Source organism: Vitis vinifera, chromosome 9, assembly GCF_030704535.1.
Source record: "Vitis vinifera cultivar Pinot Noir 40024 chromosome 9, ASM3070453v1".
NCBI lineage: Eukaryota > Viridiplantae > Streptophyta > Magnoliopsida > Vitales > Vitaceae > Vitis > Vitis vinifera.
The window spans coordinates 11,551,299-11,623,387 of record NC_081813.1 but is presented as its reverse complement, the minus strand read 5'-3'; the positions used below and the strand labels follow the sequence as shown (position 1 = coordinate 11,623,387).

At 34.6% G+C, this 72,089-nt stretch overlaps 2 protein-coding genes and 3 pseudogenes across 2 annotated transcripts; 3 read left to right on the top strand and 2 right to left on the bottom strand.

Annotated features, from left to right (window-relative positions):
• The first annotated feature begins 13,742 nt into the window (after positions 1-13,742).
• On the top strand, positions 13,743-17,535 carry LOC109123154 (uncharacterized; annotated as a pseudogene).
• An 8,430-nt stretch (positions 17,536-25,965) lies between these two features.
• LOC100854720 (coniferyl alcohol acyltransferase-like) lies at positions 25,966-27,737 on the bottom strand (annotated as a pseudogene).
• Positions 27,738-31,179: 3,442 nt separating this feature from the next.
• On the top strand, positions 31,180-32,256 carry LOC100261670 (coniferyl alcohol acyltransferase-like; annotated as a pseudogene).
• A 3,282-nt stretch (positions 32,257-35,538) lies between these two features.
• On the bottom strand, positions 35,539-37,273 carry LOC104880345 (coniferyl alcohol acyltransferase-like). The gene is made up of 2 exons (XM_059739570.1): positions 36,610-37,273; positions 35,539-36,516 (listed from the first exon to the last, which is right to left on the bottom strand). The coding sequence occupies exons 1-2, from the start codon at positions 37,042-37,044 to the stop codon at positions 35,539-35,541; spliced, it is 1,413 nt and encodes a 470-aa protein (XP_059595553.1). The 5' UTR covers positions 37,045-37,273.
• A 9,874-nt stretch (positions 37,274-47,147) lies between these two features.
• On the top strand, positions 47,148-50,107 carry LOC100265292 (probable disease resistance protein At5g63020). The gene has a single exon (XM_003632838.2). The coding sequence runs from the start codon at positions 47,193-47,195 to the stop codon at positions 49,884-49,886; it is 2,694 nt and encodes an 897-aa protein (XP_003632886.1). The 5' UTR covers positions 47,148-47,192; the 3' UTR covers positions 49,887-50,107.
• Positions 50,108-72,089: the final 21,982 nt, after the last annotated feature.

Sequence of the window (72,089 nt, the reverse complement as noted above, 5' to 3'; positions counted from 1 at the left end):
TCCATGAGGGATCGGATTGAGTTAGGGAAAAGGCAAGTTCAACAAAGCCAATGGGGTAGTAAGTATGTCTTGAATGAAGACATGAGCATGAAGGCAAAGCTAGCATCTATGGCTAGAAGGATAGAGGAGTTTGAATTGAGGAATGTGCATACTGAAGCACAACCACAAGCCATGCCAACTTCATTTGAGTATATAAACCATCCCAACCTTGCAACCCAACCTCAACCTCAACCATCAATGAGTACATCTTCATTGGAGCAAGCCATTTTGAAGATAAGCAAAGTCATGGAGGACTTTGTAGGTGAGCAACAAAAGATCAACTCTCATCTTAATGAAAAGATTGATAATTTGGAGAGTTCAATAAATATAAGAATGGAGGGGGTTTATAATGATCTATCACTAAGGATAGAAAAAATTCAAGACTCCATTGAGAAGCTCACCAATCTCGACATAGCAAGGGGGAAAAGGAAGCTTCCTCCTCAACCCCACCATAACCTTCAAGGAACCAATGCAAAAAGATCAAGGAAAGTGTTGATGATCGACACTTTGGTGGAGGATTGCTATGACAACTTTATGGACCAACCTTCCATTGAAAATCATAAGGTTCAAGATGATAAAGGGTTACTTGAACCCTTTAAAGCATCCACTTCTCTAGGGAAGAGAAGAGAAATGAATTCCCTTGGACCAAATGGGAAGGATGCCAATTTTGTTTGGGATCCAGGGGGAATTCAGTATGAAGTGGGTGTGTGAGTGAGGATGAGCTAAATAGTTCATCTTCTTTTTGGGGTACATGCTATCAGCTTCATTTAAATTCTATGCTTTCTTTAAATTTATGCATGTTTTAGTTTGAATTTTTAGCTTTAATTTAGTTTTAATATGTTTTTAAGATGAGTTTTGAAGTGTTCATGCAGGTACGATGCTTGCAAAAATCGAAATGGAGGTGAAACAGAGGAAACAAGGGAGCCAAAATGCATAAGCAAAGCTCTCAGTGGAATTTCGCACCATGAACACACTCAGTGCGAATTTTTCGCACAGTGACAGTGCATGGTGCGAAAAGGAATTTCTATACATTTTGGAAAGCCAAGCCTCCCGGGATGCTATCTTCGCACCTCAATTACCAGTGCGAAAACTTTCGCACCTTGTTTATCTTGGTGCGAAATGATTTTCAAGCTAATTTCTAAAAACAAAGCTCTCGGGAAGGCCTTTTTCTTGAATTCCATGTTTTTCCAAGTTTAAAAATTCATGAATGCATTTCCAAACCTTTTGTTTTCAAATCCAAACCCAATTTTTCAAATCCCATCCATCCAAAACTTTTTAAAAATCGAATTTCAAAACCATTCCATGCATGGCCGTCCACTTTGATTTTCATTTTCCATCATTTAATTTTGTTTTTTATCATTTAAAAACTACCCAAACACCTTAGGAATCTTGTTTAAAGCCTAACCATACCTTTTAAAAAACCATTTTTGAATTTTTTCCCAAAACTTGGAAAACACACAGTCGGGCTTCAAAAGAGGTGAACAGTGACTGTGCCAATTTTGGCACTCACTGTTCACTCCTCCTTTGTTTTCCCCTGTTTTAGCCAAAAATCTCCAATTTTAACACCCCTGCAAGCTACATTCAAATGTCATTACAACTTATATGAGTATACCATCATGGCATGGACCCTTTGAGCCTTGTCCTCAGCTGCTCAAAGTGGGGCCCACTCATCATTTTTGTAAATATTTAGTATAAATTCCTCTCTCATTCAATTTTTGAATTTTGAAACAGGTGGTTCAATCTTCTCAACTCCAAGTCCACATCACATGAGGTACCACTTCCTTCCTCCTTATTTTCGATTCAAACATTGAGGACAATGTTCATCTCGGTTGGGGGGAGAGATGAGGAAGTAAGTATTAGTTTAAATTTTTATCATACTTAGTTAAATTAGCTACTTTTTGTTTAAATTTTAAAATTTTTGCTTTAAACTCCATGGATATTAAGGATTAACTCTCAAAATTAAATGAGAGAAGTCGAGTTTCAACTTGATTACATGAGTCTTAGAGTTTGTATTATGCTCTTCTAAAAGTTGATGAATGGTTGAAACTCCCATTTCATGCAAACTTATCTCTTCCACCTTAAGCTATTCGCACACACATACATTAGATTCCGGTTATAAAATGTGAAACTATCTCACCCTCTAAGCTTGAGAAATCATAATTTGACACCTTTAACCTCTCTTTAATAGTGTTGGGACACCTCATAAAGACCAATGAGTCTTTGAAAAAAATAGAAAAAAAGAAAAAGAAAAAGAAAAAGAAAAAGAAAAAAAAAAGAATAGAATAAACTTCTTTGCTTGCCTTGAAACCTGAGCATGGTCCGAAGGGGTGGCAAAAGCCTTTAAAGCCTGGTGCCCTAAGCCTTTATTGGTTGGGAGTCATCGATCCTTTGCTTGTTACATGGGTGAATTGGTTAAGTTTAGTAAGTGAAAAAAAAATTGTGAATAAGAGGTGCGTTCCTAGTCTATCAAGAGATGGTTAATTTTGCTAAGCTTAAAGAAAGACTTAGGTTGGGGGGAGATGATAGTTATCCATACTATACTCGGAAGCTAATCACATTAACACTTTGCTTTTAGTGGAAGAATTTGATTTGGATCTTTTGAGAGTGGAAATTCTTTTGATGCTTAAACTTGCATAATATCCATTCTTTGTACTCTATGATCAAGTGAATGCTTTGACAACTCTTATTATAGGTTGAGTTTCACATCTTTATTGATCCATGGATGTCCATCATGCCACTCATGTCATTTTTTGGAGTGATTTGCATGATCCCTTTTATGTATATTATTATAGTTTACTTAGTTTTTATCTCCTCCATTGCTAAGGGACTAGCAATGAGTCGGTTGGGGGGTGTGATTACTACCAAAAAGTGCTATTTTGTAGACCTAATAATAATGGTTTTAAGCACCTTTGAGTAGTAATCATATTCATTTAACCCAATTAATTCACTAAGGTCCTTAGTAATTGGTTTTAACCATTTTGTGGCAAGTTTACATGTTTTTATCAACTTATGAACCAATTCAAGCATGCCAATTGATGGAGGAGCTATTTGGGCGAGTTAAGCAAGGATTTTGGATGATTACAGGCTTGAATTTCAAGTGGAAACACGAGCACAAGCAATGGAGAAGAGGAAAACAGAGTGAAGAAAACAGCTGCAGTCTTATTTCGCACTTTTGGAGCACTTCCCGAAGTCCATTTTCTACATGCTATATACCATTTGAAAGCTTAGGAAGTCAAGAATCCAACGCTTCAAACCGTGTATGATTTGGAGCTGAAATGAGGAAGATATGGCCTTCGTAAGACAACTGCATCATGCCAAATGACCAATTTCGCAAGGTGAATTTCACATTGCGAAAATTTCGCAATGTGATTTTCTTCATGGTGCGAAATTTTGCCATTTCGCAATGTGAATTTCACATTGCGAAAATTTCGCAAGGTGAATTAACTCATGATGCGAAAATATGGCACTTCGCATCATGAGTAATTCACCTTGCGAAAATTTCGCAATGTGCCTTTTACATTGCGAAATTCCTTTGAATCCTCTGTTTCTCCACGCACGCACCACCGACTTCCCAAATATTTTTAGCTTGATATTTTCTCATGTAAATTCCTTTTGTAACCTTGTATTCAGCCGACATAAAGCTTTATCTTGTAATTTTGCTATATATAGAGGTGCACAACACCTCCAAAAGGGGGATGAAAAAAGGGGGATGTTTTGGGGATCGATCCTCTGTACATTAACTTAGAGATATATAAAGCTTTGTTTTTCTCTCTTCTCCCGTTCTTCTCCATTTCTATTTTCTTAGTAGCCAAACAACCTCTGAGGGCTTTTCCTCAGAGGATGATTGGCTAAAACTTTTAGTTTCTCAAAGTATGGATGTTATGTGATGGCTTGGATGCAATCCCATGGAAATTTCTCGCACCTGGAAGGTAAGGTAGTCGTTTTTCATTAATGGTTCATTAATGCAAAGTTTGGTTTTTATTTCCTTTGGACAACTTCCAACGGCCAATACTTGATAAGCTTTTGGATTTCTATCCATTAGTTATCTCCTACGAGCTATTGGAAGGTGAGGTTTTCAATTCCAAGTTTTGCATTAATCCGTTAGAACCAATTTCAATGGCCATTGAAAGGTGAGTTTATCACCTGGAATGACTTTGAGTTGCCAATATTTGGTAAGCTTTTGGCTTTAGACCATTAGTTATCTCTTACGAGCCATTCAAAGGAAGTCTAAGGTGAATAACCATTGATGAAATTCACTACCATCTGTTTTGCCATTTTAAAGGATTAAAACTTGATTTGCTAAATCCATACCGGTTCGGGAAGCAAGCATCACCATAGTTGCAACCCCAACGCGAGGAGCCTATCCTTAGATTTCCAATTTGCATAAGAGCCAGAGCATAGCTATCCTATCTTTGAGAAACTTGCTTTTACACCCTTTTATTTTAGTCTTTAATGTTAGCTTAGATTAGTTTAAATCTTTCTAAAACATTTTCATCTTCTTTTAAAGCTAACATCCATAAGAAAATCACCTATTTTCCTAATTTGAATATCACTTGTGTTTGCGAAAACCCTTCCCAGTGAACGATCCTAGAACCACTATGCTATAGTAGCTTGGCTACTTTAGTAATAGTATTTAAGGTATAAATTTTGTTGATACGCCTTTAAAGCTAAGCTACCATGAGTCGCATCAGTGTGAAATGACCATCATGCCCTTGGAGTGGATTTTAGGGCATGACAAAGTGGTATCAGAGCATTAGGTTATGATCTTGTTGGGAACTTGATTTAGTTTACTTTGGGGATAGATGAGTAACACATTAGTTTAAGTTTTAGCTTCATCTTGTATAAACTCTTTTTTCTTCTTTATAAATCCAAATTGTCTAATTGATTTCTTAGCGACTAATTTAGCTATGCCTTATGCTTTATAGGAGATCATGGCACCAAGAAGAACAACATCTTCCCAAAACAGTCAAGCTAATAATGATGTACCTCCTCTACTTTAGGATTTGCCTCCCTTGAATGTAGAAGGGCTTTATAAGTATCCTAGAACTTTAGTTGATTTGGTTGAGCATCAATTTAGAGCTGCTGAGACTAATGATCAGTGACAACCCTCATTTTCTAGGGGTAGCTCCTTTGATGACTTTAAGAAACTAGGTCCTCCTTATTTTTTTTGGCACTTCAGATCCAATAGAAGCAGAGGCTTGGATTCTTAAGATGGAGAAATTCTTTGATGTCATAGATTGCTCTGAGGAGCAAATGGCCTCTTATGCAGCATTTATGTTAGACAAAGAAGCAGATCATTGGTTGCATATGATCAAAAGGCTTTTGGACGATCAGGGACCTATAACTTGAAGACAGTTTATGGAGACTTTCTACAAGAAGTACTTCCCTGACAGTGTTAGGCGACAAAAGGTGGGAGAGTTTGTTTGTTTGGAATAAGAGGAGATGACTATGGCCCAGTATGAGGCCAAATTTATAGAGTTGTCACGTTTTGCCCCACAGTTGATTGCTATGGAGGAAGAAAAAGTATTAAAATTTCAGGATGGATTAAAGTCTTACATGAAGAACAAGATATCTATTCTGAAACTTGGCATCTATTCAGAGATTGTGGACAGAGACCTTATTGTAGAAAAAGATAATGAGGAGCTTCATCAGTATAGGGAACAACAAAGGAAGAGGAATAGCAGTGATGGTGCTCATGGTAACTAAGCACAAAAAAGGTCTGCCTCTACTAGAAATCAGAATAAAGGGAAGATAACACAAAATTCAGATGTGATCTGTCCTACTTGTGGTAAGAAGCACAGGGGTAGGCCATGCTATAGGGAGACTAAAACTTGCTTTGGCTGTGGGAAGCAAGGACACATGGTTCCAGATTGTCCAGAGAATAAAAATTTTATCATTGGAAAGCTTAAGGAGGAGAATAAAGAGGATAAAAAGAAGCCTAGGGCCCAAGGGCGGGTGTTTGCTATGACTCATCGAGATGCTCAAGCTACTTCTGATGTGGTGATAGGTACTATTTGAATTCACACTTTATTTGCTAGAGCCTTAATTGATCCAAGCTTAACACACTCTTTTGTTTCGGTATCTTTTGTTGGTTTGTTGGGTTGGGTATGCCTGTTGCTATCATGGACTTTGATTTGATTGTTGCTACTCCTATGAGAGTTTCTGTTGTGACCAGCAAAATGCTTAGAGATTTTCTTGTGATGATTGGTTATAGGGAAATGCCAGTTGACTTAGTACTCCTTGACCTTAAGGATTTTGATGTAATTTTGGGAATGGGTTGGTTAGCTTCCTATCATGTTTTTGTTGATTATTTTGGGAAAAGGGTGATATTTAGCATCCCTGGTCAATCTGAGTTTAGTTTTGAGGGAAAGCATGCAGATAGACCACTCTGTATGATCTTAGCCTTACAAGCTAGTTCTTTTCTTAGGAAGGGTTGTCAAGGCTTTTTGGCTTATGTGGAGAGTGATGAAAATGATTTAAAATTGGAGGACATACCCGTTGCAAGGGATTTTCCTGATATTTTTCTAGACAATTTGCCTGGCTTGCCACTAGAAATGGAGGTGGAATTTACCATTGATTTGTGTGAAACCAAGGTTTGGTTAATCTTGATTTTGATGATAACAAAACAAAGTTTAAAACTAATGATTATATTTTAAGTGTGATTAGGCAAGACGATTTCCAAAGTGGTAATCACAAAGACAAATCAAGCCAAGGAGAAATCATGAAGAAGAAGACCACCTCAAAGAGAAGTGTTTTTCAAGACCCAAGCTTCATAAGATCTCTTTGTAAGGTTGTTGGTGCACTAGGATTTTCATGCATTACATTATTTATTTATGCACCAAAATCATCAAATAGTTATTATGTTTTAAATATCTTAAAAATTGGATGATTTCATGTTTTCAACTAAAGCCTTGTGTTGAATATTTCTCAAACTTGTTTTAAAAAGGTTTTAAGTTGAAAAAGTTGGGTGTTGAGCCAAAAATGGCTCAACCGACTCAATCGATTGAGGAACCGGTCGACTGGTTGTGCTCGTCCGGTCGAGGTCTGGTTGAGGAAGGCCAAAAAGTTTCTTTCTCTCCTAGTGGCTTTCTCTTCCCGGTTGAGATGATTCTCTTCCCGGTAGAGGTCCGGTCTAGGACCGGTCAAGGTCTGGTCGAGGACCGGTCGAGGTCCGGTTGAGGCCCAACGGTTACCTACCAAGCATTAAATGCTAACGGCTAGTCAACCGATCGACCCCTAGCTCGACTGGTCGAACCCCCAAAAGACTAGTTTGGTTTTTCTCTTCTATAAAAAGGCTCCAATCTTCATTGTTTAAAAAGCTTAACCTTCCCAAACATTTCTTGATTATATTTGAGCCTTGGAAGAGTGTTTTTGAGTGCATCATTGTTCTAAAACTTGCATATCTTTAGTGCACACTTCAATCCTAGTTTTCTTGTATCATTTGAGCTTAAAGTTCTTGTGCTAGGATTTTGTGAGATCTTTTATTTGTAAATCTTTGAGAGGAAGTCTCAAGTATGGGGTATCACTTGAGGGGTTGTTCAAGAGTGGGATAGCTCTTCAGAAGTGTAAAGGGTGCTTAGAGCCAAAAGTCCAAGAGGGTGAATTGGAGCCATAATCCAATTGTATTGCTTGAAGGCTTGGTTTGGAAGCCTTAAATTAGTGGAACCTCAAGCTCGGGATTGAAGCTAGAGGAGAGTGGATGTAGGTCGGGTTGCGTCGAACCACTATAAACTCTTGTGTTTGCATTCTCTCTTCCCTACTCTTTTAATTTATATGCAATTGTCTTTATATTGCTTATCATATACTTGCATATAAATTGTCTCTTACTTTCACATAGTTTATATTTGCAAAAAGAGACCATCACCCTATTCAAACCCCCCCTCCCCCTCCTCTAAGGTGATTACCATAGTTGGATTAGCTTAATATTCCTAACAATTTGCTACCAGGAACAGTTCCTATCTTTAAGACTCTATACAAGATGGCACCTGTGGAGCTTAAGGAGTTGAAGTCTCAGCTTCAAGAGTTGTTAGATAGGGGTTTTTATTGACCTAGTGTTTTGCCTTGGGGAGCTCTTTTTTTATTTGTGAAGAAGAAGGATGGATCAATAAAACTTTACAAAATTTATGAAAATTCTATAAAATAAATATGAACCTTTTAAAATTTTCTCATAGTCATGAAGAACATGCTATGAAACATAAGTAAATTGTTAGATCTACACGTAATGTCTCTTTGCAATAAATTATAGTTGAATTAGCTAAGTTAGATCCATACATAAATAATAATAGTTGAATATGCTAAAAAGATTTTATTCTAATGTACTTTATTTTTCGAACTTTTATTTATTCAGTTGGTTTGTGTTTTATATTATTTAACTTTTCTTTATATTTGTAGGAAAGAATGTTGGAATTGCAAAGGTAACTAGTGTTGGAAGATGGTCAAAACTTGAAAAAGGTTGATATATGTGTTCACGTGCTAGATAGGCTTGAGATCTATCAAGGGGTTAAGTCATGGCCCTCAACCACCCCCATCCTCATTGAGATCTATATGTGCTAAGTCACATTGAGAGATAGAATTGGAGAATGAGCTTAGATCAACACAAGAGCTCATCCAAAGTCAAGAGGCTCGAATCTAGCACCAACAATTCCAGATGGATCAATTAGCTAGTTTTGTTTGTGAAATGTCAATACATGCACATTCTAGGTTCAGGCTCAGAAAGTTCATCTCCCTCACATGATACACCGTTCATAGATTCCTAGTCACACTCATGGATGATGATCGACATTTTCTAAGCATTTGGTTTTGGCATGTATGTCTGGTACTTAATTTAGTTCATTGCAATTTTTTAGATATTATCATATTTTGTGTATGTGTTAGTTTGCTACTTTTCTTTTATTTCTAAAACTTATCACATTTTACAAATGTGGATATCAATGTTTACTATCTTTTTTTTTTCTTTTTCGTATATGTGGACATAACAAAGTTCTTTTATATTTGATAAAATATTATCAATCATGTATTAAAACTATGTTATCATATAATTTATTTATTCATTTAGATGTTATAATTATTAATTATATAATAAAATTAAGGTATCACAAAATTTAATTTTTTAACGAGGTTTTATAATTTAAAATTAAATATAAAAACTAAAATATATTAATTGAATATTTTAAGATATGATGATAAAATTATTATACACATATAGATATTTAGTAACAAAAGTTCATACATTTAGAGACATCAATTTTTTTTTTGTTAAAATATGACCTTAACTTTTAGCAACAAAATAAAGTTTTGTTTCAAAATCTATTTGGCAACGATATAATAATTTTCGTTGTTGTTGTATGTGTCTAATTTGGCGACAATTTAATTCATTATTGAGCATTTTTAGCAACAAAATTCTAAACATTTAACAACAAATCTTTTTGTCAAAATATTATTGGAAACAACAAACAAATTATGTCTCTATAAACTATTAGAGATGAAAATTTTTATTTGTTGCAAAAACTTTTTGTGATGAGGATAAGGCGATGTTCATGAAACAAAATAATTTTCGTCATGAAAACTTTTTTGCAATGATATTAACCTTTTTATGACAAAAAATTGTGTTGCTAATAATCATCTTTCTTGTAGTGATTCTAACCTTTCTTACTTAATTCAAAATTATTTTGAGACTCCTCTTTTTCTTTTTTAAGACTTGGTTTTCTAATGCTTCTTTTGCCTCAATTTGGGACCTTTCATCTACGCATTGTTCATGGACTTGCAAGGAACCCATCAATTCATCCAACGTCATGGTACTAAGATATTTCGATTCTTCAATTGTTGTTAACTTGTATTCGAATGGCATGGTTAAGGTTTGAAAATTTTTCTCCATAACTTGGAGATCTAAAATGTTTTCATCATTAGATTTCATCTGATTGAAAAGAGCTAATGTTCATGAAAAGTAGTCGAAGACTCTTTTTGTTTTCTCCATTTGAAGAAGTTCGAATTATCTCCTCAAAGTCTATAATCGTGCCTTCTTCACCTTCTTTACCCCTTTGTAGGTGTTCATAAGGATGTCCCATACATCTTTTGTCGTACTTGCATTCACAATCTTATAAAAAAATAGGCAGTTTTGTTGACTGATAGATGCAAAGGCAAGCCTTCAAACCTTTCTTCTTCAAATTCACCAAATTATCTTTTTGCACTTGTGTGAGTTGAATTTGATCTTTCGGTACCACAAATCCTTAATCTACTCCTCCTCAATGATTACTACTCAAAAAGTGCTATTTGATAGCTTGTAATTAATCCTTTTAAACACTTTTGAGTAGTAGTTTAGGCCTTTTAACTCTATTGGCATGTTAAGGACCCTTGAAAGCAATTTTAATTACTTTGTGTAAGTTTTGGTGTTTTTGTTAGTATTTTGATCACCAAAGCAAGTCAAGACTGAGGAGAGTTATGAGGAATCTTGGCCAAAGTTTAGAAGTCATTTGCCAAGAGTAAATCCGGATTGCAAGGAGAAAAAGTAAAGAGAATCTGTCAAGAAGCATATTCTTGATGACAGTCGTAGCAGCCACTTTTGGAGCACTTTCTGAGGTCCAATTGATGCATTCTATATACCATTTCAAAGCTCAGGAAGTCAACAATCCAATGCTTCAAACGGTGCACAATTCGGAGTTAAAATGAAGAAGTTGCAGCCATTGGAAGCCAATCACTCCAAGCTGAAGGAAGCATTTTGCAAAGTGCTGCGAAATCACCCTTTTGTTGCGAAGTGATTTCGCAGCCTTTTTGAACAGTGTTGTGGATTCCCTCCTGAAGTTGCCCGATATATGCCACAAGCTGGGAGCTAAGAACCTCAAGGTGGAAGCCAACTTCGCAGCCCTGCGAAGTTAGCATGTGTTGCGAAATGATTTCGCAGCCCTTCTTGAATGCCTGTGAAATCTCGCAGACACCATTTTCTCTTGCGGAATGGTTCCTGAAGCATCCCGATATTTGCTACCGACATTGGGAGATATTTTACATCAGATTTTTGTTGTCTAAATCCCAAAATACTCCTTGTAAGCCACCAATTACAAGATTCCTTAGCTTTTAAGTTAGTAAAAAGAGTAAATATCTATGTAATAATTAGTTTTATATTATGTTCATATATATACCTCTCGGGAGCCTGTTCTCAAGGAGGAGATCCTTTTGTAAAGTTTTTGGTAAGCAAGTAAAGTTCAGTTCTTTGTATTGCCTTACCTTCTCACTTTGTATTTTTATTTTATATACTAAGTTATGAACTCTCTGAGGAGTTTTCCCCAGAGAATGAGTAACTAAACCTCTAATTCCTTGGAGCTAAGGTTGCCGGGGAAGGTTCCAAGTGCAAGAATGCAAAGCTTTGTGGTTTTAGCTATTAATGAAGAGGAAGTGAAATCCTTTAGTGATTTCTATGTTTTTAGTTAACTTAAAACACCTTAGAGTCACCTAGGCCAACACTTGGTAAGGCAAGTGATTTCCAACCATGGAAATGCACTAGTTTACCCCTTGCGAGCCTCTGGGAGGTGACTTTAGGGTAGGATTTTCTAGAAAAGCCAACACTTGGTAAGCTTTTGGACTCCAAGGAGACATCCATTAGTTATCTCTTGCGAGCTTGCGAAGGGAAGTCCAAGGTTAAAGATCACCTTGAATGGTTACGGCTTAGTGAGAGGCTTAAACCATTGCAAGTTGCATCAGTGAGAGAATTAAAGTGAAATCTAATTGAAGGAGGTATCTGTACAGCACCGGTTAGAGAATTGACTATATGTTGAATCTCTAATGCGAGGAAAGAAACCATCTGACCGGAGCTATGTCTTTTGCATGAGGAACCACCCCAGTGAACCTAACTGTCCAAGGAATGCTTTTCTTTCTAAGTTATTCCGAGTACTTGTTATGTTAGTTAGTTTAAATCTTTACCAATCAAAGTTTGTGTTTTATTTCTTAAGCTAACCTTGAAAGGAAACAAGACCAATTCACTTGGAATTGGTATCATTGGTAGCTTGCTAATCCTTCCCAGTGAACGATCCTAGAGCCGCTATACTATAGTAGCTTTTTCTTTGCTACCCTAGTATATGGTGTTATAGGTTATAAATTTTGTTGATTACTCCCTCAATCAAGGAGCACCAGTTGGACACGAATCAGCTGAGACACCAATTGGGCACGAATCAAATGGCGCCGTTGCCGAGGAAGGTGTCAAATTTATAGTGATACCATTTTTGAGCACTTGTGATTTTCATCACAAGTTGGTAACGTTTCTTTCACTTTACTAATTATCATTCTTTCTTTACTTATTCATAATCCAAGTTTATCTTTTAAAATTTAGCCTAGTTTAATTTTGTTGTTGTAGCCCTGTTTCTGTTGTTGTCCTTTATTTTCATTTAAGTTGCAGATAGATATTAGTTGTGTATGCCAAAGTGGATACGAGATAGTGGAGGAAGGCTTGTTAAGTGTGATACACCTCAGAGAAAAGAATTCGAAGTGATCTTGAATATCATGGAAGCTACACCTGAAGATCAGCATAGTCACCAAGGTCGTCAAGATAATCTCAATGAATTCAGATCAATGAGGGACCGCATGCATCCACCTCGTATGAGTGCACCATCATGTATAGTGCCCCATACAGAGCAGCTAGTGATCAGACCGTATCTTGTTCCACTTCTACCAACTTTCCATGGGATGGAAAGTGAGAATCCGTATGCACATATCAAGGAATTTGAAGATGTTTGTAATACATTCCAAGAGGGAGGAGCTTCAATTGATTTGATGAGGCTGAAGTTATTTCCTTTTACTTTAAAGGATAAGGCCAAAATTTGGCTTAATTCTTTAAGGCCAAGGAGTATCCGTTCTTGGACTGATCTACAAGCTGAATTCCTTAAGAAATTTTTTCCCACTCATAGAACAAATGGCTTGAAAAGGTAAATTTCAAACTTCTCAGCTAAAGAGAATGAAAAATTCTATGAGTGTTGGGAAAGATACATGGAAGCTATAAATGCTTGCCCTCACCATGGCTTTGATACTTGGCTATTGGTGAGCTATTTCTATGATGGTATGTCCTCCTCAATGAAACAACTCCTCGAGACAATGTGTGGAGGAGATTTCATGAGCAAAAATCCGGAGGAAGCTATGGATTTCTTGAGCTATGTAGCTGATGTTTCAAGAGGATGGGATGAACCAACCAAAGGAGAAGTGGGTAAGATGAAGTCTCAACTAAATGCTTTCAATACAAAGGCTGGGATGTATACCTTGAAAGAAGATGATGATATGAAAGCAAAGTTGGCAGCTATGACAAGAAGATTGGAGGAGTTGGAGCTGAAAAGAATTCATGAAGTGCAAGCTGTTGCTGAAGCACCAGTGCAAGTGAAGCTGTGTCCTAATTGTCAATCATATGAACATTTGGTAGAGGAATGCCCTGCCATTTCAGCTGAAAGGGAGATGTTTAGAGATCAAGCAAATGTTGTTGGACAATTCAGGCCCAATAACAATGCGCCTTATGGAAATACCTACAACTCAAGTTGGAGGAATCATCCAAATTTCTCATGGAAGGCCAGAGCAACTCAGTACCAACAGCCGGATCCACCATCTCAACAAACTTCAAGTCTTGAACAAGCAATGGCTAATCTCAGCAAGGTAGTGGGAGATTTTGTTGGAAAGCAAGAAGCCACCAATGCTCAAATCTATCAAAGAATTGATAGAGTAGAGAGTATGTTGAATAAAAGGATGGATGGAATGCAAAATGATATGAACCAAAAGTTTGATAACATCCAATATTCAATTTCAAGGCTTACAAATTTGAATACACTGCAAGAAAAGGGAAGATTTCCTTCTCAACCTCACCAAAATCCCAAAGGTGTCCATGAAGTGGAAAGCCAAGAGGGAGAATCATCACAGATGAAAGATGTGAAAGCCTTGATCACTCTAAGGAGTGGTAAAAAAATTGAGCAGCCAACACCCAAGCCACATGTTGAGAAAGAAGAAGAGATAAAGAAAGGGAAGGAAATGGAAGATAAAGAGAGTGAGATCAGTGAAGAAAAGAAGGACTCTGATTCAACAATGAATGTAATTCCAGAGAAGGAACTTCTGAAGGAAGAAATGCTGAAGAAATCAACTTCTCCACCTTTTCCTCAAGCATTACATGGGAAAAAGGGGGTTAGAAATGCAGCTGAAATCCTTGAAGTATTGAGACAAGTGAAAGTCAATATCCCATTGCTGGATATGATTAAACAAGTTCCAACGTATGCAAAATTCCTAAAGGACTTATGTACTATCAAAAGAGGGTTGACTGTAAATAAGAAAGCCTTCTTGACTGAGCAAGTAAGTGCAATCTTACAATGTAAGTCTCCTTTGAAGTACAAAGACCCGGGAAGTCCTACCATTTCGGTCATGATTGGAGGAAAGGTAGTGGAGAAAGCCTTGCTAGATTTGGGAGCAAGTGTGAATTTGCTTCCATATTCTGTCTACAAGCAATTGGGACTTGGAGAGTTGAAGCCAACAACAATCACTCTATCCCTGGCAGATAGATCAGTGAAAATTCCAAGAGGGGTAATTGAGGATGTATTGGTTCAAGTGGATAATTTCTACTATCCAGTAGATTTTATTGTTCTTGATACATATCCTACTGTAAAGGAAGCTAATTTAGTTCCTATCATCCTTGGAAGGCCATTTCTTGCTACCTCAAATGCAATCATCAACTGTAGGAATGGGCTGATGCAACTCACTTTTGGCAACATGACACTGGATCTAAATATTTTCTATATGTCTAAAAAGCAAATCACTCCGGAAGAAGAAGAAGGTCCAGAAGAGCTGTGCATTATTGATACTTTGGTGGAGGAGCACTGTAATCAAAATATGCAAGACAAGTTGAATGAAAGTCTTGTGAATTTTGAGGAAGGTTTGTCTGAATCTCCTACTATGCTTGCTACTCTACAAAGTTGGAGAAAGATAGAAGAGATTCTACCTTTGTTCAATGAAGAAGAGGAGGCAGCTGCTGAACCAGAAATTCCAAAACTCAATCTGAAGCCTTTACCTGTGGAGCTGAAATATACATATCTTGAAGAAAATATTCAATGTCCTGTTGTGATATCTTCATCTTTGACCAGTCATCAAGAGAATTGTTTAATAGAAGTTCTCAAGAGGTGTAAGAAGGTAATAGGATGGCAAATATCTGACTTGAAAGGCATTAGTCCTTTAGTTTGTACTCATCATATATATATGGAGGAGGAGGCAAAGCCAATTCGTCAACTTCAAAGAAGATTGAATCCTCATCTACAAGAGGTGGTGCGAGCTGAGGTGCTGAAGTTACTTCAAGCAGGAATCATTTACCCTATATCTGATAGCCCTTGGGTGAGTCCTACTCAAGTGGTACCAAAGAAGTCAGGGATCACAGTGGTTCAGAATGAAAAATGAGAAGAAGTTACTACACGCCTCACTTCAGGTTGGAGGGTGTGTATTGATTATAGAAAGTTGAATGCTGCAACCAGGAAGGATCATTTTCCATTGCCATTTATTGACCAAGTGCTGGAGAGAGTCTCTGGACATCCATTCTATTGTTTCTTGGACGGGTATTCAGGGTATTTTCAGATTGAAATTGATTTGGCAGATCAAGAAAAGACCACTTTTACATGTCCATTTGGGACATATGCTTATAGGAGAATGCCTTTTGGTTTATGCAATGCACCTGCTACATTTCAAATATGTATGTTGAGTATTTTCAGTGATATGGTGGAGCGAATTATGGAGGTTTTCATGGATGACATCATCGTATATGGAGATACATTTGAGGAATGCTTAGTTAATTTGGAAGCAGTTCTTCACAGATGCATTGAAAAAGATCTGGTGCTCAACTGGGAGAAATGCCATTTTATGGTACGTCAAGGAATTGTCCTTGGTCATATCATCTCTGAAAGAGGCATTGAAGTTGATAAAGCAAAGGTGGAGCTTATTGTCAAATTACCATCCCCAACAACTGTAAAAGGAGTAAGGCAGTTCCTTGGCCATGCAGGGTTCTATAGGAGGTTTATAAAAGGGTTTTCAAGTCTTTCAAAACCTCTTTGTGAGCTGTTAGCTAAGGATGCTAAGTTTATATGGGATGAAAGGTGTCAGAATAGCTTTGATCAACTGAAGAAATTTTTAACAACAACTCCAATAGTGAGAGCCCCTAACTGGCAATTACCTTTTGAACTGATGTGTGATGCCAGTGACTTTGCTATAGGAGCTGTGCTTGGCCAAAGGGAAGATGGGAAGCCCTATGTGATTTACTATGCAAGTAAAACACTGAATGAAGCTCAAAGGAACTACACAACTACAGAGAAAGAATTGTTAGCTGTAGTATTTGCTTTGGACAAATTTCGTGCTTATTTAGTGGGGTCTTTCATCATTGTCTTCACTGACCATTCAGCCTTGAAGTATTTATTGACAAAGCAAGATGCAAAAGCAAGGTTGATTAGATGGATTCTTTTGTTACAATAATTCGATCTTCAAATCAAAGATAAGAAAGGAGTGGAGAATGTGGTAGCTGACCACCTTTCGAGGTTAGTTATAGCACATAATTCCCATCCCTTGCCTATTAATGATGATTTTCCTGAAGAATCACTCATGTTCCTAGTGAAAACTCCTTGGTATGCCCATATTGCTAATTATTTAGTAACTGGTGAAATTCCGAGTGAGTGGAATGCATAGGACCGGAAGCACTTCTTTGCCAAAACTCATGCTTATTATTGGGAAGAGCCCTTTCTTTTTAAGTATTGTGCAGATCAGATCATAAGGAAGTGTGTCCCTGAAGATGAGCAGCAAGGGATTCTATCTCATTGTCATGAGAATGCATGTGGAGGCCACTTTGCCTCTCAGAAAACAGCTATGAAGGTGTTGCAATTAGGGTTTACTTGGCCATCTCTTTTCAAAGATGCCCACATCATGTGTAGGAGTTGTGATAGATGCCAAAGGCTTGGAAAACTAACAAAAAGAAATCAAATGCCTATGAACCCCATTCTAATAGTTGAGCTATTTGATGTATGGGGCATTGACTTCATGGGGCCGTTCCCAATGTCTTTTGGTAATTCTTACATCTTGGTGGGGGTGGATTATGTTTCTAAATGGGTTGAGGCAATCCCCTGTAAACAAAATGATCACAAGGTGGTTCTCAAGTTTCTTAAAGAGAACATTTTCTCAAGATTTGGGGTGCCCAAAGCCATAATCAGTGATGGAGGTGCTCATTTTTGCAACAAACCTTTTGAAGCTCTGTTATCCAAGTATGGAGTGAAGCATAAGGTGGCTACACCTTATCATCCTCAAACTTCCGGGCAAGTTGAGCTAGCTAACAGGGAAATAAAGAACATATTGATGAAAGTGGTGAATTCCAGCAGAAAGGATTGGTCTATTAGGCTTCATGATTCATTATGGGCATATAGAACAGCTTATAAGACTATTCTTGGCATGTCTCCTTATCGTCTTGTCTATGGCAAAGCATGTCATCTCCCTGTGGAAGTTGAATACAAAGCTTGGTGGGCGATAAAGAAGCTGAACATGGATTTGATCAGAGCCGGAGAAAAGAGATATCTAGACCTTAATGAGATGGAGGAATTAAGAAATAATGCTTATATCAATTCCAAAGTTGCAAAACAGAGGATGAAGAAGTAGCATGATCAACTCATCTCCAACAAGGAATTTCAGGAAGGGCAAAGAGTTTTACTGTATGACACAAGACTCCTGATGCGACTCATGGTAGCTTAGCTTTAAAGGCGTATCAACAAAATTTATACCTTGAATACTATTACTAAAGTAGCCAAGCTACTATAGCATAGTGGTTCTAGGATCGTTCACTGGGAAGGGTTTTCACAAACACAAGTGATATTCAAATTAGGAAAATAGGTGATTTTCTTATGGATGTTAGCTTTAAAAGAAAATGTAAATGTTTTAGAAAGATTTAAACTAATCTAAACTAACATTAAAGACTAAAATGAAAGGGTGTAAAAACAAGTTTCTCAAAGATAGGATAGCTATGCTCTGGCTCTTATGCAAATTGGAAATCTCAGGATAGGCTCCTCGCATTGGGGTTGCAACTATGGTGATGCTTGCTTCCCGAACCGGTATGGATTTAGCAAATCAAGTTTTAATCCTTTAAAATGACAAAACAGATGGTAGTGAATTTCATCAACGGTTATTCACCTTAGACTTCCTTTGAATGGCTCGTAAGAGATAACTAATGGTCTAAAGCCAAAAGCTTACCAAATATTGGCAACTCAAAGTCATTCCAAGTGATAAACTCACCTTTCAATGGCCATTGAAATTGGTTCTAACGGATTAATACAAAACTTGGAATTGAAAACCTCACCTTCCAATAGCTCGTAGGAGATAACTAATGGATAGAAATCCAAAAGCTTATCAAGTATTGGCCGTTGGAAGTTGTCCAAAGGAAATAAAAACCAAACTTTGCATTAATGAACCTTTAATGAAAAACGGCTACCTTACCTTCCGGGTGCGAGAGATTTCCATGGGATTGCATCCAAGTCATCACATAACATCCATACTTTGAGAAACTAAAAGTTTTAGCTACTCATCCTCTGAGGAAAAGCCCTTAGAGGCTGTTTGGCTAATAAGAAAATAGAAACGGGAAAGAACAGGAGAAGAGAGAAAAACAGAGCAAGGCTCCGTCTGTATATATGCGTCTATTTTTTCAAGAGGTGATTTCCACCCCTTATATAGTCTTTACAAAAGCAAAAGCTTGTGATTGGTTAGTTACAAGGATAAGAAAGGAAATTACATCACAAAATACAAAGGAAAATATCTAAAGTGGAGTCGGCAAAGGCAGAGCAAAATTCGCAACACGCATGGGTTATGCGAATGTTATGCGAATGTTATGCGAATTTCGCATAACACCTTGTGGAATGCGAAATTTTCGCATAACCTGGAGCAGTTGGCTTCCGAAGGCCATATCTTCCTCATTTCAGCTCCAAATCGTGCATGGTTTGAAGTGTTGGATTCTTGACTTCTAGAGCTTTGAAATGGTATATAGTATGCAAAAAATGGACTTCGGGAAGTGCTCCAAAAGTGCGAAAGAAGACTGCAGCTGCTGTCCTCTTTGCTTCTCTTCACTTTGCTTGCTTTTCCTCTTTGCTTCAACTTGTCCAAGTAGCTCCTCCATCATTTGGCATGCTTGAATCGATTCATAAGCTGATAAAAACATGTAAACTTGCCACAAAATGGTTAAAACCAATTACTAAGGACCTTAATGAATTAATTGGTTTAAATGAATATGATTACTACTCAAAGGTGCTTAAAACCATTATAATTAGGTCTACAAAATAGCACTTTTTGGTAGTAATCAACTCCATATCTTTCCTGGGAAGCTCAAGTCAAGGTGGATAGGCCCGTTCGTTGTTCACCGAGTATATTCCAATGGAGTAGTGGAATTATTGAATTCAAATGGCAAGGATAGCTTTAGAGTCAATGGATATCGTCTCAAGCCATTCATGGAGCCATTTAAACCAGAAAAGAAGGCAATCAACCTCCTTGAGCCTCAAAAAGCCTAAGCAAAGAAGGGTTTGCTGGACGTGGTTTTACCCCAGTCCAAAATTTTTATAAATTTTGTAAATTTTCAAGTTTATCCCTACTTTTGATCTTAGTTTTTGATCTTAAATCATGTTTTTATGTGTGTTTTAATCTTTTTGAATGATCCCAGGTGGAAGAAATTGCAAGGAAATTGAAAGAAAAAAAATCGGATCGAAATCGGAGCAAAAACAGAGTGAAAACAGAGGAAAAACAGAGCTCTGCGAGATTTCGCAGGCTGAAGGAAACTTCTGCGACACGAGTATTTTGTTGCCAAACCATTTCGCAACACTTTGGAGTTCTCTACGAGAATTTTCGCAGCTGCGAAGGCGAGTTTGGCACACGAGTGCCACTTCGCAGCACAGGAGCCCTCATTTCGCAGCTGCGAAACGCATTGCGAAGTGGTAAAGCCTGATTTCGCACCAAAAGTCCCATTCCGCAGGGTGTTTCGCAATTGCGAAAGCGATTTTGGCACACGTGTGCCACTTCGCAACACAGTGACATTCATTTCGCAGCTGCGAAATGCATTGCGAAGTTGCTGCGAAAACGGCATTTTGCTGCGAAATTGGCGTTTTGCTGCGAAACTCAAACTGACCCTTAGTCTTCCGTTTTTCCTATTTATACCGGTCATTTAAGCTGCGAAAAGGGTTTCAAAATCAGAGCGTGCCATTCTCGCAGACCGTCCATCTCCTTCCTCAAGCCTCACCGCGCAAGCCTCCGGTCATCTTCTCCGATCAGCAACGTCGGCCAAACTTCGGTAATCCGAAATGGCGCGAACCAGAGGGGCCAAGTCTTCCTCCCCTTCAAACCGCAAGAAAAGCCTGCGAAAGGAACCAGTTCCAGATCCTATTCCTGACCCTCCGCAGCCGAAAGCAATTCCTCCTTCGGTGAAGCCCGCGCCGCCAAAACCTCTGGCAAAACGATACCTAACCAGGTCAGGAGGTCGGCCATCGCAAAAGAGACCCAGGGTGGAGAGCTCAGAACCCATTGACCTGACTGAGCAATCTCCAGAGCCGTCGCCGGCTCCAACTCCAGTTCCCTCGCCAATTCAGCATCTGGTGCCATCTCCGACACCACAAGAAAAATCTCAGGAGCCTCAAGCGCCACTTCCAGAGCCCCAAATTCCATCTGAAATAGCTCCGGAAGAAGTTATCAGGCGGCCAATGCTAACTCAGCCCCCAATTGAGGGAAATTTGGATTGTAGAGCTCGGCCATTCCACTTAGAGCTATGCTTTGACATAGCCACATTCCAATTGCAGCCGAACCTTGCACAGACATTCACTCTGCTGAGGAGTACCACATGGAGCACCTACTGACTCCGAGAGACTTTTTCTACCCAAGGGTAGCCTTGGATTTCTATCAATCCATGACAACCAACCAGGTCAGGGATCCAACTTTAATTCATTTCACTATTGATGGGAGGCATGGCATATTGGGAGCACGTCATATTGCTGAAGCCCTGCAAATTCCCTATGAGCCAACCCAATTCGATGATTTTAGAGCTTAGACCAATCCTACTGAGCTGGAGATGGTGCGCACCCTATCCAGAGGAACTGTAAATCGATCACATTTGTTGAGGGGGGAGCTTCCTCCAGTCATGTTTCTGATTGATGCATTTTTGCGTCATAATCTCTACCCATTGCAGCATTGGACTCAAAGAAGGGGAGTCCTCTTAGAAGCCCTTTACAAGATGTCAGAAGGATTTTTCTTTGGGCCTCATCATCTGATTTTGGCAGCCCTTCTCTATTTCGAAGAGAAGGTGCACAAAAAGAAGCTTCAGAGAGCTGATTGCATTCCCCTCCTCTTTCCAAGGCTGCTATGCCAAATTCTAGAGCACTTGGGATATCCTTCTGAGCCTCAGCTGGAGAGAAAGTGCATTTGCCGTGAGCCATTCACTCTTGATAAATGGAACAACATGACGGCCTATAAAGTTGATAAGCAAGAGCCACCTCAGCCAGCTGCAAGGAGAGCATCCCCACGACACATACCTGAGGGTATAACAGTTGCTGCTCCTGCCATTCCTAGAGCTCCACCAGCTGCTCCAGCTTCATCTCAGCCATCCACATCAGCTGAACCGAGGATGACCATTCCTATATCTGAATATCGAGAGTTGTGTCGTGCATTGGAGACCCTCACAGCATCTCAGAGCAGTCTTGCTCAAGAGATGGCAACCATTAGAGCATGCCAAGAGCAGATGTTGGCCACTCAGGCTCAACAAGCTGCCATCTTAAGGCAGCTCCAGCTTCATTTCGATCTGCCACCAGCTGTAGAGCCCTCCACTTCTACTCCAGCAGTGCCACACTCTCATCCCTCAGAGTCTCATCCTCCAGAGCCCCAAGCCCCAGCTGAAGCACCTACTGAAGAGGCAGACCCATCTGCCTAGCCCCAGCACCACCCACTCATCAGACTATTATATATCTACTATTTTTATTTTGTTTTTTTTTTAGTTGAAAAGAAATCCCATTATTTTGGTACTATAATTGGGATTGCTTGTATTGCTTTTCTTTTGCATTGTACTTAAATGAATTTAAAGTAATACAAGTTTAATATTTCTTCTTAACAGTTAGCATTAACTTTTTCTTATTACCTTTTCTCACATATTCTATTCTTTTTGAAACATGTGGTTTCTCCAATCAATATTCGAATTTGATATCATTCAGGAGGTACCACTTCCTCCCTTTAATTACAGTCACTCATATCACATTGAGGACAATGCTCAGTTCGGTTGGGGGGGAATGAGGAAGGAAGTATGCTAAATATTTTTGGTAATGCAATTATATTGGTTAATTAGTTGTAGTTTTTACTTTTTACTCTTTTTATTCTATTCTCCATGAATTTTGAGGAAAAATTTTCAAATTAAACCAAGAGAAATTGAACTGTTGTTTTTCACTTGACTTAGAGTATGGATTATGCTCACTAAAGTGGTTCAATTTTTGAAACTTCTATTGAAATTGAATTTAGTTCTTCCACTTTAAGCTATTCACACACTGTGCACATTAGATTCCGATTATAATATGAAAAACTATTTCCCTCTTGACTTAGGTTAATTTTGGGACTTGGTATATTTGACCTCATTTGATAAAATTGAAACACCCTGCAAAAGGCCAATGAGCCTTTGAAATAAAGAAAGTTGTTTGCTTGCCTTGAAACCCGAGCAAGGTCTGAGGGGTATATGGTGAAAATCTTTAAAGCCTGGTGCCCTAAGCCTTAATTGGTTGGGAGTCACCGACCTCAATGCTCGTTATAAGGGTGAATAGGTAGAGTTAGCATATGGTAGATGCTTGGGTAGTAGAAATTCATTCTTAAAAGTCCGGGGAAAAATCCGAGGAGTTAGTGGTTGAAAGATCCTTAAAGCTTGGTGCCCTAAACCTTAATTGGTTGGGAGTCATCGATGGACCCCCATTACATGGACAAGTCAGAAAGAGTACCCCATAAAGCTACCTTAAAAAAAAAAAAAAAAAAAAAAAAAAAAAAAAAGGAGAAGATGAAAGTGTGTTCTTTTCTTATTGATTTTGGTCAGTTTGCTAAGTATTGAAAAGAGATAGGTTGGGGGGAGAGATTAGTTTAGCATATTATTCTCAGAAGCTAAGAAACCAATACACATAGATTTTTTGTGGAAGATTAAAGTTTGGTTCTTTGAAAGTGGAAATGATTTTAAAACTTTAGTTTGCATAATGCATTCCCTTGTTTGACAGTGTTTAGCATAGTTTGTTATGACTCTTGTAGAAATTTGGATTTGTATTTCTTTTTTGTTTCATGAGAGAATAAAATCATCATGCCACTTGAGAATTGTTTTTGTTTAGCATGATGTTGTAAATTTTAGTATAAGTTGCTTTTTATTTTCATTTTTCTCTCCTATATTGCTAAGGGACTAGCAATATGTCGGTTGGGGGGAGTGATTACTACTCAAAAAGTGCTATTTGATAGCTTGTAATTAATCCTTTTAAACACTTTTGAGTAGTAGTTTAGGCCTTTTAACTCAATTAGCATGTTAAGGACCCTTGAAAGCAATTTTAATTACTTTGTGTAAGTTTTGGTGTTTTTGTTAGTATTTTGATCACCAAAGCAAGTCAAGACTGAGGAGAGTTATGAGGAATCTTGGGCAAAGCTTAGAAGTCATTTGCCAAGAGTAAATCCGGATTGCAAGGAGAAAAAGTAAAGAGAATCTGCCAAGAAGCATATTCTTGATGACAGTCGTAGCAGCCACTTTTGGAGCACTTTCTGAGGTCCAATTGATGCATGCTATATACCATTTCAAAGCTCAGGAAGTCAACAATCCAATGCTTCAAACGGTGCGCAATTCGGAGTTGAAATGAAGAAGTTGCAGCCATTGGAAGCCAATCACTCCAAGCTGAAGGAAGCATTTTGCAAAGTGCTGCGAAATCACCCTTTTGTTGCGAAGTGATTTCGCAGCCTTTTTGAACAGTGTTGTGGATTCCCTCCTGAAGTTGCCCGATATATGCCGCAAGCTGGGAGCTGAGAACCTCAAGGTGGAAGCCAACTTCGCAGCCCTGCGAAGTTAGCATGTGTTGCAAAATGATTTCGCAGCCCTTCTTGAATGCCTGCGAAATCTCGCAGACACCATTTTCTCTTGCGGAATGGTTCCTGAAGCATCCCGATATTTGCTACCGACATTGGGAGATATTTTACATCAGATTTTTGTTGTCTAAATCCCAAAATACTCCTTATAAGCCACCAATTACAAGATTCCTTAGCTTTTAAGTTAGTAAAAAGAGTAAATATCTATGTAATAATTAGTTTTATATTATGTTCATATATATACCTCTCGGGAGCCTGTTCTCAAGGAGGAGATCCTTTTGTAAAGTTTTTGGTAAGCAAGTAAAGTTCAGTTCTTTGTATTGCCTTACCTTCTCACTTTGTATTTTTATTTTATATACTAAGTTATGAACTCTCTGAGGAGTTTTCCCCAGAGAATGAGTAACTAAACCTCTAATTCCTTGGAGCTAAGGTTGCTGGGGAAGGTTCCAAGTGCAAGAATGCAAAGCTTTGTGGTTTTAGCTATTAATGAAGAGGAAGTGAAATCCTTTAGTGATTTCTATGTTTTTAGTTAACTTAAAACACTTTAGAGTCACCTGGGCCAACACTTGGTAAGGCAAGTGATTTCCAACCATGGAAATGCACTAGTTTACCCCTTGCGAGCCTTTGGGAGGTGACTTTAGGGTAGGATTTTCTAGAAGAGCCAACACTTGGTAAGCTTTTGGACTCCAAGGAGACATCCATTAGTTATCTCTTGCGAGCTTGCGAAGGGAAGTCCAAGGTTAAAGATCACCTTGAATGGTTACGGCTTAGTGAGAGGCTTAAACCATTGCAAGTTGCATCAGTGAGAGAATTAAAGTGAAATCTAATTGAAGGAGGTATCTGTACAGCACCGGTTAGAGAATTGACTATATGTTGAATCTCTAATGCGAGGAAAGAAACCATCTGACCGGAGCTATGTCTTTTGCATGAGGAACCACACCAGTGAACCTAACTCTCCAAGGAATGCTTTTCTTTCTAAGTTATTCTGAGTACTTGTTATGTTAGTTAGTTTAAATCTTTACCAATCAAAGTTTGTGTTTTATTTCTTAAGCTAACCTTGAAATGAAACAAGACCAATTCACTTGGAATTGGTATCATTGGTAGCTTGCTAATCCTTCCCAGTGAACGATCCTAGAGCCGCTATACTATAGTAGCTTTTTCTTTGCTACCCTAGTATATGGTGTTATAGGTTATAAATTTTGTTGATTACTCCCTCAATCAAGGAGCACCAGCTGGACACGAATCAGCTGAGACACCAATTGGGCACGAATCACTCAAATATCTTGATACTTAAATAATAGTTACATCTTGATCTTCCAAAATTCAAAATTATTTTTCCCATCGAACTTTGGAAACTGGGGTTGGATCATATTATTATTGGTTGCTTGCATCTTTAATCTCCACGCTCTGATACCAAATGTGAGCAATAAAAAATGATCTTTCTAGCACAAGAACAATTTCTCCACACAAAAAAAGGATAAAAAAACAATGAAGGAGGTGATAAATATTTATGTAAAATTTACCACATAACTTTCTATTATTATGGAATATATATAGGAGCAATTATAGAAACCTAATTCTAATAAATAAATAAAAACTCTTAATAAAGTTAGGATTCCAAATCCTAAAAAGAATCAAACTCAAATTAATAAGTATAACATACTAAGGAAACATAATATTAGTTTAATTAGGATTCATACATCATGTAAATCCAAAAACTCATTCTTCATAGCCAAAAGATTCACCATATTAAAGAGAAAAATTAGAAGGACCTAATAAACTATAAGACAGAGGGATGAAGAAACTAAGAGACATTGATGAATACATAAGAAGTCATCTGGATGTAAGCCAACTTCAGTTGATCAGGTTGAGATACTCAGACGTTAAAGGTCTAAAGACATAGGCGGCCTCAGTCTCTATCAACTCCATCTGCCCTTTCAAGAGGTGCATGTACACCACCCAGTCACCATCTCTGGTTGGACTTGGCATTGGCATCACGTACCCAACTCCTCCACCTCATGGACAAAGGTATGATCCCATAGAAGGCTTACCCCACCCGAAATCCACCTTTGACATTTGGAATCTCTGCCCTGATGACACAACAAACGCCGATCCTTCACTGCTGCCACTGCAGTATATCTTTGCCAAAGCAAGCTCTGAACGGTGAGCCTCTACCCAGTCTATGAGCCCCAAGAAAGGCTCATTTGTCTCTGCCCCTTCCAGGTTGTCATGAACTGCATCTGCCACCCAACTCAAGGGTTTCTCTTTCACTTCAGTTATCATTTTCTCACCAAAGGGGATTGACAGCACATTTCCAATGTAAGAGGCCATCATTGCTGATTTATCCTCATCTCCACTACTTAACCGCCTCTTTTCGTCCACCACGATGCCCATCTTGCATATCTTTTTATTATCATTTTCCATGACAACACTTTCAGCCACCATCTTCCACAAAAATGCACTGAAAGACTCTAGTTTAGTCTTCTTGTAGGAGCTTCCCTTTCTGGTACTAGCTAGTGTTTGGAGTAGACTGAGTTGTTCGTCGTGACATAGTATATGCGACTTATGGAAGGATGAGCACCACCAGGATGCGGAGCTCTAGGAGGAGGTAAGGCGGATATAGGGACGTACATGTCATCCAGAGAGGGATCATAGGAGCATGGACATCTGATGTTGAGGAGAGAGCGTTGGAAAGATGGAACCACAGATAATGACTTGCATTGGGTCATCTCAGTCCATGACCTAGGAACATATTAGTAGAATATGCGTTAGCTATCCCATGATTGAATGTACAGCCCACCATGTTGTAGTATGTGACTTATATTGAATGAAAGACATATATAGAGAAAAAGGGCGAACGATAGGTTGGGGACATGCGGGGGGCAACGCTCCCATGGTACGATTCAGGAGTATTTTTGGAATTTCAATACCTAAGATTAATATAAGTACCCTTTTATATAACCTTAATTTTGGGATATAGTGAAAGTCTTCCTCCATGTTCTCGTGGACGTAAACAATATGTCAAATCATGTTAAATCTGTGTGTTTTCTTTTGTTTTTCTCTAATTTCTTTATTAGGAATAGTTGTAAGAAAATCAACACACCATGACTCCACCACATTTGAGCCCAGTCACCTATCATTTTCCTTCATTTTTTTTTATCACATAGAGTAATAATGGCATGACAATATCATGATGTGTCAGAGAGAGAGAAGTGTTACCTGCACATAGAGGACACCATGCTGCTTCTTAGGGACAAGCTTGCTTTCAATTCTGTTGTCAGGGTTATACAACCTAAGGTCTTGTAGTTTTGCATCTGCGTAAGTCTCCATGAAATCTACCCCTCGGTTATTGCATAGACCCATAACTTCCCTTGCAAAAGCATTGTAGGGGACCAATGCTTGGACCATGGCTTTCTTCAGAACCCCAACCATGGACCCAAAGGTAAGTCATCACCTCCATTAACATTCTGATGGGGTTTTTTGTAATAGAAAAACACACTCACATCTATAGGAGGAAAAATCAAATCAAGATTAGATAGGGGCAGCCAATGCTCCTGCATTGGTAGCCCTGCTGCCGCAACCTCTTTCCTGGTCACAATTACAATGAAGTCTCCTCCACCACCCATGGTTTTCACCTAAGAGAGATAGAGAGAAACAAAAAAATGGGAATGGTTTGTGGAAGGGATGAGGAGGAGTGGTGGATTTATAGGCGACCAGGCTGCTACCAAAGAGATCTCTATGCGTAGATCCCACTTTGGCTTGTGATGGAAACACTTTGGTGACATGGGAGCGAAGTCTTTTGTCCTTGGCATTAGTCATTGCCCATTGCTAGACATGTTTCTTACTTTGATGTTGTCATAACTCACAAGCCTTGCTACGGATAAATCATTGTTAAATGGGATAAATTATATTGTACATATATCAATTTCTACAACAAAATAAATTTAAAATATTTATTATTACTTCTATCATTTCTTAAAAATTTTGCCAAACTTAATGCAGGTGCAATGGAGGTGATCATCCTTAATGAGAATCTAACATGAGTTAAGTAATTTGTAATGATTAAAATTTAATCATTGTCATGTGAACCATCCGTGTATGCATCAAGTTGTAGTTGCCAAAGGGATAACGGTGAGATGTTGTAAATCGATATAAAAAGGTAGGCCTGATAAGGCTACCGACTAGCTTACTATAAAAAATAAGAGAGGAAAATACCAGTTCCATATAAAAGTCAAAAGTTTTCACAATATTATATAATGAATCAAATTAATTCAGTTAAGTTAGCAAGGAATATGACATGTATAACAATTGATAGATCATTCCATAGTTAAAAACAAACACACTCTAGCTACCCGACATCCTTAATTCATCAACCTTATTATTTCATCAAATCAATTTAGGGCCTTTAGTATGACAAGATTCAATTTAAATCTATTTATATAAGTCAGGTTTTTGTTTAACACAACTTATATTTTGAAAGTCTTTAATGACTCTCCTTCTATAATGAGGATATTTTCTTTCTTGGAAGTGATGATTTTCATGTTTGGCTTAAGGGTTTGGTTGCCATACATTTAAATAAAAATTAGATGTTTCATAAGAAGACTAAATATATTGATGTTTGAATGCATTTTATCAAAGATGTGATTGCAAAGGGTGTTATTGTAGTGAATAGATAATCCATCAAATATGATATGAATATGCTCGTTTTTACATTTAATTAAGTTCAGGCATTACTTAAACTCAATTGGTGTTGGTAGTATTTCAAGGTCCCTTAGAGGTACCATGAAAGCGAAGTAACATAAAAGACTTCCGAGTTTATTCAAAGCTTATGAATATAAGCCAATGTGAACATTGTTGAAAAATGTTTCAAATTCTAATTTGTGTCAATTGGTAAGTCATTGATGTTTTCTTTGTAGGATATATTCATGTAAGGGAGTTTCCTATGTCATAAAGGAAATATCCTATAGTTATATATTCTTTTAGGAATAAATACTTTTGATAGTTATATAATTAGTTTTCTATATGAAATATTGCTATGAAATTAGGAATATATATAGAAAGAAATTTTGGCCAAGAGAAAGTCTCTTTTTTGGATATAATTGAGACTTTGGGATTAAAGGAACTCTAGAGTTGTAATATCTTTTAATAATAATGGAATTTCTTCTTTACTTTCACCTATGAAAATAAGTTTTAGGCTAATTCACGTAAATCATTATATACCTTAGATATTTTATGTTTTCATTATCTTATTTTTAAATCCCTATTATCATTCTTTGTCATGGTTTTTCATAAGAGAATAACTAGCTAGTTTACCACATTCCCACCATTGAGAAATAAGATAGTACTAACATAGGAATAATCGAATCACAACAACATATGGAATGGTGCCCAATCATTCAAACAGTTAAACCATGAAAAATGCTAATTCTTTCAACAAACCCAACAATTTATTGGGCGTCCATGTGTCAAAACATGTTTCCCACCAAGCCAGTCCTGTTTCAATGTAAATTTAATGTGGATAAATTGTTGATGGAGGAGAAATTTAAAAATATTTGAAAGGCCAAAACCCTCCAAATTAATTAAGATGTATTTAGAGAACATTATAGTGTTTGTTGTTTTAGTTAAGGACTTAATATATGCCAAGAATTTTCTTTTGTGAAGCTCCTAACTATTGGTTGCACATCATTTCAAAGATGTGACGAGCTAAAACAACGATTTTCCAAATTACTTGCAAAAATAAACAATCAAACATTTTCAAGAAAGACATAAATGTCTTTCTTATACAAGAGAGATGCATAGAAATATCTAGGCTATAAGTCATTGTCATCCATTAATACGAAAATCTCAATTACCAAACCTTGGTAAGTTCCATAAAATCAATTCCATTGTCGTGAAGAAAGAAAGAGTGACCTAATCCCATGCATGGACTAGAGTTGTACACCACCACACCACCTTTGTAATTATCAGTCTCACAGGGCCTATGCATGCGTTCTTTGGTAGGATCACTGCAATTAAAAGGCCACCAGATGGCAGTCTTAATTTGAGAGGAAAAGTGATCACGGTTTTAGGTTGTATTTAGGTCTGTATCCTTTTTGAAGGATAGAATTAATTTGAAATTTCATAAATAAGTAAAATAGTGAAGTGTCTCTTTCTCATGTCATGCAGGGGTGTTTTCCAGAGATTGTCTTTGAACTCGTTCTTTCCAGAGATTTCTAGTCATCAATTAAATATATATACCTTCGGGCCTAGTATATGTATATGTGTATATATATATTATGCTGTGTAGCTTTCCAAAGATTTTGTTTTTGAACTCTTCTCTTTCAAACTCAAATAGGAAGTAAAACCCGTCATGGAGTATGCAATGGTGTTGAAGTTATCAATTATGTACCATTTGATTGATCAAATAATTTTCTATAGATATTTCCAAGGAAATTCCCAACTTCTAAAATAACCCATCAATCATTTTCAGGAAATTAAGACAACTGAAAAATGACATGGCTTTGAAATTTCACTTTCATTCAGTTTATTGTCACTGAATTGATGAGCTATCCAACCAAAATATGTACCACAATTAGAAGACATCTAACCTCTCATGACCAAAGAGAAGCCACAAATTTATTAGCTTCTTTTCCAAGGATCATTGAACTCATCTCATTTGGTGATCTTGGAGGAAACCTAGGGTTTGGCTTGAAAATTAATGTATCTCAGATATTTTCTACAGCCTTCTATTTATTTATTTTTCCATTTCAAGGAGTCCCCCTTGGGGTTTATGTAACAATATATACAACCTGTATCAATTCATTATTTCTCATCTACAACAAAATTAAGACAAATATTTTCATTCCTTCGTACCACTCTTGGTCTTTGTAGTCATTCTCATATCCATCATTCAAATTTTCTCATCAAAATTTGATGAAATGTCAGTGGGGACTTGAGACAAGTACTGTCCTGTGCTATAAAATCCATGTTTCTTGCTGCTATTTTTTTACTCAGACGCACGCTTACAAGTTTGCTTCTCTTCCATTACTCACTCTGGCATACAAAGACACTTAGAATTAATTAGGATTCATGGGTGGTGGAGATTTCACAGTAACAGTGAGCAGGAAGGAAGTAGTGGTAGTTGTACTGCCTGTGCAGGAGTACTGGCTGCCACCGTCTGACCTGGACTTGCTTTTGCCTCCAGTAGATGTGGGCGTGTTTTTCTATTACAGAAAGCCCCATGATTTATCATTTGGGTCCATGATTGGCGTTCTGAGTGAGGCCTTGGCCCAAGCACTGGTGTCCTATTATCCATTTGCAGGGGAAGTTTTGAGTAACTCAGCGGGTGATCTCGAGCTCATTTGCAACAACCGTGGGGTTGATTTCATGGAAGCTTATGCGGATGGACAACTACAAAACCTCAACTTATATAAACCTGATGAAAGCATTGAAAGCAAGCTTGTCCCTAAGAAGAAACATGACGTTCTGTCAGTCCAGGTAACTCTCTCTCTTTCTCTGTGATATGCTAATCCTAATTAGTTGTAATCGTGACATGCTTATTGTTATGTAAATGAACTAATGACAAGTGACTCAACTCAAATGTGGCGGAGTTTTGGTGGCATGTACATTCGATCATAGGAAAGTAGACACATATTCTGCCAATATGTTTCTAGTTTCATGGGCTGAAATGGCACAGTCCAAGCCATTATCCGTACTACCATCTTTCCGGCGCTCTCTCCTCAACCCTCGATGTCCGGGATCCTATGATCTATCCCTTGATGACATGTACATCCCCATGTCAGCCTTACCTCCTCCCAAAGCTCCACAGCCTGGTGATGATCTTCTCATAAACCGCTTTTACTATGTCACAACCGAACAACTCTCAGTATACTCCAATCACTAGCCACCAGCAAGGGTAGCTCCTGCAAGAGGACCAAACTAGAGTCTCTCAATGCTTTTCTGTGGAAGATGGTGGCCAAAATTGCAGTCATGGAAGATGAAAACCAAAATATATGCAAGATGGGCACCGTGGTGGATGAAAGAAAGTGATTGAGCAATGAAGACAAGGTTAAAGAAACAATGATAGCCTCTTACTTCGAAAATGTGTTGTCCATCCCATTTGGTAAGAAGACAATAAATGAACTGAAAGAGAAACCATTGAGCTAGGTAGTGTTGATACCCGGTCAACTGAGGATAGATTCATTCCTTAGACGTGGTGGAGAAAGCTCCCGCTCTGGTACCGAAATCTTGGATTTATGCTTCCCTACACAAAGGTGTCCGGATGGGTTGTCCAGACACACCCTCCAAAGCCCAAGTCAGACATTAGGAAGAATGGAAAACTTTAGAGAGAGAGAGAGAGAGAGAGATAGAGAGTGGATTTGAGAACTCACTGTCCCCTTTTGTTATATTACCGTAGGGTTTTTATAGTGTTCAAAGATGAGTGGGGCTTCGTAGTGCTGAGTTGGCTGGGTAGTGATGATTGTGCAGTAGTGGCAGGGCAATCATCATACCTGCAGGATAGTTAGGGGTTGTGTTAGATGGCGCGTCATAGCTTGCCATTCTTTCAACCTTGCTGATGACCTGAGTTTTGACATGCTTGTCTACTGAAGTGGATGTGGGGATAGAAAATATCCCATGAGTTTGATCAGGTGTCAGCTAACGAGGGCCTCGCTTATCAAAGAGGATTTGAGGCTATCAAGGGGATGTGGGCCATTTCAGCAGGGCAAATGGTCCAGGCAAGATGTCTTCGAATACCTTGGAGGTTGTCCGGGTAGTGATGAAGATTTGACACGTGGCCCGATTGGGGTGATGCCACGTGGATAAACACATGGAAGTGCTTGTGGGTGTACACATGGGATAAGGTCCCCATAATGTTCCCTTCAGCATGTGCGTATATGTCTGGGGAGGGGTGGATGAGCTGAAATCCCCTAGAGTCCCCTAATGCTGGTGAGACACGTGTTAGACACTTACAAGAGGGCTACTTCCATCAAGGCATTCTTTCAGGCGGCGTGTCGCTTCAGGATGTGTCCCATGACGGCTGGCTTTTAGGATCTCTAGGGTTTTGGTCCCTTATAAATATGGGATCCCAGACCTTTTAGGATTCATTTGGATGTTTCTTGTCTCCAAGGCTTTTTTTTTTCTCTCGTCATTATCTCTCTACATTCTGCAACCTATAGCTACCATCGTTGCGCTGCTCTACTATTCATTTTCTTCGACGACTCTTGCATTCTACACCACTGCAACTTCGGTGGCTGTTCATCTTTCTGGTGACCCTACTAGTTTCCCCATTTTTGGGCTTAGGAGGGCTAAGCTTCAATTAGCAGTGTTCCTTCTGAACTTTGGTAAGCCTTCATTCCCCATACCGATTATGTATTTTCACTGTTTAGAGTTTGGACTTGTTGCTTAGCTGTGGTGTATAGAATGTAGAACGCTTTTGGTTGTTTTGTGGGTAGGACAGCCGCTGCCGGTGATAGGTTTGGTGAGGTCTTAATAAGACCAAGAATTTTGTAGTTTGGTTTCTAGATGGGTCAAGACCTTTGTGGGGTATGGTTAACAGGGGAGACCCTTGGATGGGGTCTGCCTTACAGGTTGAGCTAGTGCTCTGTCCGAATATGGGCTTTGAGCCAGTGTAGGCTAGCCCTTGCTTAGCTGAAGTGTTGCTTACAAGCAACAGGGGTCAAGTGACTACTTTCTAACATCTGGTCGTTGTGTCGTGCATGTCTTACTCGGCCTACCACTTTAGCATGTCAACACGAGGGGGTGTCACTTCTACCAGTGAGGCTAGTAAAGTTTACAAAGTCTTCACCATGTATTGGGCTTTTTTTTTTATGGGAATTCTTTAAGCCCAAATGTAAATAACGTTAAGGCTTTAGTATGTTGGTGAAAAATGGTAGAGAAAGAGGAAGAGGAAAATAAGGTTGTTTTTTTGGCATTGTTCTAGGGTTCAAGGGTGAAGGGTATATGTTCTTTCATCAACCTTTTAGGGGAGTTCTTGTGGTATGATCTCTACCTAATCCCCTTCTATTTTTTGTTTTCTAGGATGATAGATTCCCTCCTTAGACATTGATATATGTTTCCATTATTTATCAAGGTGAAGAAAGTAGTGAGGATTTATTTGCATTCATATTTTTATTAAAGTGAAGGAAATTTTTCCCGTGGTTTTTTACCTCGGTTAGGAGGGTTTTTCCTTGCTATATTTGGTGTAATTTTGGTTGGATGTTTTTAGATAATATAATTGCCTTTTCTTGTTAGGTTGCGGCTGTTGAGAGGTTGTTAACATTGTAGGAAATCTTTTAACTTGTGTAGGTGAATACTTTACAATTCCTTTTTATCCCAACGCAAAATCCCTCGAATTTTTACCAGGTCGTATTCAACTTCAAAGGAACACAACTTTGGTGGCGATGATGAGGAGCCTTAGGTTTGTCACTACCGAATGAGAAACTCTAGTCCAAGTCTTTAATGTTCTTCACGAACTACTAAATCATATAATTCAAATCATTAGACCAAATAAATAATTATTTTAGAAGATGAAACTCATAGCAATTCGGAAGCAATCTCGGAGTTGAAGCTGCAGAGACTGAGCTTTGCTCTTCCATGGATCCACAAAAATTCCTAGGAAGAGAGAGAAACAATGAAAAGCATATTAGTTTCTAGAGAGAGAAAGGAGAAATTAGAAATCCCCGTTCTATTGAATTTGAAGTGGAGATAATACAAAGGAGAGAGAATATGAGAAGTGGGTCAAAATGTAACGAGTGTGTGAGGCTCTAGAAAGTGGAAACATCTTGATATTCACCTCTATTGATACATGAACAAAGCAAATGAAAGCCAATCATTTTTTTCTTATTATTATTTGTTATTTTACAATAAATTTAAAATAAATATTTATAAAAAGTAGTACTAATAAAAGAACTTGTAAGGAAAAAAGGTTTTTATTATTTCTTATAAAAAAAAAATATTTTATTTTGTAATTTAAATATATAAATCATATTATAATATTAATTATTTTTTAATGGCCAAATGACAATCTAAAAATAATTAAATATTATTTTTCAATTTATTGTAGTTACACATCCAACATCTTTAATTTCCACCCCCAGCCTCTCTTTTTTTTTCTTTTTTTTTTTATTCCCCCTTCTAAACTAGATCTAAACATAGAAAAGATTTTCGTATACATGATCATTTTTCAGGTTACAAAAGTGAACCCTAGCTAGGATTTAATTTTCAAGTCCTTACTAATCCTTATACTAGTCTTATGATAGTAATTAAGATATAGCTAGGAGGCATTTATGCTTGTACAAGTCATTCCAAAATTTTCGTTTTTCACTTCTTTTTATTACAAAGTAATTAATTTCTGATATAAAGAAAAGGAAAAGGAATTCTAACATTTGAAACAACATGCGAGGGAGTTACTTCTAAATTTCTGAATATGAGATGGTGGACGAAAGCTAGCTAATCTGCGTTAAGCAAATTGAGATGGTCGGCTGTTAAGGGTCTAAAGATATGAGCAGCCTCAGTCTCAATCAACTCAATCTGGGCTTTCAAGAGGTGCATGTACACCACCCAGTCATCATCTACAGTGGGGGTTGGCATTGGCATCACGTACCCAACTTCCGCACCCCATGGAAAATGATATGACCCTAGGGCCGGCTTACCCCACCCGAAATCCACCTTTGTCACCGGGAACCTCTGCCCTGATGACACCATAAATCCTGGCCCGTCGCTATTGCCACTGCAGCACATATTCAGTGCAGCCGGCTCTGGGCGATGAGCCTCCACCCAGTCTATCAGCCCCAAGAAATGTTCCTTTGTCATAGCCGCTTCCAGGAAATCATGAACTTCATCTCCCACCCAACTCAGTGGTTTTTCTTTGAGGTCATTTACTGTCTTCTCACCAAAGGGGAAGGACAGCACATTTCCAAAGTATGAGGCCATCGCTGTTGTCCTATCCTCATCTCCACTGCTTAACCTCTTTCTTCCATCCACCACGACACTCATCTTGCATATTTTTTGGTTTGCATTTTCCATGTGAGCACTTTTGGCCACCATCTTCCACAAAAAGGCACTAAGAGACTCTAGTTTGGTCCTCTTGTAGGAGCTACTCTTGCTGGTGGCTAGTGTTTGGAGTAGACTGAGCTTCTCGGCAGTGACATAGTACAGACGGCTTATGAGAGGATCAGCACCAGGTTGTGGAACTTTGGGCGGAGGTAAGGCTGAGATGGGAACGTACATGTGGTCAAGGGACGGAGCATAGGAGCCTGGATGTCGAGGGTTGAGGAGAGAACGCCGGAAAGATGGTATTACAGATAAGGGCTTGGACTGAGCCGTCTCAGCCCATGAAACTAGGAACATATTGGTAGGATATGCGTCTGCTATCCGGTGATCAAATGTACAGGCCACCACAATTCCGCCACATTTGAGCTCAGTTACCTGTTATTAGTTCATTTTTATCACAACTAGCCTGTTAGGATTACAACTAATTAGGATTAGCATATGAAATTAAGCGCACAGAAAGAGAAAGACCTGGACTGAGAGGACGCCATGCTTCCTCGTAGGGGCAAGCTTGCCTTCAATGCTTTCGTCAGGGTTATACAAGTTGAGGTCTTGTAGTTTTACATCCGCATAAGCCTCCAAGAAATCCACCCCACGGTTGTTGCAAAGAAGCTCAGCTTCCCCCAATGAGTTAGACAAGACTTCTCCAGCAAAGGCATAATAGGGCACCAGGGCTTGGGCCATGGCCTCTTTCAGAACCCTAACCATGGACCCAAATGTGAAGTCATCACCTCCGCTGGCACTTCCACGTGGCTTCTTATAACAGAAAAACACCCCAACATTAATGGGGGGTAAAAGCAAGTCCAGGTTAGAGAGTGGTAGCCAGTGCTTCTGCATTGGTAGCATAGCTGCCACTACTTCTTTCCTCCTCACTGTTACCATGAATTCTCCTCCACTACTACTCATGGTTTCTAGTTATTAATCACCAGGTTGTGAGTGCCTGCGATTGAGTGGGAGAGAGAAGAAAAGGAAAAATGGAGATGCTCTGGAGTGGGCTAATCGCACATCAACAATTCAGAGGGAAGAGAAAGAAATATGGAGTCTGGAGAGGGCCAATCACAATTCACACGTAAACAATTAGCGTATCTAGCAAACTAAGAGGAATGCATGGTGCCACGCTTCCCATAGTCTTATTGGGCTGCTACATAATTCCTTTATATATGACATGCTTATTCAAACAAAGAAAAAACTACAAATAGTTTTTTATAATAGTTACATGATATTTTATAAAATAAAAATTCGATTGACATCCGGAACCGTTCTATAATATTTTATAAAATAAAAATTTTTTAACTTGTTTTCTATATTTTTAAAATAATTTTTATAGGTAGTGTTTTACTTTTTATCATTCTTCATACTTATATAATTATTTTTTTAAAATAGCACATTGAAATCAAGTGAAAATAACTAAAAGATATTTTCAGAAAAAATCATATTTTTTGTTTTAATAACACAATCATTTTTTGTTTCATGATTACCTAAAGTATTTCTTTATTTTTTTGTTTCAAAAAATAGAAAACTATTTTTTAAAACAATTACCAAATAGAGCTTAATTGTTCATTTCACACTTCCTATTTTCTATTTTCACACTTCCCATAGTCTTATTAGGCTACTATATAATTCCTTATATGACATGCTTATCCAAACAAAGAAAAAACTACTAGTAGTTTTTTATAATAGTTACATGATATTTAACCGTTCTATAATATTTTATAAAATAAAAATGTGTTTGAAATTCTAAAATACTTTTAAAAATGTTTTTAAAATAATTTTTATACATAGTGTTTTACTTTTTGTCATTCTTCATATTTGTATAATTATTTTTTAAAAATAATAGATAGAAATCAAATGAAAATAACTAAAATATATTTTTAGAAAACATCATATCTTTTGTTTTAATCACACAAAACCGTTTTTCGTTTCATGGTTACTTAAAGTGTTTCTTTATTTTTTTTGTTCTCAAAAAAAGAAAACTGTTTTTTCAAAAAAAAATTACCAAATAGAGCTTCATGGTTCATTTCACACTTCCTATTTTATATTTTAACACTTCCCATAGTCTTATTCGGCTGCTACATAATTCCTTTATATATGACTTGCTTATCCAAAGAAAGAAAAAACTACTAATAGTTTTTTTATGATAGTTACATGATATTTAATCATTCTATAATATTTTATAAAACAAAAATGTGTTTGAAATTCTAAAATATTTTTAACTTGTTTTCTATATTTTTAAAAATGTTTTTAAAATAATTTTTATACATAGTGTTTTACTTTTCATCATTCTTCATTTTTGTATAATTATTTTTTTTAAATAACATACAGAAATCAAGTCAAAATAACAAAAGGATATTTTCAAAAAACATCATATTTTTTTATTTTAATAACACAACCGTTTTTTGCTTCATGGTTACCTAAAGAGTTTCTTTATTTTTTTATTCTGAAAAATAAAAATTTATTTTTTAAAACAATTACCAAATAGAGCTTAATTGTTCATTTCACACTGCTTATTTTCTATTTTTTAAAACCAAAAACTTTAATAAAAAAAAAAGAGCATCTTTTACAAAAAGTATAATTTAATTTTTTTTTATATATATCAATTATTTTAAACAATTTATAAAATTATTACTTTTTTCATATGAGTCTTTAAGAGTATTTGTATCTTATGCGGAAGTTAATGTTATTTCCGGATTTTAAAAAATAAAAAACAGAAAATGTATTGAAACAAATGCTAAATTTTTCGCTCAAGTTTAAAATGCTTGAAAATATTCTAATTAATTTTTAAAAATCAAATCAAAATCTAATTTTTTAAAAACTTTATAAACTCAAAGTTTACTTTCCAACAACACAATGATTAAGTGTTGATCCATAGGCACTAGGCAGAAATCCTGAATCCTACTTGACATTTACATCTGTGCGATTTGTTCTTTGGATGACCAACCCTTTAATCCTTATCTAATTAATTGTTGGTCTTGGAATCAACAGAAAATATGACGGCCGGCGGCCACTTGATCCTTATATAGATAGTATTGTTGAATCCTATCCCCTTAAAATAATGCACTCTAAGGTATGGTCATTCACAAATTTCAACATGAAAGAACACCAATGATATAAAAACTTAGCAACATACATTGAATGGTGATGAAGTTTTATCTATTTTTTGCGTAAATTAATTGAAGACATTCAAGAATCGACTGCTAAGGTTTTATGAGAATCAAGGAGTTTTGGATAAGGACCTATCAAACATGACGAAGGCCACCCTCAATGAAAATAAAATCAATTCACAACAACCAATAGAAATCAGAATATTTGTTTTTGGAGGATGACTTGCAATAGTTTATAACCAAGTCTTACGTTTAAATTTCTAGAATCCAACTTGCATGCATTGTTTTTTACGAAGTCGCCTTTCCTTTTGGGAGAATTATGTTTTGGGCCGAGCTAGGCTAAAAAATTAAGAGTTGGTCCATATATCTTACATAATAAGACCCAACACCCAAAGAAAGTCTGAAAATTGAGAAGAAGGATATTATCCTTCATTAATCCCTAAAATACTCTTAACCTTTACATAGGCACATAGTAAGTGTGAATTTCAAATTTTTTTTGTTTTTTTTTTTCTCCTTTCTATTCCCTATTAAGTATCACTCATTTCTAACTTTTTTTTTCTTTTTCTTCCAATCTATGTTTTTATTTTATGTCAAATAAAAAGCAATAATGTTTTTCTTTTTCTTTTTTTCATTTTTAAAGATACCGAATCTTTTTACTCTTATTATAAGTAGGGATAAAAATTTTGGGAATTTTCATCCAAATATTTTTTATCTTTTTGTATTTACTTTTTAGTTTAATTTTCATTTTTTATTTTAAATTTATATTACCCTTTCATTTATGCTTTTCTCTTATTTTTAATTATTTTTTATATTTTCTACATTACCCGTTAATCCTTATCTAATTAATTGTTGGTCTTGGAATCAACAGAAAATATGACGATCTACAGCCACTTGATTCTTATATATATAGCATGGTGTTGAATCCTATCCCCTTAAAATAGTGCACTCTAAGGTATGGTCAACCAAAGAATTCAACATGAAAGAACACCAAGGATATAAAAACTTAGCAACATACATTGAATGGTTATGAAGTTTTATCTATTTTTTTTATTGAAGTGATTGAAGAGATTAAAGAATCGACTGCTAAGGTTTTATGTCAATCAAGGAGTTTTGGAGAAGAACCAATCGAACTTGACGAAGGCCACCGTCAATGAAAATAAAATCAATTCACACCAACCAATAGAAATCAGCATATTTGTTTTTGGAGGATGACTTGCAATAGTTTATAACCAAGTCTTACTTTTAAATTTCTAGAATCCAACTTGCATGCATTGTTTTTTACGAAGTCGCCTTTCCTTTTGGGAGAATTATGTTTTGGGCCCAACTCGGCTAAAAAATTAAGATCTAGTCCATATATCTTACATAATTAAGCCCAACACCCAAAGAAAGTCTGAAAATTGAAAAGAAGGATATTATCCTTCATTAATCCCTAAAATACCCTTAACCTTTACATAGGCACATAGAGAGTGTGAGTTTCAAATTTTTGTGTTTTTTTTTTCTCTTTTCTATTCCCTATTAAGTATTACTCATTTCTAACTTTTTTTTTCTTTTTCTTCCAATCTATATTTTTATTTTATGTCAAATAAAAACCAATAATGTTTTTCTTTTTCTTTTTTTCATTTTTAAAGATACTGAATCTTTTTACTCTTATTATAAGTAAGGATAAAAAGTTTGGGATTTTTCATCCAAATATTTTATATCTTTTCGTATTTATTCTTTAGTTTAATTTTCATTTTTTATTTTAAATTTATATTACCCTTTCATTTATACTTTTTCTTATTTTTAATTATTTTTTATATTTTCTACATTAACCATTAATCCTTATCTAATTAATTGTTGGTCTTGGAATCAACAGAAAATATCACAACCGGCAGCCACTTGATCCTTATATAAATAGCATGGTGTTGAATCCTATCCCCTTAAAATAATGCACTCTAAGGTATGGTCAACCGAAGAATTCAACATGAAAGAACACCAATGATATAAATACTTAGCAACATACATTGAACGGTTATGAAGTTTTATATATTTTTTTTCATTAAATTAATTGAAGAGATTAAAGAATCGACTGCTAAGGTTTTATGTCCATCAAGGACTTTTGGAGAAGAACCGATCAAACATGACGAAGGCCACCCTCAATGAAAATAAAATCAATTCACAACAACCAATAGAAATCAGCATATTTGTTTTGGGAGGATGACTTGCAATAGTTTATAACCAAGTCTTACGTTTAAATTTCTAGAATCCAACTTACATGCATTGTTTTTTACGAAGTCGCCTTTCCTTTTGGGAGAATTATGTTTTGGGCCCAGTTGGGCTAAAAAATTAAGATTTCGTCCATATATCTTACATAATTAAGCCCAACACCCAAAGAAAGTCTGAAAATTGAGAATAAGGATATTATCATTCATTAATCTCTAAAATACCCTTAACCTTTACATAGGCACATAGTGAGTGTGAATTTTAAATTTTTTGTGTGTTTTTTTTTCTCTTTTCTATTCCCTATTAAGTATTACTCTTTTCTTTCTTTTTCTTCCAATCTATATTTTTATTTTATGTCAAATAAAAAGCAATAATGTTTTTCTTTTTCTTTTTTTCATTTTTAAAGATACTGAATCTTTTTACTCTTATTATAAGTAAGGATAAAAATTTTGGGAGTTTTCATCCAAATATTTTTATCTTTTTGTATTTATTTTTTGGTTTAATTTTCATTTTTTATTTTAAATTTATATTACCCTTTCATTTATACTTTCCTCTTATTTTTAATTATTTTTTATATTTTCTACTTTAACCATTAATCCTTATCTAATTAATTGTTGGTCTTGGAATCAACAGAAAATATGACGACCGACAACCACTTCATCCTTATATATATAGCATGGTGTTGAATCCTATCCCCTTAAAATAATACACTCTAAGGTATGGTTAACCAAATAATTCAACATGAAAGAACACCAATGATATAAAAACTTAGCAACATACATTGAATGGTTATGAAGTTTTATCTATTTTTTTTATTAAATTAATTAAAGAGATTAAAGAATCGACTGCTAAGGTTTTATGTCAATCAAGGAGTTTTGGAGAAGAACCGATCAAACATGACGAAGGCCACCCTCAATGAAAATAAAATCAATTCACAACAACCAATAGAAATCAGCATATTTGTTTTTGGAGGATGACTTGCCATAGTTTATAAACAAGTCTTATGTTTAAATTTCTAGAATCCAACTTGCATACATTGTTTTTTACGAAGTCGCCTTTCCTTTTGGGAGAATTATGTTTTGGGCCCAGCTAGGCTAAAAAATTAAGAGTTGGTCCATATATCTTACATAATAAGACCCAACACCCAAAGAAAGTCTGAAAATTGAGAAGAATGATATTATCCTTCATTAATCCCTAAAATACCCTTAACCTTTACATAGGCACATAGTAAGTGCTAATTTCAAATTTTTTTTGTTTTTTTTTTCTCCTTTCTATTCCCTATTAAGTATCACTCATTTCTAACTTTTTTTTTTCTTTTTCTTCCAATCTATGTTTTTATTTTATGTCAAATAAAAAGCAATAATGTTTTCTTTTTCTTTTTTTCATTTTTAAAGATACCGAATCTTTTTACTCTTATTATAAGTAGGAATAAAAATTTTGGGATTTTTCATCCAAATATTTTTTATCTTTTTGTATTTACTTTTTAGTTTAATTTTCATTTTTTATTTTAAATTTATATTACCCTTTCATTTATGCTTTTCTCTTATTTTTAATTATTTTTAATTATTTTTAATTATTTTTTATATTTTCTACATTACCCGTTAATGCTTATCTAATTAATTGTTGGTCTTGGAATCAACAGAAAATATGACGATCTACAACCACTTGATTCTTATATATATAGCATGGTGTTGAATCCTATCCCCTTAAAATAGTGCACTCTAAGGTATGGTCAACCAAAGAATTCAACATGAAAGAACACCAATGATATAAAAACTTAGCAACATACATTGAATGGTTATGAAGTTTTATCTATTTTTTTTATTGAAGTGATTGAAGAGATTAAAGAATCAACTGCTAAGGTTTTATGTCAATCAAGGAGTTTTGGAGAAGAACCAATCAAACTTGACGAAGGCCACCGTCAATGAAAATAAAATCAATTCACACCAACCAATAGAAATCAGCATATTTGTTTTTGGAGGATGACTTGCAATAGTTTATAACCAAGTCTTACGTTTAAATTTCTAGAATCCAACTTGCATGCATTGTTTTTTACGAAGTCGCCTTTCCTTTTGGGAGAATTATGTTTTGGGCCTAGTTGGGCTAAAAAATTAAGATTTGGTCCATATATCTTACATAATTAAACCCAACACCCAAAGAAAGTCTGAAAATTGAGAAGAAGGATATTATCCTTCATTAATCTCTAAAATACCCTTAACCTTTACATAGGCACATAGTGAGTGTGAATTTCAAATTTTTTGTGTTTTTTTTTTCTCTTTTCTATTCCCTATTAAGTATTACTCATTTTTAACTTTTTTTTTTTCTTTTTCTTCCAATCTATATTTTTATTTTATGTCAAATAAAAACCAATAATGTTTTTCTTTTTCTTTTTTTCATTTTTAAAGATACTGAATCTTTTTACTCTTATTATAAGTAGGGATAAAAAATTTGGGATTTTTCATCCAAATATTTTTTATCTTTTTGTATTTATTTTTTAGTTTAATTTTCATTTTTTATTTTAAATTTATATTACCCTTTCATTTATGCTTTTCTCTTATTTTTAATTATTTTTTATATTTTCTACATTAACCTTTAATCCTTATCTAATTAATTGTTGGTCTTGGAAACAACAGAAAATATGACGATCGATAGCCACTTGATCCTTATATATATAGCATGGTGTTGAATCCTATCCCCTTAAAATAATGCACTCTAAGATATGGTCAACCAAAGAATTCAACATGAAAGAACACCAATGATATAAAAACTTAGCAACATACATTGAATGGTTATGAAGTTTTATCTATTTTTTTTATTAAAGTAATTGAAGAGATTAAAGAATCGACAGCTAAGGTTTTATGTCAATCAAGGAGTTTTGGAGAAGAACCGATCAAACTTGACGAAGGCCACCGTCAATGAAAATAAAATCAATTCACAGGAACCAATAGAAATCAGCATATTTGTTTTTGAAGGATGACTTGCAATAGTTTATAACCAAGTTTTACGTTTAAATTTCTAGAATCCAACTTGCATGCATTGTTTTTTACGAGGTCGCCTTTCCTTTTGGGAGAAATATGTTTTGGGCCCAGCTGGGCTAAAAAATTAAGATTTGGTCCATATATCTTACATAATTAAACCCAACACCCAAAGAAAGTCTGAAAATTGAGAAGAAGAATATTATCCTTCATTAATCCGTAAAATACCCTTAACCTTTACATAGGCACATAGTGAGTGTGAATTTCAAATTTTTTATGTTTTTTTTTCTCTTTTCTATTCCCTGTTAAGTATTACTCATTTCTAACTTTTTTTTTCTTTTTCTTCCAATCTATATTTTTATTTTATGTCAAATAAAAAGCAATAATGTTTTTCTTTTTCTTTTTTTCATTTTTAAAGATACTGAATCTTTTTGCTCTTATTATAAGTAAGGGTAAAAATTTTGGGATTTTTCATCCAAATATTTTTTATCTTTTTGTATTTATTTTTTGGTTTAATTTTCATTTTTAATTTTAAATTTATATTACCCTTTCATTTATACTTTTCTCTTATTTTTAATTATATTTTATATTTTCTACATTGACCATTAATCCTTATCTAATTAATTGTTGGTCTTGGAATCAACAGAAAATATGACGATCGACAGCCACTTGATCCTTATATATATAGCATGGTGTTGAATCCTATCCCCTTAAAATAATACACTCTAAGGTATGGTCAACCAAAGAATTCAACATGAAAGAACACCAATGATATAAAAACTTAGCAACATACATTGAATGGTTATGAAGTTTTGTCTATTTTTTATATTAAATTAATTGAAGAGATTAAAGAATTGATTGCTAAGGTTTTATGTCAATCAAGGAGTTTTGGAGAAGAACGGATCAAACATGACGAAGGCCACCCTCAATTAAAATAAAATCAATTCACAACAACCAATAGAAATCATCATTTTTTTTTTTTGGAAGATGACTTGCAATAGTTTATAACCAAGTCTTACGTTTAAATTTCTAGAATCCAACTTGCATGCATTGTTTTTTACAAAGTAGCCTTTCCTTTTGGGTGAATTATGTTTTGGGCCCAGTTGGGCTAAAAAATTAAGATCTGGTCCATATATCTTACATAATTAAACCCAACACCCAAAGAAAGTCTGAAAATTGAGAAGAGGGATATTATCTTTCATTAATCCCTAAGATACCCTTAACCTTTACATAGGCACATAGTGAGTGTGAATTTCAATTTTTTTTTTCTCTTTTCTATTCCTTGATAAATATTACTCATTTCTAACTTTTTTTTTTCTTTTTCTTTCAATCTATATTTCTATTTTATGTCAAATAAAAAGCAATAATGTTTTTCTTTTTCTTTTTTTCATTTTTAAAGATATTGAATCTTTTTATTCTTATTATAAGTACGGATAAAAATTTTGGGATTTTTCATCCAAATATTTTTTATTTTTTTGTATTTATTTTTTAGTTTAATTTTTAATTTTTATTTTAAATTTATATTACCCTTTCATTTATACTTTTCTCTTAGAAGGGAAAAGTGGGAGGAAAATCAAATCGGGGGGAAAAGTGGGGGGAGCTGGCCAAAAAAGCTATTGGAGGGAGATAAAAAAATAAATAAATAAAAAAGGAAAAGAGCCATTATGAAGAGCGGAGAGTGGAAGCTTTTGGACGTGGGAGAGCATGAGGGGTAGGTGAGGGTAGGTGGAGGAAGAGAAGAGAGAGGAGAGAGGAAATAATAAAAAATATATAATATAATATTATATAATAATAATAATAATAATAATAACAAATAAAAATAAAAATAAAACAATTTACAAAATAATAAAAAGTGAGAATGCAAAAAATATCACATGTAATCGGGATTGAAAGTCCGAAGATAAAATTGGGTTCAAAATTAATATAAAAATAAAAAATTAGACAAATTTTGGGGTCTACATTTAATTATCATTTTATTTATTTTTAATTAATTAATTCTCAATAAAATCCAAAATATTGATAAATTATTATACCACATTAGTAAGCATTATAATACCACATCAATGAGCTTAGAACAACAAAGACACCCAATATATTCTATTAATAATCAAATGATTTGTCAAATAATTTTCAATTTCACCATGTTATCAAATTTTTTTTTCAGGTTTTAGGTGATTATGGAGATAGCAGCTTTCAAAGAAATCGTTATGGTCACTGTCAAAAGACTCGTGATGAGTTTGAATTCCGCTGCAAACCAGGCTGCTCACTCCCACCCTAATCCCCATATGTATGTATGAATTCATGTGTGTGCACGCGGCCGTTGGGAACTTGGGATGGCGTTTTCCTCTAGGCGTGGGGCCGTGGGCCAAGGAGATCCTGGTCACAAGCCACCTTCTTAAATTATTATTGAAGCCTTTGCAAGAGTACCTCTAGTCCGCATCGAACACTCAACTTCTCAACAACTTTGTCTTATTTTAGTTCTTATATTTTAATTTTAAAATTTCAAAACTCACAGTGATATACCATTGACTGATTCACTTTAATAATTTTTTTTCCAAAAAAAAAAATATAAAAAAAAAGGAAAGAAAACCGCAGAGAACTTAGCTTTGCCAAGGGGCCCATGTGTGCCCCATCACCCTCGACTTGGTGCCCATCACCTTTTTCCTTTGTTTCTCCTCATCACTTTCCCAATATCTGCAAATAAAAGACATTCCTTTTCTGCATCGAATTTGTCATTCCTCTTTCTTACCTTCTCCTTGGAGTTTTTCATACATCAATGGGAAATGTGTTCTCAGTCTCAATCTCTACCAACGATATCGCTGGTTGTTGTGATTGCACTGTTGCTCGAGCAAATTACATATTTAAGCTTGCAGAAAATCGGGTTACTTTGAGAACAGAGCTTCAAAAATTAAGGGAGCTGAAGAACGATGTGAATAGGAAGGTGGATGTGGCTGAGAGACAACAGATGAAGCGTCTGGATCAAGTACAAGGCTGGCTTTCCAAGGTGGAAGCCATGGAAACTGAAGTCGGTCAACTGATTGGAGATGGTGCGGAGACCATTGAGGAGAAACGATTACGTGGTTGTTGCCATCCCAAGCATTGCATCTCCAGCTACACATTGGGAAAAAAAGTGGCCAGGAAGCTACAAGATACGGCTACTCTAATGAGCGAAGGACGTAATTTTGAGGTGGTGGCTGATATTGTACCTCCAGCTCCTGTGGAGGAAATACCCGGCCGACCCACTGTGGGCTTGGAATCAACATTTGACAAAGTTTGGAGGAGTCTCGAAGAAGAACATGTAGGGATGATCGGCTTATATGGGTTGGGGGGCGTTGGGAAGACCACCCTCTTGGCACAAATCAACAATCATTTCCTTAGAACATCCCACAATTTTGATGTCGTAATTTGGGTAGTGGTTTCAAAAACTCCAAATCTAGAGCGGGTTCAAAACGAGATTTGGGAGAAGGTGGGATTCTGTGATGATAAATGGAAAAGCAAAAGCCGCCATGAGAAAGCCAACGACATCTGGAGAGCCTTGAGCAAAAAGAGGTTTGTGATGTTGTTGGATGACATGTGGGAGCAAATGGATCTGTTAGAAGTGGGAATTCCACCTCCTGACCAACAAAATAAGTCCAGGCTGATATTCACCACTCGATCTCAGGACTTGTGCGGGCAAATGGGAGCTCACAAGAAGATCCAAGTGAAATCTTTGGCATGGAAGGATTCGTGGGATCTGTTTCAAAAATATGTGGGAAAGGACGCCCTTAATTCTGATCCAGAAATACCTGAGCTGGCTGAAATGGTTGCAAAAGAGTGTTGCGGTTTGCCACTGGCGATAATTACCATAGGTCGAGCCATGGCTTCTAAAGTGGCATCCCAAGATTGGAAGCATGCAATTAGAGTACTACAAACATGTGCTTCAAATTTTCCAGGTATGGGGCAACGAGTGTACCCACTTTTGAAATACAGCTATGATAGTTTGCCCTCCAAAATAGTTCAATCTTGCTTCTTATATTGTTCTTTATTCCCAGAAGATTTTTTTATATTTAAGGAACTTTTGATAAATCAATGGATTTGTGAGGGATTTTTAGATGAATTTGATGACCCGGATGGAGCCAGAAATCAGGGATTCAATATTATCAGTACCCTCGTTCATGCATGTCTACTTGAGGAATCTTCAAATAGTAGATTTGTAAAATTTCATGATGTTGTACGTGATATGGCCTTGTGGATAACCAGTGAAATGGGGGAGATGAAGGGCAAGTTTTTGGTACAAACAAGTGCCGGTTTGACCCAAGCACCTGACTTTGTCAAATGGACGACGACGGAAAGGATTTCACTGATGAACAACCGAATTGAGAAGTTAACAGGATCACCCACATGTCCCAATCTCTCGATACTTCGTCTAGATTGGAATAGTGATTTGCAGATGATAAGCAATGGTTTTTTCCAATTTATGCCCAATCTAAGAGTGTTGAGCTTATCAAACACCAAAATAGTTGAGTTACCATCAGATATTTATAATTTGGTTTCATTGCAATATCTTGATTTATTTGGTACTGGGATAAAGAAGTTGCCGATTGAGATGAAGAATCTCGTACAATTGAAGGCTTTGAGATTGTGTACATCTAAAATCTCTTCCATTCCACGAGGACTAATATCAAGTCTTTTAATGCTGCAAGCCGTTGGCATGTACAATTGTGGACTTTATGATCAAGTAGCTGAAGGAGGCGTTGAATCATATGATAATGAGTCCTTGATAGAGGAATTGGAGAGTTTGAAATACTTGACGCATTTAACTGTCACCATAGCAAGTGCCTGTGTGTTTAAGAGATTTTTAAGTTCCAGAAAGTTACCGAGTTGCACTCTAGCAATCTGCCTCAAGATGTTCAAAGGTTCAAGCTCACTCAACCTATCATCTCTCGGAAATATGAAGCATCTCGCTGGGCTTACGATGAAAGATTTGGATAGTTTGAGAGAGATTAAGTTTGATTGGGCAGGGAAAGGAAAGGAAACAGTGGGGTGTAGCAGTCTCAACCCAAAGGTCAAATGCTTCCATGGCCTTTGCGAAGTGACCATCAATAGATGCCAGATGTTGAAGAATTTGACATGGCTTTTTTTTGCCCCAAACCTCCTATATCTTAAAATAGGACAATGTGATGAAATGGAAGAAGTGATAGGTCAAGGTGCAGTGGATGGAGGAAATCTGAGCCCATTCACAAAACTCATACGACTGGAGTTAAATGGTTTACCCCAACTGAAGAATGTGTACCGAAATCCCTTGCCCTTTCTTTACCTTGACAGAATTGAAGTAGTTGGGTGTCCAAAGCTGAAGAAGCTGCCACTTAACTCCAACAGTGCCAATCAAGGTAGAGTTGTGATGGTAGGAAAGCAAGAGTGGTGGAATGAGTTAGAATGGGAGGATGAAGCTACTCTAACTACTTTCCTTCCCAGTTTCAATGCAATATAAGAACAAGGGGCTTAGGTATGATTCCAATTAAAATCAACCAAATATGATTGGAATGTATATTATTCTTTAATTCATTCTATAATTAGATGCCTACCGTTTGTAGGATTTGAAGGAATAGCAAATGTTTGGTGTTTGTTGTGGATTTAAATTCCATTTTTTCAGGACTTTTTTTTTTTTTGGCTGATTAATATTTATGGAATTGATTGAGATTATAGTTTCAAGTTTTTGGCATGCTTAATCTTGGTACAAGGGTAATCTCTAGTTTTGCCTTATACTTCTCTCTAGAAATTTATTTTTATTTTTTTTGACATGTTTACTTGAAGTTCCAAATCTAATTATGATGAGAAAATAAAAAATGATTCTATGCTTTGGTATCAATTAAATCTATGCTTTGCAAAATTATCAGGTTGATTACAAAAATAATAGTACACTCAATTTAAGTCTCAGTTATGCTTTTAGTTTTTTGGCTTTCCATTTCACTCCACTTTTGCTATCTCAAGTTTGAAATTAGAGGGAAAAATAAATGTATAATAATTTTTACAAACTATTTGAAAGAACTCAAATATTAAAATAAATGTATAGATATATATATATATATATATATACAATTTTTTTCATTTTCAATATGTTTAATATTTAAATACGATTTTTACCATTTTCTTTTCATATTTAAATATTGCATATATTTTGTTTAATAAATTAAAAATGTTAATAAACTTATATAAAAATGAATAAATAATATTACAAATATTATTAATTTTTAATTATATGTATTTAAAATTATTTTTAATTTTAATAAAATAAGATTGAAAAAGCTAATAATTTTTAAAAAGTATTTGAAATTTTTGAGATATTAAAAAGTTTTAATTTCTCAAATTTTAAATTTTTAAACATACAACCTAGACTTTGGATACACTTTCTAGTTTTTGTTTTCAAAATAGAAACTTCTACATAAAAATGCGTAAACTCTCATATAAAACTTACCTTATCCCTTTAAAAATGATTTTAAAAAAAATTTAAATTTGAGGTAATAGAGAAATTTAATATCTTAATTTTTTAAATCAATTTTGAAAGACCATTACAATCTTAATGCAAGTCTTTAAAGTCTTTATATTTTATATAAAATATAATACTATTTTTTGTTTTTAAAAATAGAAAACACAAAATATATTCAAATGGACACAAAGTATGTACTTTTTGCACAAGATTCTCTAATTTTTATATAGAAATTATGCTACTTTCTATTTTTGAAAAAAAAAAATAGAGAAGAGTATCCAAACAAAACCTTAATAATGCAAAATATTACAAAAACCAAGGAAAAATAAATCCATAAGAAAAGTTTATTATTTAATTAGGAGCACTAACATGTTTAAGGAATTATTTAATTAATAACATCTGGTCCGATCGCCGCTCAGAGGGCATTCTGGCCTAGACAGTTCTTTAAGAACTGCATGGGTCAACTCCATCAGGCTTTTTTTTTAACTTTGTAGCAATTTAAAAAAATAATTATTAAAAAATGATAGTTGGGAAATTATTGATAGATCTACGATAGTTTTTGCCATGTGAAAGGGGTCTTTTGAAGAGACGCCTTCCACAATTGTTCAAAATCATGATACATATTTAAAAGAATTGAATTTAAGCTAAAAGTGTCTCTTGAAGAGACACCTTCTACAATTCCAAAAAATTTGATTTATATTAAAGGTGTCTTTTGAAGAGACACTTTTTACAATTCCAACAAATTTTAATTTATACAAAATGTGTCACTTGAAGAGACACTTTCCACAATTCCACAAATTCCAATATATACTAAAAGTGTTTCTTCAAAAGACACCTCCTACAATTCCTGAAAACTGGATTTATACTAAAAGTGTCTCTTGAAAAGACACTTTCCACAATTCCATAAAATTTAATATATATTAAAAATGGTGCAAATGTTTTTAAAACTAAAGATGTCTCTTGAAGAGATACCTTCAGTATAAATTTGAAAATTTCCACTATTTGTATGGAAATTGTGGAAAGTGTCTTGAAGAGACACTTTCAGTATAAACCCAATTTTTTTAAAATTATGGAAAGTGTCCCTTCAAGAGACACCTTTAGAATAATTCAGTTTTTTGGGAATTGTGGAATGTGTATCTTAAAATAGTAGAAAATTTCAAATTTATGCTGAAGGTGTCTCTTGAAGAGACACCTTCCACAATTCCCAAAAAAATGGAATTATGCTCAAACACCTTTCATAATTTTAAATAAATAAAATTGGGTTTATACTGAAAGTGTCTATTTAAGAGACACCTTTCCACAATTTCCATACACAATGGAAAATTTCAAATTTTGAAGAGACATAGTCCACAATTCCCAAAAAAATGGAATTATATTAAAGGTGTCTCTTGAAGAGACACATTCCATAATTTTTTTTAAAATTAGGTTTATACTGAAAGTGTCTCTTCAAAAGACACTTTCCACAATTTCCATACACGGTGGAAATTTTCAAATTTTGAAGAGACACCTTCCATAATTACCAAAAAATGGAATTATACTAAAGACGAATCTTGAGGAGACACCTTCCATAATTTTTAAAAAACTGGGTTTATACTGAAAGTGTCTCTTCGAGAGACTTTCCACAATTTCCATACACAGTGGAAAATTTCGAATTTATGCTGAACCCTTTTCAAGAGACATCTTCCATAAAAGAAAAAAAAAATTCTATCTCTTAATTAGTATTACCTGCTGTACAACCAAATGTTTAAAGTTTATCACTTGTATACATTATAATCAATATTTTGACATTCAATCCAAACCCAATAAAAACAAGTAAACCAAATGTCAATTAAGTTAGCACATTTCCAAAATAGTAACAATACTAAATAGATAGAATACTATAGAACTTATGTTAATAAAAAGTTAGTTAATCCAAAATATAACAAGTATAAATATACATCTTGAGTATTTGTCCAAAATAATGATATGTAAAATACTAACAGTATCCAAAATACAAGTCATATGTAGTAACATCCTCAATGTGTACCGCACGAAGGAGCCTTCCTCTTCCGTTGTGGATGTCCATGATATGCATGCTCCACTATTGGCTCTATGGGGCTAACATATAACCCTCCATGAGTTCCACGACCACGTCTCCTACCACGTCCTTGACCACGATCATTTTTTTGTCCTTGCTGATCATGATTTTCTATATGAACTAACTCCTCATCAACCAATGTAGCCTCTGAGAAAATAAAGGCTATGCTTAAATAAGAAAAACACCCAAAAAGGGGAGGGGGGTGGGGTGAATTGGGTTTTTAAAAATATTTTCAAACACAATAAGTTCAAGCACAATATAAAAATAAATAAATAAATTGAGTTAGAGAATTCAAACTCGGGTTTTATAGTAGTTCGACACTTCCTTGCCTACTTCCCCTCTCCTCAATCTCCTAACCGAGTGAGGGTTCCACTAACTTGAAGCTTCAACCAAGCTTCCAATCTTCTTACACTTGGATTCTAGCTCCAATGGGCTCTTACACAATCTCTTCAAGATTCAAACCTCTTGAAGGCTTTAACACTTAGTTTTTACAAGAATGAATCCCTCAACCTAACTTAAAGATAACTCAAATACACAAAAAAGCTAGGATGACTCACAAAGGTGCACTAAAGGATATGCAAGTAATGATTTAATGCACTACGAAAGAAATGAGAGCTTTTTGGTCAAGAACAGGTAGGTAGACAATTGATTGCAAGTGTTCTTTGTATCATAAATGAAATGGAGGTATTTATAGGTTTCTAAGCTTGGGGTCCAAAAATAGCAAAAGGCAGCCTCGATCGGTTGAGCTAGGGGCGACCGGTTCACTAGCAGTTGGAGCATTTAATGCTTTGGTAGGTTACCGTTGCCTCGACCGAAGGTTGACCGGACCTCAACCGGGAAGGGGTGAACCTCAACCGGGAAGAGGAAGCTACTGGAAGAAAGAGAGTGTTTTTTACGCTCCTCGACTGGACCTCAATCGGACAAGGGTAACTGGTCGACCAATTTCTTAACCAGTTGAGTCGATTGGCCAGAGCCTTGACCGGTTAAGTCTTTTGGCCCCAAAAACCTATCTTTTTCAATTCATTTCTTTTATAACACTTAGGCAAGGTCTTTAGGTGAATTAATATGCCAATTTTAAAACATTTTGCCTAAGGTACATTTGATAAAACTTGGGTTTTAATGAAATTGAAAATTTAAAGAATAAACCGAGTTTTCAAATATGCATGAAACGGTATGAAAAACCTAAGTGCACCCATGCATTCATCTTACATTTGTTTCCTATGATCAAAAGTCTTCAAAAAGTCTCGATCTTCTATCAATTTGGTCATTCGATGAATTTCCGAATTTATGCATGAGATTTTTTACCATTCAAATCAATTAGTCACTTAACCATGGTTTATTATCATCAAAACCCGATTATGAGAACCCTTGGGCTAACAGTCTTTATCGATGGTGGTGATGAAGCAACAAGTGGTACTATAGGTGGGGTGGATGACACCTCCATAGGTATAATAGGAGTCTCCTCAACAAGTAGCAAGCTAATGTTAGTCGATGGTGCATATCTAAGAACAGATGTATGCCTAGTCCCTCTTATATGAGCTCCTCCCTTTTTAGTTCGTACACCTCCTGATCGAGTAATGGATGATATCAGCTGATGATGAGGTGGTGGACTAATGTCAATGGATGGTCGCACTTGGGCAACAACTAATGTATGCCTAATCTCCCTCATACGAGGCCCTCATCGTGTAGGTCATACATCTCCTAATCGAGGTTGGAGCTGTGTAGTAGCATCAACACTAAATGGAGCATCTAAGCGATCCATCTTATGTATGACCTCTAATACAGTAGTACATAGTCAACGAATGCAAAAATCATCTAGACATGCAATTTCATATATCTGGTGTATGCTGGTAGTCTATAGGTCAAATAAGAGTTAAATTAAATTCTTATAAAAATAAAATAAACTTTAATAAAAAGATAAAACATGAAAATTACTAATAGCTCGTGGAAGGACCCAGACCGAGTAAGAATCCCATTTTGCCCCATGAAATTGAATTTGCCACCGCTGGTAGTATTTCCTAGTGAAGAATCCCATTTTACCCTCATTGAATCTGCCACTCTCAATCCTCACAGGTACTAATATAATCATGTTATTTTTTTATTTTATATTTTTGCAACACCTATTTGATTCTTAAGAAAATCCATCTCCCATTCGATTTCCAAGAAGATTCATCCTCATTTGATTTCCAAGAAAATCCATGCAAAACCCCTAATGAAAACCAAAAAAAAAAAACATTTTTCTGGATCTATTCTAGGGGTCTCTTTGCTTTTGTGCCATTGAATTTAAATTTCATGAACCCTAAATCCACGATTTTTGAGTCAGGCTGAAAAACACAACCTTTCCTTGCAAATCATGATCAGGTTACCAAATACCATCTTATGTTTTTTTTATAAAAAAAAAGTGGACAAATTTTGTATCCTGTGCGTGGGCTAGACTGGTAAGAAATATCAGGAAATTTCCCAAAAATTACCGAAAATTCCTTTGACCGATAATTGGTGATGAATATTGTGTCGAAGTCGGTCGATAAAAAAATAAAAACAAAATTTTCAACTTTCCCACACTTTCTTGGCAACCAAACAAAATCACAATAAGCCGAACTACAAAACTTACAGAAAAACACCGGGGGCAATGGTCTCTCAGATCCGTACTTCACTTCCTTCCTATTGGTGTTGAGGCAAGGATTTCCACTCCATGATCAGCGTGAGGGAAAATTAGTTTTCAGGCAGAGGACAAAATGAGTTTTGAGGCAGAGAAGAAAACGGGTTGGGGGAAAATGGGTTTCCACTTCTTTTCAAATATAAAATGCTATTTTTTTCCACTCTCATCCTACATGTTAAAAAGTGTCGTAGAATTGGAATTATTTTCCAATCTACAACATTTTACAAATTACTTTCCCCAATAGCTGTACATTTATCAAAATCCCAACTCCACCACCTCTTTTTCTTTTTGGCAAAACAACCCACATTTCCCTTGGCCTAGTGTCTACTCCTATGATGGAGTTTTCTTAGCAAAATAACCTAAGAAATTCTGCAATGAGCCCTATGGCCCAACCTAACATCCAATTAATTTGTAAGGGATGGAAAGAGGTTTATAAATCTATTTATGCTTCCTCTCACTCCCGATGTGTGATCAACGTGAAGAAATTTAAGGAAAACCTCAACCTTTTTTGTTGCAAGAAGGAGACCTTGAACCATAGACCTCAAGATTCCCTATACAATATTATCCACTTTGCTACAACCATCCTTTCACTGAAATTTAACAAGGAAAAACTGTATAGGTTATTTTAAAAAATAATTATAAATATAAATACAAATATATATATATATATATATATATATATATATATATATATATATATATAATTACACAATACAATTTTTTTTTCATTTTCAATATGTTTAATATTTAAATATGATTTTTACCATTTTCTTTTCATATTTAAATATTGTATATATTTTGTTTAATAAATTAAAAATGTTAATACATTTATTTAAAAATGAATAAATAATATTACAAATATTATTAATTTTTAATTATATGTATTTAAAATTATTTTTAATTTAAATAAAATATAAATTATATATTTATGACTTCATCAGTTCGACCATCGGTCCGACCAGTGAACCCTGTATCAATAACTTTTTCGGTTCAATATCCGGTCCGGTATTGAAAACATTAACATTAACATGTTTCAAGAAAAAAAAAGAAAAAAAAAACTTAAAAGAGAAATTCTATACTGAAGTTTGATGATAAGATCATTTTGTTCATCTTTTATCATCATTGACAAGTATAAATATCCTTTGAAAAATTATGTTGATATCTTTAATAAGTATAAATGTCCTTAGGAAAATTATGTTGGTATTAGCTTGTACATCGAGGATGTTTCAATATTGTCAATTAAAGAAACCACAAAGTCAGGCTTTTTGCTATTACTATCCAAATAGCATATAAGTTTAAGTCACAAAAAAAAAACAAAAAACAAAACAAAACAAAACAAAAAACTAAAAAAGAAAGGAAAAAAATGAAAAAAAAAAAAAAAAACAACAACAACCAATCACATTGGGTAGCAATATCAATAAATAAAGGGCTTTGACAACTAGTCGCTATACTTCTTTCCATGCAACCATGAAATATATGTTTGTTTTTCTTTGAGCAACAAAATAATGGAAGTTGTCAACATAACATAGGTTTGATTAGTAGTTAACTTTCCTTTAAATTTTTCATTCTTCTTCCTATCATCCTTGGAATCTCTCACATACTAATAGAAAATGCATGCTCAGACCCAATCTCAACTAACGACATCATTGGACACTATCATTGCTACACTATCATCCAAGAAAATTATATAAGCTTGAAGAAAACCAATAAGATTTGAGAAGTACTATTGCATGTGCTTGCTAAGTCATACATGTGGAAGTCAAGTTATATGCAAAAAGACCAAGTCTTGCTTGTTTTGTTTGAATGGTTCTTTTGTTTTGAAGATGTTATTTTTGTTATTAAAGGTGAGAATGTGCAAGTCATTGCCTTTATTTATTTGCTAGATTGTTCCTTATTTGTGAGGAACTTAATATTAGAATTATGGATATTTAAGTGTTTATCTCAATGGAATAAGACGTGAACTTTATATCTTATCAATTTTTTAGTTGTATTAGAAGGGGTTGACCCCTCAAGTGTTAACAAATTTCTTTATATCATTTAATTTTCTTATCTTTTTCTTAACCCACTTATGAGCATATCAAGTATACAAAAAAAATAAGCAAGTAGAGGAATCATTTAAAAAGGAAGATGGTTCTAGTTGGATCTTAGAGGGTCTAGGGTTTAGGCTTTTGTTAGTAACATTTCTACTAGAATCTTTTATAAAACACAATTAATGTTTAAATATAAAATAAAAGAATTGTTTTTTATAGTATCTTTTGTCATGTGTTATTACACATTATGATAACACAATTAATGTTTGAATACGAATTAAAAGAATTAAAATTGGTTAAAATTTTGGGGCTTAATATTGGGCCTCCATTATGAATTGGTTTTCCTAATATGCCTAAGCCTTGTTGTCTAGGATAAGGTTGAAAAAATACAAAATAAAATATTTGGATCAAGATGAACATTCAAACATCCTTAGACATTTAAATGTTGGGACTTTCAAATTAGTTTCCTTCTTTTTTTCTAACTCATAAATCTCAATTTTGAAATGTTTTAAAATTAAGAAACTCTCTATAATTGTTTGTTAAGGTTTTTCTAACATAAAGTACTTTGTTTTATTGAAATTTTGTGAACTCCCAAAAACTCTAGAGAATATAATCATTCTTAAAGTTTGTAACTCCATCTTTTGAACCTTATAAGATATTTCTTGAAAGAACCTCTTGTCTATAATAATGGTTAAAGACTCATACAACAAAACTTCAATAAGGGCCTTAAGAGATCTACTAAAGAGCATAGGGAATATTACATCAAGAATTTGGAAGGCATGTAAGTACTATTGGTATAAGACCCTATAGAATAGGTAATCAAGTAAAAATATTATATATATATATATATATATTGTTTTCTCATATTTAGTAGGTTATTTAACGGTTGAGAGACCACACCCGCAATTTTTTACATTTAGGCCACAGGTTGGTTTTTCCATATTATATCCTATGTTTATTATGTGATTGGGAATCCATGGGATTCATTAAATTTTACTTAATATCAAGATTATTTAATGGTTGAGATACCACCCACGGTTTTTAACATTTAGCTTGCTAGTTGGTTTTTCCATATTATATCTTGTGTATTTCTATGGGATTCATCAAGTTTTACTTAATATTGATATTATTGATAGAGAAAACTAAATTTAGGGTTGATTACTTCAACTACCTATTAATCCCTTCAAGGTAATTTTATATATTAAGACATAACAATTCTTTCATTATTATTCATATGAAATGATGAATCATGCAAAATATATTTGTCTCAAAAAATAAATAGTAGCTATGACTCAAAATAGAATAATTCCCTCATTTTATATAATACATAAATTAATAGCTACATTCATGTTTGAACAAAAGTTCTAAGGTATGAACATTAAATATTTAAAATGAAAAATGATAAGAAATGATGGTTTTCTCCTAAACTTAGCTGTTATGCCCCAATCTATGTTTTATCATGGACAACTTTACAAAGAGGAAACTCCAATTCATTTTGGGTTAGTTACCATAAAGGTAATAAATATTACACCCAATTATTAAGAAAAAATATACTAATTTCATAACCACGAACCTTATATATATATATATATATGACACCATAAAAAAGTGTAATTTTTTTTTTATAAAACTCTAAAAATGATAATATATTTATTTTTTAGGCCATCTAATCATTTGAAAGAATGACCAATACTAAAACTAAAAATTTCTAGCTTTGTTCTAATTATAATTGATGGAATTTTTGAAAAAAAAAACAAGCAAAACTAAGAAGACAATAGTGTTGGATTAAAAGAAAAAAAAACCTTAGGACAAATTACAAAAATCACCAACATACTTTCACTTATATATCAATTTAGTCTTTTAAACTTTATATATATATATATATATATATATATATATATATATATATAATATCAATCATAAATTATATCCAAATGTCAAATTGGGCCTTTAGCTAACAAGCAAATAAATATTGGTATGACTTTTTATATCATATATACATTTGAATATTTTCAATTTATCTATTTACTTTTCATTTTTTTTAACAAATTAAAAATCTTAATCAGAGGTCCTAATGTCAACGTATAATTTATGATTGATATTACTAAAAGAATAAAAATTAGAGACTAAATTGAGATAGAGGTAAAAATAAAAAAAATGATTTTTGTAATTTTCTCTTAAAATATGGATGAAGCATCTAAAACTTAGGATCCTACTTGTAATATAACTTCCTTTAATTATAAGTGATCCATATAATGGCTTCAATGTGCTTGCTAAGTCATACATATGGAAGCCAAGTTATGTGCAAGAAGACCCCGTCTTGTTTGTTTTGTTTCAATGTTCCTTATTTTGTTTTGAAGTATTTAATTTTATTGTTAAAGGTGAGAATGTGTAAGTGACTGGTTTTATTTCTTTGGTAGTTTGTTTCTTATTTGTAAGGGAAAGTAGTTATAAAATTATCTATATTTAAGTCTTTATTTTGATGGAATAAAATGTGAAATTGATATCTTATCAATTTATGAGTTGTATAATTAGGAGGAGTTGACCCCTCAAAGTGTTAGTGAATTTCTTTTTATCTTTTAATTTTTGTACCTTTTTCTAGAGCCACTTATGAGTGTATCATGTAAACTCCAAAAATTAAGCAAGTTGAAGAATGATTTAAAAAGAAAGATGGATATAGTTTGATCTTAGAGGGTCTAAGGTTTAGGCTTTTGTCAATAACGTTTCTACTTGAAAGCTTTTATGATAACCTAATTAATATTTAAATATGAAATAAAAAATGGTTTTTGATAATATATTTTTTATATCATGTATTGTTACACATTAAAAATACACACACACACACACACACACACACACACACACATATATATATATATAGAACTTTAAGCTTTATTTGGATATACTTTTGTTTGGTTTTTTAGTAAGAAATTTTTATATATAAAGAATAAACTTTTGTATAAAATGTATAGACTTATCTTATGGCATTAATAATTACTTTTAAAAAAAATTAAATTTGAGATAGTAAAGTTTTTTTAATATCTTAATATTTTTTAATCAATTTTTAACAATTATTTTATTTTCAATGTAAGCTTTTAAGAATTCTTGTATATTATATATATAGAAGGTAACAAGAAGTGTATCCAAACAACCCCCTAAGTTGCTTTCAAGCATTAGGAAATGTTCTTAATACTCTCAAGGTTACTTTTAAATATCCTCTTACTATAAAAGTCTTTAAACATATGAAACATGCAAGCCATTAAATCAAGAAGTATACTATCCAATTAAAAGAATTAAAATTTGCTAAAATGTTTAGGCTTAATGTTGGGCCTCCATTAGAAATTGGTTTTCCTAATTTGCCTAAGCCTCATTGTCTAGGACAAGGTATGGAAAACACAAAATAAAAAATTTGGATCAAGACTAGCATTAAAACGTCCTAGTGGACACTTAAATGTTAGGACTTTTAAATTAGTTTTCTATACCGTTTCCAAGGAAATAAAGACTAATTTACCCTTATTTCTAAAAGGAAATAATTTTTTTTAAATACAATAACTAAATAAATAAAGATGTAGTAACTAAATAAATAAATATATAATAATTAAATAAATTAATAACTTTTAACATCCGAAACAAAAGAAAATTGCATGATTTAGCATATTAAGTAGTTCAATTATGAGTACCTTCATTTGATTATCATTGTAAGGAGCATCCGGTGTTGTAATCCTTATGATCTCTCATAAAGAGGTGACAGTTGAAACTTTCACACTCCCATTTCCAGGCTTTAAAATTTGATCTATGATCAAATGCTTCGATGAGAGGTAAAAGTGCCATTATTGTTGAGATACATGGTTGTTGTTCCACTTTTGACAAACAAAACTCAACCCTCTGAAAGAGATAATGGACAAATGTTAAATCAGAAAACTGTCACAAAACCTATTACTTGAAAAAACCATCACTATAGAAATCTAAAGCCTAGAAGCTATCAAAGATAATGCAAACAAAGTCTTATATAGAAAGAACCGTAGCTTTTGGATTCTACCCAAACAATAAATTTCTCTTTAATTCAAAATTCTGAATTTTGGAATAGTCGTTGTGTAACACCCCAAAATTTACTTTAGGGGCAAAATAGTAAATTTCAAAGTAATCAATCAATTAATTAAACTCATTAAGGGTGAAAGAGTCCTTTTACAATTAATAGTCCTAGGTATAAATTAGATCTTCCTATTGCCTTCTTTATTAAGAAAACCCTATCAACCAAAATTAAAGAATTGGAGATCCTAGGGCTCAAGGGTTAGAGGTTTAGAGTTTGAAGTTCTGATTTTTCCAAGTAAGATTCTAACTCTAAATTAATATATTATATTCATTAGTTAGTTCTGAACACCTAAATATTTTTTGAAAATTTTTAATTTAGATTAGGGTTAATTTATTTTATTTTTTAAAGTTGTTTTAACATCAAAATATTGGAAATTTAAGATTATGGGTTGATTCATTTTTGGAAATTAGGAAATCTTAAGTTTTTAGATGAAATAAAAAATTTCTTTGGAAGATTTCGATTTAGGGTAGGGTTAATCTATTTAAAATTTTTAGCTCAAAATATTAAAATTATGAATATAGGTTGTTCTATTGATGAAAATAGGGAAATTCAAAATTTCTTAGATGAATAGATCTAAGCATTGAAATTAAAAAAAAAAAAAAAAAAAAAAGAATGATTAAATAAATATATTATTATATATGATTTAAGGGATTAGAAAATATTAGGAAAAATTTAAAAATAAAGAATGTGTGTGCATTGGAGGAAAGTTTTTTTTTTTTTTTTTTTTTTTTAAAAAAAGAATGTGTGTGTGTGGAAGATGAAGAATGATGAAAATAATAACATTAATAATAATAAAAAGGCATGCACGTGGAGTGTGTGAGTGGGTGGATGTGGAAGATGAAGAATGGTGACAATAATAATATTAATAATAAAGGAAGATGTGTATGTATGATGTTTGGTGGTTAATATATATTATATTAACTATGATGGAGGGTTGTGTATAGGTTATGTTTAGTGAAAAAAAAAAAAAAGAACTTGAAAGTGAGATAATAGAATTTATAAATAAAAGGAAGTAAAGTTTTTGGTATTATAACTATACTAATGATGGGTGTAAGTTAATAAATAGCATATAATTTAATTAGTGAAATAAATTGCAATTTAATTAAATTATCTTGCGCCCCAAGAAATAAATTGAAAATAAAATTTAAGTTTTATATGAATTAGAAATTTATTAATTTTTCTAAAATAGGAATATATTAAATTATCTTTCATAATTAAAAACATTAATTTGAATGCCTAAAATTTTAGGATTGTCAAACCTATAATTTTAGATAAATAATAATGGTTATTTCTCTTATACTTTGTTAGGTGAAGAGTAGATTTTTCCAAGGTTATTTTTCTCCAAAGTTTTTGAGGACTTCTTTTGAGGTAAGGGAAATTAATACAAATTTTGCAAAGGAAAATAATTATATATATATGTTGTTTGAAATGTGTAATTGTTAATTTTGTTTTGGATCAAATATATTTTTGTATGAAAAAAAATGTCTTATAACATTTATTTTGTTTATGTCGAAATACTTGGGGATTTTCTTCTTTTGTAAGTTGGAATAAATAAAATAAAGAATTTGACTCTGGTTTGTTTGACCCTTGTCAACAAGATATAATAGTTGACTTTTTGGCCCTTGTCAATGGGATATAATAGTTAACCTTTACATTTTCATGGTGGGAAATGTAATTGATTTGGACCCCAACCTCTAGGGGTTTGGTTAGAGGTTATTAGTACTAGTAGTGTTTGGTTCCGTCCACCTTAAAAGGAACATTTGAGGCTAGCCACCTATTTGTAAAGTCCCACTTAAAAGGGCACTATTTGGTATTTGATAACCAGAGTGAAAGCAATTGAAATGTATTTGATTTGGAATGAATATGAAATGATTTTTATGTATATGAAAATGTTTGTTGAACTGTTTAAATGCATTAGCATGTTTTAATTCAAAAGTTTTATAAATATAGTATATGTAATATCTCCTATTTGTAAGTATAGTTGAAAATATTTGATCTATGAAACTGTATGAATGTTTCTTATTGTGCTTTGAGCTCATTCCCCCCCTTTTGTTGATAACTCTTCAGATACCCTTAGTTCAGGTGAGGAGTGACAATTAGGAGAAGATATTGGTTTGTTAGGACTTTTGTCAAAACTTTCTTTATTTTGATCATTTTTTAGATGTTAAAAATTTATTTTCCATTAGAATTATTTGAGTTGGGAGTTATTTGGACAACAACACTTGGTTTGATGTGTTAGTTTCAAAAATTGTCATATGGAGATTTTAGAATTTTTGTTCTACTACTTCGAACAAGAATTTGGTAATTGGTTATTTTCTAGTTACAATATGAATGTTTGAGTCGTTTCTACTTTGAGCCTTTGGGCTTGAGGTGTGAAATGACCGTCATGTCCTTGAAGTGGGTTTTGGGGCGTGACAGAGTGGTATCAAAGCACTAGGTTATGATCTTGTTGGGAACTTATGTTAGTTTACTTTAGAGATAGATGAGTGACACATTAGTTTAAGTTTTAACTTCATCTTGTATAAACACTTTCTTCCTTATAAATCCAAATTGTCTACTTGGTTTCTTAGTGACTAATTTAGCTATACCTTATTCTTTAAAGGAGATCATGCAACCAAGAAGAACAACATCTTCCCAAAATAGTTAGGCTAATGATGGTGTACCTCCTTCACTTGAGGGTTTGCCTCCCATGAATGCAGAAGGGCTTTATAAGTATCTTAGAACTTTAGCTGGTTTGGTTGGTTGAACATCAAGCTAAAGCTGTTGAGACTAATGGTCAAAGACAATCCTTATCTTCTAGGAGTTTCTCCTTTGATGACTTTAAGAAACTAGGTCTTCATTATTTTTCTGGCACTTCAAATCCAACAGAAGCATAGGTGTAGATCCCCTCGGATAGACTTTTCTTTTCTTCTAACCACCCTAAGAATGATCTTTTTTTGGGTGGCCAAATGAGACTGGAAGTGAAAGGAAAATAGGGCATGGGTGAGTTGTTTTGGTGACCAAATGGGACGGAAAGAGCAAAAAAAAAAAAAAAATAGAGAGTTGTAAAGAGATATTCAGGGAGTGAAAGAAGAATAGGAAAACAAGGAGAAAATGGGGGAACTGAAGTAGTAGGGTGGACTTTTGGGAAAGCTTGAAGAAGCTTTGGAATCTAGAGCTTGAGGCCAGACAATCCTTACTCAAAGGGAGACGTTCAGGTACAATTGCTGCATGCCCTGTACTTCCCCATTTTTGCTCCATCCTGCTTTGTTTTTAGCTTTGTTTGCGTTTCTTTGCAATGCTAACAACCATGTTTTTATTTCTTTATTTATTTACTCATCTAGCTATTTATATGAAAAGTCCATTCTAGTCTCTCCCACTGGTTAGGAGGCTCACTGATGACCCATGAAAGGGATCTTCATTTGGTGTTGTTTTTATTTGTTTTATTTTTAATTATTTTTTTTGTTTTTTGTTTTATTTTATTTTATTTTTATTTTATGTTTTGCTTCCTTAGTTTCCTTCCTACTCTCGCCTTCCCCTATTATTGGTAACTTTTCAAGTATGCATGAGTATGTGCCTCAACGGTTGATGATGTCGGAATGACTACCGGGCGTATTCCAAGATCCCAATCCGTCATCTAAGAGTGCACCCTCTTAAATGAGTAGGAGGATATGGAATGGGTGGTCCTCTCTCATTCTTTGCCAACCAAAGGCGAGACTGATTTATTTCTTTATAGGGATGAACTCCACAAAATGGCAAGGCTTACTACATATTCCCCATTTCAGTAGCCGATTCCATCTCCCTACCCCATCTCGTCTTTCAAATACCCATTTCCTACTCGCGCACATAGGAGTCATGCATGGGTATGGCCAACCTCTTTCCAGTTTTGCAGCTAAGCCTCTCCCCTACCCACATCTCATGTACAACTCACCACCCTTTTTCACTAGCCCCAACCCACGCGCATGAAAACACTAAAACAGTATCCTCACCCTCATGTGTAGCGGCTATCAATTGGGAGGAACTTTCAGATGCTCCGGCCACCATGCCAGCTCCAACGCCTAGATCAAAGTTGACAACTCCTCCTCGAGAGCTCCCTTCCTCAAACACAAGTTTGCTAACACTGGTGGCGTCCCCTCCTCACTTACCGCCGCTCCCAAGAAGAAGCTCGTATCCCACTCCGTCAAAACTGGTCTTCAATTTCCGGTCGGTCGTATTGGTATATACCTCAAGAAAGGTTGTCATTCTCAACGCTTTGGAACTAGTGCCCAGGTCTACCTCATTGCCATACTGGAGTACCTAGCTGCTGAGGTTTGGAAGTTGGTTGGAAATGCAGCAAGGGATAACAAGAAGAACAGGATAATCCTGAGGCATGTTTTGTTAGCTATGAGAAATGATGAAGAACTTGGGAAACTTCTAGCTTGAGCCACAATTGCATGGTGGAAAGGTGATAGAAGTAGTTAAATGGTTTCGCTAGCACAACACTTCTTACAAAAAGTTGGTGGAAGCACAAAAGTCATATTTCTTCAAAGGGAATAGATGAATATGTAGTTTTGGTATTTTCCGAGTTACTGGAGACAAGTTCTGTAACCATGTAGAGCATTTCGTCTTTAGTTTTAGGCACTGTAGACAACCTTTTGATCGAGTGGGAATTGATTCGAGCTTACCGGTATCAGCTTGCAGCCCACTACTTAGAGAATAGGTCCTGCTTGGAGCTTACACTATCGATGACAAAAACTGCTAGTGAGGTTGATCCCAATGCTATCAAGTACCTAGTTTCCAAAACCAATCTCTAAAATGATGGCTCTCAGAGCCATTGATGGATTTTTATTGTCTGAAAATCATTATATGGCAGTAAAATCAATTGAGGACTTTTGAAGGGCCATCCTTGGAACATATATGTCCATATTTCTTTTTTATCCTTTATGCTCACACGTTTTCACATTTTTTTTTTTTTTTAAAATGACTTTCAAAGTTCTGGATTTTCAAATAATCTTATGTTCACTTCAATCTTCAAATAAATTGTCCAAAAATTCCAATTTTGAAATTTAATTCTCAATTTTAAAAATGCAATTTTCACATTTATTTGTTTAATCATTGTTATTTTCGTTATTATTATTATTCTATTTATTTATTTATTTATTTTTAAAATTCCATATTTAAATAATTCTTCAAAATTTTGATTTCCAAATTTAATTCCCAATTTCGAAAATTCCAATTTTCACATTTATTTATTTAATCATTATTATTTTCGTTATTATTATTATTCTATGTATTTATTTATTTTTAAAATTTCATCTTTAAATAACTCTTCAAAATTCCGATTTTCAAATTTAATTCCCAATTTCCAAAATTCCAATTTTCATATTTATTTATTTAATCATTGTTATTTTTGTTATTATTATTATTCTATTCTATTTATTTATTTTTAAAATTTCATCTTTAAATAATTCTCCAAAATTTTGATTTCTAAATTTAATTCCCAATTTCAAAACTTTCAATTTTTACATTTATTTATTTAATCATTATTATTTTCCTTATTATTATTATTCTATTTATTTATTTATTTTTAAAATTCCATCTTTAAATAACTCTTCAAAATTCCGATTTTCAAATAAAATTCCCAATTTCCAAAATTTCAATTTTCATATTTATTTATTTAATCATTATTATTTTCGTTATTATTATTATTCTATTCTATTCTATTTATTTATTTGTTTTAAATTTTTCATCTCTAAATAAATCTTCCAAATTCCGATTTCCAAATTTAATTCCCAATTTCCAAAATTTTCGTTATTATTATTAGTCTATCTATTTATTTTTAAAATTCCATCTTTAAGTAACTCTTCAAAATTCCGATTTTCAAATTTAATTTCCAATTTCCAAAATTCTAATTCTCACATTTATTTATTTAATCATTGTTATTTTTATTATTATTATTATTATTATTATTCTATTTATTTATTTTTAAATTTTCATCTTTAAATAACCCTTAAAAATTCCGATTTCCAAATTTAATTCCCAATATCCAAAATTCTAATTTTCATATTTATTTATTTAATCATTAGTATTTTCATTATTATTATTATTCTATTTATTTATTTTTAAATTTTCATCTTTAAATAACTCTTCAAAATTTCGATTTCCAAATTTAATTCCCAATTTCTAAAATTCCAATTTTCACATTTATTTATTTAATCATTACTATTTATGTTATAATTATTATTCTATTTATTTATTTATTTTTAAAATTCCATCCTGAAATAATTCTTCAAAATTCCAATTTCCAAACTTAATTCCCAATTCCCAAAATTCCAATTTTCACATTTATTTATTTAATCATTTTATTTTTGTTATAATTATTATTCTATTTATTTATTTATTTTTAAAATTCCACCTTTAAATAATTCTTCAAAATTCAGATTTTCAAAGTTAATTCTCAATTTCCAAAATTCCAATTTTCACATTTATTTATTTAGTCATTATTATTTTATTTTTTTAAAAAAAATCCATATTCAAATTTAATTTCCAAAATTCCAATTCTTATATTTAATTTTCAAAACATTAATTTTCAAATAATTTTCGAGACTTCAATATTCAAATAAATTTCAAAATTCTAGTTTTCTTCCGAAGAGTTTTAATTCCACTCCAATTGTCAAATATTTTTTCAATTCTGCATCTTTTCATCCTTTATTAGGGTTTTAGGTTGCTAAAAATCATGTTTTTAAATAAAGTTGTTGTCATACTCATTTTGGTTTGCACTTGTACAAATTTTCTTCGATTTTCAAATAATTTTTTGTTTCTGATTTTAAATAAGAATGAATTTTTCATCATTCCAAAATAATCGAATTTGTGAGTCTAATTCATGCAAGATAAATTGGGCTTTGGTGGGGGCCATACATACGAGTTTTCTCTTCTGATTGTCAATTGTTATGCTTAATGAATATTGCTTGATCTTTGTCTTGCTCTGTGATATGCATGTGATGATTTTATACTTGAACTAACCTTGTTTCCATGATAGTGCACTATTACTTGTTGTCAAGGTATACTCTCATTCCCACTTTGCTTATTCTCATACATGATTCATTTTATTATTTGATTATTTCATTGGTATATCCATGGATTTCCTTATCAATTGTCACATTTGCCTCACCTTATTTAGTAAAGACTCATTTTTAAGGGGCTTAGAGGGGTGCTATGGTCTTTCACCGTACCTTCCCAATAAGTAACCTGACCCCCAGATTCAGACTCGTTTTTTCATAAACCTATTTTTCTTTCAGGAGTCATGATTACTACTCAAAAAGTACTATTTCATAGCTTGTAATTAACTCTCTTAAACACTTTTGAGTAGTAGTTATCACCTTTTAACCCAATTAACATATTAAGGACCCTTGCAATCAATTCTAATCAAATTGTGTTAAGTTTTGGTGTTTTGATAGCTTTTTTATCACCAAAGCAATCTGAGATTGAGGAGAGTTCTTTGGAATCCATAAGCAAATCCAGAATACAAGGAGTATAGGATCCTGCTCATTCCACCCGGACGGGAATCATAGCTCATTCCACCCGGGTAGGAATTACATCCGGCTGCCGCCATTACACCCGGCTGCCGCCATTACACCCGACTGCCGCCATTACACCCGGCTACCCTCCATTACACCCGGCTACCGCCATTACATCCGGTTGCCTCCACTTTCCATCCGGATGTATCACATCCGGAATTCTGCTGCCGCCGCCACTTTCCATCCGGATGTCTTACATCCGGAATTTTGCTGCCCGATGGGAGAGGAGAGCGTTTCAACTTCCCCGGTCACACATCCGAATCCGCTTATAGCGCTTACCCGGAGAGTTTCATAGCCATTTTGCACAGTGCCGCGATGTTCTCCTGAAGCTTCCCGATATGTGCGATCGACATTTTGAGATATTTTGTTTTAGATATTTTGAGATATTTTGCTTTAGATATTTGATGTCTAAATCCCCAAACTCTCCTTGTAACCCACCAATTATAGGATTCCTTAATTATTAAGTTTGGAAAAAGGATGAATAACCTTGTAGATATTATTATTGTAATTTTCATATAAATATCTCTTGGGAGCCTGTTCTCAAGAGACGACACATCTTTGTATAGTTTTAAAAGGAAGTAAAATAGAGAGCACTTGCTCTGCTTTTCATACATATTTTTGTTTTCTTGTTATTTTACTTTCTAGCCAAACAAGCTCTGAGGAGGTTTCCTCAGAGAATGAGTGGCTAGACTTTTATTTCCTTGGAGTTAAGGTTGTCGGGAAAGGTTACAAGTGCAAGAATTAGTAGCTTTGTGGTTTCAGCCATTAATGAAGAGAAAGTGTGATCCTTTAATGATTTCTATGTTTTTAGTTAACTTAAAACGCCTTCAATTCACTTGAGCCAACACTTGGTAAGGCAAGTGATCTTCGTCCATAGAGATGCACTAGTTTACCTCTTGCGAGCTTTTGGGAAGTGACTTGAAGGTAGGATTTTCTAGAATTGCCAACACTTGGTAAGCTTTTGGACTCTAAGGAGACATCCATTAGTTATCTCTTGCGAGCTTTTGACGGGTAATCCAAGGTTAAAGATCACCTTGAATGGCAGATGCTAGGTGAGAGGCACGAGCCATTGCAAGTTGCATTAGTGAGAAGGAATTAGAGCTGAAATCCATTCAAAGGATACCTCTGTACAACACCGATTAGAGAATTGACTATATGTTAATTCTCTAATGAGAGGAAATGAACCAAATGACCGGAGCTCTGCTTTTGCATGAGGAACCTCCCTTGTGAACCTAAACCTCCAAGGAATGTTTTTCTTCATAATTAATTTCCATTACTTCCTTTGTCGTTAGCTTAAACCTAAACCTTTTTCAATCAAAGTTTGTGTTTTATTTCTTAAGCTAACCTTGAAATGAAAAGGCACCAATTCATTTTTGAATTGGTATCATTTATGAATTGAAAACCCTTCCTAGTGAACGATCCTAGAACCACTATGCTATAGTAGCTTTGTCTTTGCTACCCTAGTTCATGGTGTAATAGGTTATAAATTTTGTTGATTACTCCCTCAATCAAGGAGCACCAGCTGGACATGAATCAGCTGATACACCGACTGGGCATGAATCAAGTCACAGTTAGGGTTTTTCTTTCTTATTTTGTTTTTCCCTTCAAAAATAAAACAAAAATAAGTGGCAACTCCAAGTTTTTTTTTTTCTAAAAATCAAATTTTCACCAAATAAAAATAAAAATTAAGTTTTGCCATCGAGTGGGAACGCATCGTGCGAAATACGGGGTCCACAAAATGGCAACTCCACTGAGGAATTAGAGGGTCAAGCTTGAACTTAAGATGAGGCAAATGTGGCGTTTAATTGGTCGATCAGTGGGTACCTACCTCTCTTTGTGCTTTCATTTTCTTTACTGTTGATACATTGAGAGCTCTTGATATCATTATCCTTGGTGCATGTGTGGCTATTGTATTCGCTTGAGGCATTAGCATGTTGATTATATTGATTGATCCTTTCGCTTATCCTCACATGTTGACTCTCCTTGTTGTATGATCACTCTGTTCACCTTGACATGTGCATTCTTCTTGTTGCTTATCCCGTTCATCTTAACATGATTGATTCTCTAGATTGTATACTATCATGATTGTTATGGAGTCTGCTATCCTTGCTAGATATTTATCTCGATTAGCTTGTGTGTAGATTTGGATGATATACTTGTTTTGCATGGTTGTATGGTGCATGACTGCTCTTCTCTTGTGTGATCGCATGTTGTTTGTTCGTGTAGATCGCACATCTATCCTCTTACTTCCAACCCCCTAGTTTCGGTCATTTCCTTCATTTTGGTTCTTACATTTGCAAACGTGAGGCCTTGTATGTGCTTGTTTCTTTGACCGAGCTAGTGGTTAGGAGTATGGTCTAGCGACGGGTTATATTGATGTTTGGGAGCATTCTGGAAATGGGGGACACATTGATGTTGATTAGAGTCCGATCTTTGAAGACCTATATAGCCTAGAGCTAGGTTTCATGGATATTTGTATGACCAGTGTGTTTCTTTTTCTTTCTTAGCTTCATAGGTTTTTCGGATGCACCCACACCACTCACTGTGCACTTTAGTTTACTATTGAGTACTAAGAGTTGCGAGAACTTTCACTATAGGAAACCCCCTAGGATGTCGAGGTAGTGCATGTGTGGAGGTGATGATCACCTTGCATGGAAGCGTTCGGTCTCTTTGGAGATGTGTAGAGGGTTGCGTACCACCGGAAGGTATGATCGCTTTTTCTCGGGATCTTTTAAAGTCCACTTCTCTTCTTTTTAGAGCCACCTTGACCTTGTAGGTTGAGCCTTAGATCATTTGATTAGGATTTCCTTTCC

What these genes read in the sequence shown, in the direction of transcription:
- LOC100265292 (XM_003632838.2), top strand. Translation starts at nt 47,193, where the DNA reads ATGGGAAATGTGTTCTCAGTCTCAATCTCTACCAACGATATCGCTGGT.
- LOC104880345 (XM_059739570.1), bottom strand. Translation starts at nt 37,044, where the DNA reads ATGAGTAGTAGTGGAGGAGAATTCATGGTAACAGTGAGGAGGAAAGAA. An exon ending in ATGGCGTCCTCTCAGTCCAG is followed by an intron (nt 36,517 to 36,609) that starts GTCTTTCTCTTT and finishes AACTAATAACAG; the next exon opens with GTAACTGAGCTCAAATGTGG.